The sequence below is a fragment of the Uranotaenia lowii genome, chromosome 2, assembly GCF_029784155.1.
Source record: "Uranotaenia lowii strain MFRU-FL chromosome 2, ASM2978415v1, whole genome shotgun sequence".
NCBI lineage: Eukaryota > Metazoa > Arthropoda > Insecta > Diptera > Culicidae > Uranotaenia > Uranotaenia lowii.
The window spans coordinates 171,791,806-171,863,894 of record NC_073692.1 but is presented as its reverse complement, the minus strand read 5'-3'; the positions used below and the strand labels follow the sequence as shown (position 1 = coordinate 171,863,894).

The window sequence follows — 72,089 nt, the reverse complement described above, 5'->3', positions numbered from 1 at the left end:
GTTCAGGTTTTTTAAATGCAAAATTGAAAGAAATACGTCAAGTGACCTACCTGATTTTGGAATTCACTTTTCAGTTGTCAAAATGCCGTCCAAGGGAGAAGAGCAATTCTGATTTCTAAAAGCGGAAGTCTAACTGAATATTTTGCCTGAATTTTATATTATGTAATTAAACTTGAAAAAGAAATTTTATTTGATTTTTAAATAAACGATTTCACCGATTTACACGCGTTTTCCCTTGACCAAACTTTGACCGTATCACCCTTTAGTCATATTTTGAAGCTAGCGGAGAGCAGAAAACGAATTCCTTTATGAAAATTTCGCATCGTAGATCCACCTGTGGATTTTCTGCTGTCTGCTAGCTTAAAAATATGAACATGTTGGTGAAAATCTTGGCCAGCCATGCTATAAATAGAATTTTTTCAATACCAGAATCAAGCGTTTGTTACAGAACTTATTTTTCTCTAGGTTTTGAAAACAGAGTTTCATAATGAGCGTGTGTTTCGGAAGTAATAATAAAAATACGGATATCATATTCGTGGACTATATTTAGTTGCCCAATATATCTAAACACTACAATACGCAGTTCCACTCCAGGATTCAGTTGATAGCCTTTTCCGGTTTTCCATTAACCCACTTGGTACACTTAATGTGGACTTCATCCCGCCTGGCAGCCTCCGCTCTCAGATTCGCCTTCAGCGCTTGCCTCAACAGCCGGGCCGCGATGTTGGAGTAGTTAACGTAGTTCAGCCCAGCGACCCTCCAAAAGGTGGACATCTTTGTTGATTATTGGTTTTTCTTCCAGTTTCTAGGTTTGAGAGATGAAATTAAGAGTCCGCGACTAATAAATATACTGACAAGTTAAGGGTATCGGTCCTTTTCTGAAGGAAATTCCAAGGATTGCTTTGTTTCAAGAATATTTTAAAATAGTGAGCATATAAGAGCAAGTTCACTGGTTGAGATGGAGATAGAAATTTCGAAGGTTTACAACACATCACAACACATTTGCCGTACACCGGTGTTGGGAAAATCTGATATTCGAACAGTTTCGCGCTGCAAAATTTGTATCGTATAACACTTTTTGGCCGAGGGTGATAGAAAAACACGATGTTTTGCAACACCGAACCGAGTGATATAGTCGGCGTTGCAATACAGTATTCGTGCATGAAACGCTTCGGTGCTGCCATCTTTCTTTTGCTCAAAACCTTAGTTGAGGGCAAAATAAAGGAAATTGACCAATTTCAGGATTTTAAAATAAAGTGATATTTTCTTTTGTAAACAATTCTCTTATCACTTAAATTGATACGAATTACAAAGAAGTTAATCAACTCTTTAAAACCTACAGCCAATTTTTGTCATGCCCTTGCCAATTGAGTGGGCTATCATACATTTCGAGGCGCAGAGATGCCAGATAGCTGGGTAAATAAATTTTGTTTGTTTGAGCGGTTTTCGGGAGTAGGAGTTTCGTTTTTTTTATTTGAAAAAGTTATTCCGTCGGAATGTCCGGTATCAAAGTTTGAACGCCGCCTTTAATGGTCCATCATCTTTAGAAAACGGAACCCTCGCTGTTAATTCGTCGAGTGTCAATCATATCAAACGCAAGTTATTTTATAATTAAACCCCATATTCCAAATTTTAGGTTGTGCTGCCGGAATGCACCAAATTTGGCTTCCGGTGGGTTGGATCACTGATCCCTTTGTTGAAACACGGTCAGGAACGGTTCTGATATCGGAACGTTCCACAGGTGGGACCTGGTTGGATTTTCAGAGAAGGAACAAGAAATGAAACGGCCGACCAATATAAGTTTGTATTAAAAGTTACCAAACAAAAACACTTAATTTAAATTATATGTAAAACCTTTAAATTCGAAGAGTCCATCAAAGACCAAATTCACTTTCATTTGTGCTCTACTTGCGTTTATGAAAAAAAAAATCGTGCCGGAACCAAACAAAATCAACAAAGCTGTTGTTTGATAGATGAGACATGCTCAGTTAAGTGAAACTTGTAAACTTATCCAATGCAAAACTCTCTCAACAACTTAGAAATTTTTTTAAGAATGGTCATTCTAATGAAACAAAATTCGATCCCTGCTCACTGGTCAATGGTTTAATCAGATCAATTTGACATTTAAGCGCTTCTTTTGTTTTTTTTTCTTATGAACTGATTATTTTTTTAAATATTGGAATGGAATTAACTTATACAGTATTTGTACATTCACATTAATAATAAATTTTTCATATTAGCACTACTATTTCAATAAAGTGAATTTGATTTCAATTTTTAAACGATCAATTCAAAATAGGAAAAAATAGTAAAAATACTAAACAGCAAATGCACTTGGCATCGCTGGTTGCCCCCAATTTTATACCTTCGTTTTCTATCACACCGGTGGACGGCCAACATTTTTGGTCTATTTTTCACGATACAAAAATTCCCATCTGTGCTACAGCTGTCAAAATTCCTACCACTTTTTCCCAACACCATTGGACTTGCTCTAAGAGCAAGTTCACTGGTGTTGGGAAAAACTGGTAGAAATTGTGTCACTTTTAGCTCATTTTGAAAATTTTGCCATGCAAAAACATTTTCAAGATCTGTGGCCTTCAAGTTTTTTAAGAACACGTGTTGTAGGCTGTGGTGCAAAAATAGCAATATTTCTATCACATACGGTTGAAATAGAAACAGTGCTGTAAAAAAATACAACTCCCAAAGATCTTGAAAATATTTTTTCATGGTAAAATTTTCAAAATGTCAAAATTTCTACCACTTTTTCTCTAAGAGCAAGTTCACTCGTGTTGGAAGAAAGTGGTAGGAATTTTGACACTTGTAGCGCATTTTGAAAATTTTACAATACAAAACATTTTTCAAAGGCTGCTGTCGTGAAATTTCTTTACAACACTGTTTTTATTTCAGACTTATCTGATATATATCCGATTATTTTTGCATTACAGCATTAAAAAATATACAGTGTTTTAAAAAAAAAATGACGGCCGCAGATCTTGAAAAAAATTTTACACTGTAAAATTTTCAAAATGTGCTTGAAGTGTCATAATTTCTGCCACTTCCTTCCAACACGAGAGATCTTGCTCTTACTGTTTGAAACATTATTGTGTTGAAAACATGTGGGTTGTCTTTAGAGCAAGTTCACTTGTGTTGGGAAAAAGTGGAAAAATATTTGACTCATTTTGAAAACTTTACCATACAAAATATTTTTCATGATCCGCGGCCGTCAAGTTTTTTACAACACGTGTTCTATTTTCCCATGCTGTGATGCAAAAATATCTCGATTTCTATCACATACGGCTGAAGTAGAAACAGTGTTTATAAAAAATTCAACGGTTAATGAGTTTGAAAACATTTTCGCACATGCCAAAAATTTCAAAATTTGCTTCAAGAATCAAAATATCTACCACTTTTCCCACATTTTGAAAAATTTTACCATGCAAAAAAGTTTTCAAGATCTGCGTTGTATTTTTTGTACAGCACTGTTTCTATTTCAGCCGTTTGTGATAGAAATCAAGCTATTTTTGAATCACAGCATGCGAACACAGAGCACGTGTTGAAAAAAAATTAAAGGCCACATATCTTGAAAATGTTTTTGCATGGTAAAGTTATCCAAATGTGATACAAGTGTCAAAATTCCTACCACTTTTTCCCAACACGAGTGAACTTGCTATTAGAGTGTTATTTTTTTACGAAAATAAATAATGAAAAAAATAAAGAAAATTAAAATTCGACCCTGCTTAGGACATACCCAAAGATAGAATAATATTTACTTCGGAGATGCAATACATTGATGCCTACAGCTACAGCTGTTGGGTATTCCTGATTGATTCTACAAACCGGTAGTGAATACAAGAAGTCACCCAACCAAATGCTAATGAGTTAAGTGATTGTGGCTCCGATTACATTAACTTTTAATGTGTCTTCAAGCCAGGGGTGTATCGTAGGAGCATAAAAGTGTCAATTTTTATTTGAGGATATAAATCAATTGGAACGTAGCCCCGGATTGGAAAGATGTGAAGATTTCTAGTACCAGAAGACTTATTTCGAAATCTTAATTACAACCCTGACTTAGACGCTTCGCGATAGAATGTTTCGGTAGACCTGTTATTGTTCCGAATCGTAAATGCAACAACATTTGGTGACGTCTTGAACCAGCTTTATAAAGATTCCCACTGGTCTTGATCTTGGCGGCCTTTTCTTCGATCGTAGGAAAGTCAATCATGCGCCATTCCATCGTATTTTAGTAGTCGTTCGAGTGTTAAACCGTTTCAAAGTGCTTGTTATTGTCCAAGTTTGAAGGCATATCGAACTGCGCTCATTCATAGAGCCGTCATTCTGGATGTAAGTCTGTGGCTTTTGCTTTTCCTTTCCGACATTTCAATCGCTGTCCGTCATCGGCGTTCGGTGATGATTATGGACGTACTTTCCCAAGTTTAAATATCAAACAGGCTGCCACTTGTGAAGTGTTCCCGGATAGCGGTTAATTTCTAGCCCGGCCAGCCAGCCATGTGACCAACGTCAAGGGTGCTGAATGAACGAACTTAGACAAGCGCTTTTATTCATCTGCCCCAGGCTTTGAGTGTGTCATGTTTCTATGAGTGTTGGTTGACAATGAACTTGATTCCCGTGATTCAGAAATCCCATTTTTTTGCGGTTTGTTATGATTCCATTCAGCGCATCTGAATGGAATGTCCGTTTTCTTCGCAATGGCTAGGGGTAGTGTAAAATAGTTTAAGCATGGTGTTTATTTTTTGGAACAATAAATTTTTAGGAAACTTAATGATTCTAAATTTTTAGAATTTATTCCAGTAGTTTCTAAGAAACATAGTATCGAATTTTGATGTTTTGTGGCTTAAATTCCTCCCCGGTACTTAATGAGTTAACATAACGTTTTTATTTGTTCATTTTTCTTTGGAAGAACAAAGTTTCAATTTGTTTTTCTTTTAATATTTCTTTTGAAACTCATCAAAGAATATTTAACTATTTATCTTAAAATTGCGCCTAATTTTCATCCCAAGTAACACCGTTTGTTTTATGAAGCTCTTCAAAACCTTCCTAAGACTAAAAGTTGGTCCTGTATGTCGTGAACGACCAGACATTCACACCAAAATAGCCGTTTTCTTTTGAAGCTTCGTTATTTTTTTTTTTTCACCAAAAACTTTAAACTTCGCGAACGATCCGTCTTTTTCAAGCTTGCTCTATAAACTGACTCCTCTCATGCATGTGCCCAATTTTTCGAGCTACAGGATATTGTCGCACTCTCTCATCAAGCGTTGTCTGTTGAGCGTTGTCTCTCTCGCATGTCTTCTTTCTTGACAGGAACATCGATGTTCTCGAAATCGATTAACAAATTATTATTGTATACAAGGTAGTTCACACGAACTGTTGATACTGTTAATTAATTATTCTAATTTAATTCATTCCAATTAAAATAATATTTATTTAATCTATTACCAATATTCTCTACATTCGCCTCCACCTGTACTCTTACTAGTTAACTCCTATTATTAAATTGTTGACAATACCTTCCTCAGTATTTTTTTTATTTTGGATATTTTATATAAATATTAAATTAATTTCTATAATGTAAGGATAACTCCTTCATCAATATTTTTAAAAGATAGCAGCATTGTGAATTTCCATTCCATTTTCAAAGAAATTTCATTATTATTTTACAAATTTACCACAAACAAATTTTTTAAACTAAACCTAAGTTTATTTTTCCTTACACCCTAAATAGAAGATTATTCCATGAGTCATGTACGAAACAACATTTTTCTTATGAATACGCTTGATACATGGACATCTATTTAAGTACTTCAATTAGGAGAATATATTCTCACGAAAAAATAGTTTACACATTTATATATAAATGTATTCTCTGTGGATAGTCATTTTCCCTTTCACTTTTTACTCACTATAGTAACACAAAAATAACAAACTCAATCCTGGTGATTTATGTTTTCTTTTAATTCTAAACTCTTTTGTTCTGAACCCTATAATCTTCACTTTTACTCATAAATCTGTACGCTTTGCTTTTTGCTTTTTTTTTCTTTAGTTTTAAGCTATTAACGCTTTCTCTACGCTGCACTGTTGTCTTTGTTACTATTTAAACTTAACTCTTACCCTTTGCCATTTAGTTTATTCTTTGCACTACATTTTTACTCTCTCCACTTTACTTTTAAATATTTCCTACTTTGCTTACAGTGTAATCTATATTCTTTATTGTTTACTTGATTTTTTTTTGTACTTTTTTCTTTAACTTCCCGCCTGTTCCTTAACTTTTCACTCTATATTTTTCATTCAATAATTTTTTTTTTTGCTTTATTATTATCTCTATTTTTTCATTTTTTAACTATTTGCTTTTAACACCTTGTCCTTAACCTGTTCTTTTTTTTTTAAATTCTTTTCCCTCCTCTCTACAATCTATATCCATAATGTTCTTCTCTTTATTTTTTACTCTTTTCCTTAAGGTCATTTTTTTTTTCACTAACTATTCTCTCCATAATTTCTTTATATATTTTTTATACTAATCTATTATTTTTTAACTTCAACTGATCTCTCATTACTTTTGCTATTAGTTCTACTATTTACTCTTAACTTTATATCCATTAAGTTTCACTTTGTACTCTAAATTCTTTAGTTTTGCTTATCTTTACTATCTTTACTTTTTGATCTGCATTCTTCACTTTCGACTCTTGTCCTTGTACACTCTATTGCTTTCTCTTTATTTTTTCACTCGTTACTATTAAAACTTTTTTTTTTTTTTACTCTTAGCGCAAGACTCTTTAGTTTTCCTTTCAATTTTTGAGCTTAATTTTCCATTTTGAGCTGTTTGCTCTTTACCCTGTTTACTCTTTTTTCACTTTACTCCTTTATCTTTTTTTATTAACTATTTACTCAGTACTCTATTCTCTTTACTTATAACTCGATACTCTATAACCATCACTTTTGGGTTGATTCTTAAACTCTGACTTTTTTTTGCCTTTTGCTCATGATATTCTTTGTTCTGAGCTTTCTTCTATTTTCACTTCACTCTTCACTCTATAGTGTTTACACTTTGCCTTTTCTTTTTTTTTTGCTCCTTTCCTCTCACCTTTACTTTTTGATATATACTTTTTACTCATAACACTATAGCTAACTTCTTACTTTTAAATTTATGCTCTTTCCTTTTCACTCCTAACCATTTTTATTTAAACATTTGCCATAGCATTCCCCTATATACATTTTACTTTTCCCCTTTGTTTTTAAAAATTTTTTTTTTAGTTCTTCATTCTTTACTTTTCATTTATTTTATTTATTCTTTTATCTCTCCATATTGTTTATTATTCTTATGTCTTATCACATTTGCTACACTATTTTTTTTATTTTTATTTGTTGCTCCTTTTTCTTCTCTTCCCACTTTTTGATCTAAATGCTCAGTTTTACTGATCTTTATTTTTCACGCCTTTGTTTTTATTCTTAGCATTTTATTCACAATTAACGCTTCGATCTTCTATTTCAACAATTTAATCAACACTCTATACTCTTTACTTAATACTTTTATCTCTACTTTCGTTCTCTTAGATTGAATCTCAATCATAGATCCCTTTTTTTTTTATTTTTCCATAAACTTTTTTCTTTTTCATTTGCCTAAGCACTCCCCTCTATGCATTTTACTTTTCCCTTTGTTTTAACCTGCTTTCTTTTAGTTCTTTATTCTTTACTATTTATTTATTTAATTTATTCTTTGATCTCTCCATATCGTTTTTTTTTCTTCTTATGTCTTGTAACCTTTGCTACATTTTTTTTTTTTCATTTCTTGCTCCTTTCTCTTTTCTTCCCCCTTTTTACTCTTCCCTCTTTCGTGTTATTCTTTAATCTTTACTTCTTTTGTTTTCTTTTTTTTTTACTTATGACTGGTTTCTTTGTACACTATGCTGCTTACTTTTTATTCTTTCATTGTTACTATTTATCCTCAGCTCAAGTATCTAAACTCTTACTTTTCATCTTTTGATATTGATTTTTCACTTTATACTATCTGCCCTATACCATTCACCCTTTTCTTCTTGCATACAAAAATAAACCATCTTTACTATGTGTTAAAGAACAATCGATTACAATTCTTTTATTTTCAAGTTTTCTTTTCTTTTTATTTCTTTCTTTTCTCTTAAAAATGATAAATAAGAGCTAAGAATAAAATTTTAAGCAAACATCCTTTTAACCTCAATGTATAAACCGTTTCAAGAAGAAATTACTAAAAAATATGTTCTATTTTTTTTCCTTCTCCATTATCTAAATATTCACTTTTCTTTTTGTTCCCTGCTCTTTATTACTTATTCTCTACTTAACTCTTGAATCTTCAAATTGAGTTTATTTATTCGATACTCTATTCCCTTTACTTTTAATTCATTACTCTATAATCCTAACATTTGGATTGATTCTTAACCTTGTCCTATTTTGTATTCCTGAATTCTATTTCAAGACTATTGGTTCTTGAAGCATGCATTATTAGTTTTTTTGTTACTAATTTTCTACTTGTCTTTTGGTTCTCCCACTTCGCTCTAAGTCTACCCATCTCACTTCACTTCCTTTTTGTTCACTTTTCTCCCTCTTCTCTTTACATTTTAATCTTTGTTCTCCGCTTTTTACTCTCTTTTTTTTACTCTTAACTGTTTACACTTTGCTTTTCCCTCTTACGATTCTCTTTCACTTATACTGTTTGAAAGTTTCACGAATTTTTCACTTTTTACTTTTCACTTTATGTCCAATGATTTAAAATTTTGAACCGTTTATTTTTCTTTTGAATTTTAATTTTTTTTGTAATTTCTGCAATCTTTACTTTTTTTTCTTGATAGTTATTGATTGGTTTCTACTTTTTTTTTCATTTTTTACTATTTATTACATTATAATTGTGTATAAAGTTTCATTTTAGCAATTTCTTTTTTTTTACTCTTTTTTTCACTTAACTCCTTTACCTGTTTTTATGAACTATTTACTCAGTACTCTATTCTCTTTACTTATAACTCGATACTCTATAATCTACACTTTCGGATTGATTCTTAAACTCTGACTTTTTTTTAGTTATTGACTACTTCTTCATAAAACTTTACTTTTGATTTTTGCAATTTATTTCTGCTTCTTTCTTCTTGCCTTTTGTTCATGATATTCTTCATTTTGAGCTTTCTTCTATTTATACTTAACTCTTCACTCTATAGTGTTTACATTTGGCCTTTTCTTTTTTTTTCTCCTTTCCTCTCACCTTTACTCTTTGATCTATACTTTTTATTCATACTCCTTTTCACTCCTAACCATTTTTATTTAAACATTTGCCTTAGCATTCCCCTCTATACATTTTAATTTTCCTTTTGTTTTAAATTTCTTTTTTTTTTTAGTTCTTCATTCTTTACTATTTATTTATTTTATTTATTCTTTTATCTCTCCATATCGTTTATTATTCTTATGTCTTGTAACATTGGTTACACCATTTTTTTATTTGTTCCTCCTTTTTCTTCTCTTCCCACTTTTTAATCTAAAATCTTTAGTTTTGCTTATCTTTACTACCTTTACTTTTTGATCTTCATTCTTCACTTCCGACTCTTTTCCTTGTACACTCTACTCCGTTCTTATCCTTTTTTTTACTAGTTACTATTAAAAAAATATTTTTTTTTACTCTTAGCGCAAAACTCTTTACTTTTTCTTTTGAATTTTTCATCTTAATTTTCCATTTTGAATTGTTTGCTCCTTACCCTGTTTACTTTTTTTTATTCACTTAACTCTTTTTTCATTTTTACTTCTTTTCTTTACATTTTAATCGATCTATACCGTTTTAATTTAGCCATTGCTTTTTTTTACTCTTTGCTCTTACCTAACTTTGCTTTTTTTATTCTTAATTTTATACACTCTGCCCTTTGTCTATTTTTCTGTGTTAATGCGTCTTGGGTCTTTATTCTGTGCTTTTTATTATATTTTCTCTTTGCTTTTTTTTTATTCTACTCTTTTTTTTATTCTTTTATATTTGCCTTTACTGTCTTTATTCTGTTCTCTCTTTTCTGACTGTTATGTTTGAACTTTCTTTCCGTTGTCTATTATTTTTCACGTCTTTGTTTTAATTCTTATTATTTTATTCACAATTAGCCCTTCGATCTTCTATTTCAACAATTTACTCAACAATTTATACTCTTTACATAATACTTACATCTCCACTTTCTTCCTCTTGGATTGATTCTTAATCATTGATCCCTTTTTTTTTTTACTGTTTACATTCTGCTTTTAACCTCTCCATTCTTTATCCTAACTTTTACTCTTACTTTCTCAATTCTTTACTTTTCATTTCACTTTTTTTCATGATTCACCCTTGCTCTTTTATGTTATTCACAGTTGTTTACTTTACACTTAAGCTTGCAAATCTCATTAACTCTTTGCCTTGACATTCATTCTATTTTTTTTTGTTTGCTTTTATTCTTTGTCTTTTGTCCTAAACATCTTCCATTTCTTTCAGCTTAAACACTTGTTTTATTCTTCAATCAACACTTTTTACATTTTTGTTTATATAAACTTTCTACTCTATTCACTTAACTTTTATCAATTTTACTTTTTTTTATCTCTTTTTAATTTGTCAAACATTACCTTATTGGGACAGTTATTCATCTTGAAAGTAAGACTTCATTAGCATTTCCTAAAAGTTTTTTTTTAAGCTTAACCTGTTTGGGACTGTCATTCACCCAAAAGCAAGAATTCGTTCAAAATTTTTTTTAAACTTAACCTGTTTGGGACTATCATTCACCCAACAGCGGGACTTCATTTTAATTTTAGTTTTTTTTTATTCTAAACTTTACCTGTCTGGGACTGTTATTCATCCAAAAGCAGGACTTCATTTTAATTTTACATTTTATATTCTAAACTTTACCTGTTTGGGACTGTCATTCACCCAAGAGACGGACTTCATTTTCCTTTTTTTTTTTAACTTAACCTGTTTGGGACTGTCATTCACCCAAAGGCAGGACTTCATTTTAATTTTGAGTTTTTTTTTTCTAAACTTAACCTGTTTGGGACTGTCATTCACCCAAAGGCAGGACTTCATTTTAATTTTGAGTTTTTTTTTTTTTCTAAACTTAACCTGTTTGGGACTGTCATTCACCCAAAAGCAGGACTTTATTTTCATTTTCCTTTTTTTTTTTTAACTTAACCTGTTTGGGACTGTCATTCACCCAAAAGCAGGACTTTATTTTCATTTTCCTTTTAAACTTAACCTGTTTGGGACTGTTATTCATCCAAAAGCAGGACTTTATTTTCATTTTCCTTTTTTTTAACTTAACCTGTTTGGGACTGTCATTCACCCAAAAGCAGGACTTCATTTAAATTTTACTTTTTTTTTTTTTTACTTAACCTGTTTGGGACTGTCATTCACCCAAAAGCAGGACTTCATTTCAATTTTTTTTTAACTTAACCTGTTTGGGACTGTCATTCACCCAAAAGCAGGACTTCATTTTAATTTCTATTAATTTTAATTGTGTAACACCCTAAAAAGTTATAACCGTTTTTTTTATTTTCACCTTTTTCGACAATTGTCACTAGTTTTTTTTTTATCTTTTCGAACAAATCAAAAATGTTCATCACATTATCATTTCCATGTCAATGAATTTCAAACGTTTTATTTAGTACTTATCAACCAGTAAAGAACATCCTTAACAACCTTTTTTTTTATTTTCTTTTTTTTTTTTTAATCGAACATTTTTTTATCATTCCTTAATTTATTTTTTTGAGATAACGGAACTTCAATTTTCATTAGAAATATAAAAATCATTGTTTTTAATTTTTATTTTCCAATAAATTTTCTCCAGCAACAACGGAACCTTTTTTTAATTTTTTTTTATCACAAACTAATAATTATCTTCAAAGAAATGCCATTTACTCACATTTTACGATATTTACAGGGAAACAAATGGTTTCATTTTATCAGAATTGCTAGATAATCAACATGACTTTATTACCTGTTTTCACATTCATTTTTCAACATCACTCTGCACTAGCACCAGAATCAAATACCGTAAACACTACCATTTTTATTTGTTCGAGAAAATGTGAGACGGGACTATCATCAAGTTCAATCTTTGATTAAGGAAAACTAAATCCATATGACTTGAAAACTTTGCTTTACGATAACGTACCTGGTTTGGAGCTGGTACCGTTTCTGCCAACCACGCCATTGTCGTGAACGACCAGACATTCACACCAAAATAGCCGTTTTCTTTTGAAGCTTCGTTATTTTTTTTTTTTTCACCAAAAACTTTAAACTTCGCGAACGATCCGTCTTTTTCAAGCTTGCTCTATAAACTGACTCCTCTCATGCATGTGCCCAATTTTTCGAGCTACAGGATATTGTCGCACTCTCTCATCAAGCGTTGTCTGTTGAGCGTTGTCTCTCTCGCATGTCTTCTTTCTTGACAGGAACATCGATGTTCTCGAAATCGATTAACAAATTATTATTGTATACAAGGTAGTTCACACGAACTGTTGATACTGTTAATTAATTATTCTAATTTAATTCATTCCAATTAAAATAATATTTATTTAATCTATTACCAATATTCTCTACACTGTAGTCTACCTTAGCCTTAAACTTAGCTTTAGCTACACTGAACAAAATCGGGCTACAATGGTCAGAAGATCAATCAAAATAAACACTCAGGATACGTTTCTTATTTGAAACATTCTGACTGTATAATAGGAAAGCGCCTCTCGCAACTGCTTCGCCCGACTGGTATGCAATCTCGATCAGCGCTCCACTCAGCTATGCAAACTGAGTCGCATCATTCAGAATCATCCATTTTGCAAACATCGCATATCAGAGATGAGTGAAATACAAACTGATCCATTCTGAATGTCATTCACTCAGTATCCGCCTGGTTTATTTGAAATTGAAAACACGGCGGAAGTGAACATCTTTCCCTCACAAAGACAACTACAATTTGATTTTATTCTTACTGGTGTAAAAAAACGCTGTAAATTCAAATAAATTTATTAATTGGCTATGTTTTAAAAACAAACAACATTTGCTAATAATCGGTTGAATGTATCACTCACTCACTTCCTGAACCATTCACTCCTGATCCTAGACGAACATGATTCGCCATAAGCATCGCTCTTTGGTGAGATTCCAATTGGATGATAGTGGTGCACTGTTTTGACAGATAGCATCATGCGAAGTGATTTGTATGTTAGCGATGAATAGAACGAACGATGATCGGATAGGTCCAGTAGCAATCAACAACAAAACCCGATCGCTATTCGTTCAGTTGCGAAGTGCAATCAGGAACATTCATTGAAAATGAGTGTTATTCGGAACCCTGTCGGGCTATAAGCTTTATTAGACATTCTAATATTTTCGCACTACATACTTGAAAATCCAACACTTTTTATCAATAGAGAAATGATTAAATTTATAGGAATTCCAATTACTTTTAAAGCAAGCCAAATTCATAAAATTTATTGTTTAAAGTAATGAAATGAATGATTTTATCGCGTAGTTATTTATTTATTATTTATTTACATAGTATGCCGTCTCACGACATAACTTGACGAACATAATTCCTAAAATTCACTCGGTCCATGGCAACCGTTCTCCAATTTCTCGGGCACCCCACGTTCGCCAGATCACGCTCCACTTGGTCTAACCACCTCGCTCGTTGCGCCCCCGCTCGTCTTGTTCCTACCGGATTCGTAGCGAACACCTGTTTTGCAGGACTGTCGTCCGGCATTCTCGCAACATGTCCCACCCAGCGTATCCGGCCAGCTTTCACCACCTTCTGGATACTGGGTTCACCGTAGAGTCGTGCGAGCTCGTGGTTCATCCTTCGCCTCCACACTCCGTTCTCCTGTACGCCGCCAAAGATGGTTCTTAACACTCGTCGCTCGAATACTCCGAGTGTACGCAGGTTCTCCTCGAACAATATCCTTGTCTCGTGCCCGTAGAGAGCAACCGGTCTAATGAGCATATATGACACAGGTTACACTTCGTGCGAGGGCTAAGTCTTCTCGACCGCATTTGCTTGTGGAGTCCATAGTAGGCACGACTTCCGCTGATAACTCGCCTCCGGATCTCACGGCTGGTGTCATTGTCTGCGGTCACCAGTGAGCCGAGATAGACAAAGTCTTCGACTATCTCCAGCTCGTCGCCGTCGATCATGACCTTGTTATTACTGGACAAGCGGGTTCGGTCGGTCTCGGATCCGCAGGCCAGCATGTACTTCGTCTTGAACGTATTAATCATCAACCCAATCCTTCCTGCTTCGCGTTTCAGTTTGCCGTAGATCTCCTCCACCGCCACAGATGATCTGCCGACTATATCAATGTCATCGGCAAAGCAATTAAGTTGACTGGATCTGTTGAAAATCGTGTCCCGCATTTCGCCCACCGCTCGTCGAATAACACCCTCTAGCGCCACGTTGAACATCATGCAGGATAGACCATCACCTTGTCGAAGCCCCTGCGCGATTCAAATGAACTCGACAATTCACCCGAAATCCGTACACAGCACTGCGTTCCATCCATCGTCGCCTTAATCAGTCTGATCAGCTTCCCGGAAAAGCCGTTCTCGTCCATGATTTTCCATAGCTCGTTACGCTCGATCGTGTCGTATGCGGCTTTGAAGTCGATGAATAGATGGTGCGTAGGGATTTGGTGTTCCCGGCATTTTTGGAGGATTTGCCGTAAATTGCATATCTGGTCCGTCGTTGACCGTCCCTCCATGAAGCCGGCCTGATGACTTCCCACGAATCTGTTTGCTTGTGGCGTTAGGCGGCGGAGTAGGATTCGGGACAACACTTTGTAGGCATTGAGGACAGTAATCGCCTGGTAGTTCTCACAGTCCAGTTTGTCGCCCTTCTTGTAGATGGGGCATATTACCCCTCCTTCCACTCCTACGGTAGCTGTTCTATGTACCATATCCGGACTATCAACCGGTATAGGCAATCGGCCAACTTGCCCGGGCCCATTTTGATGAGTTCAGCTGCGATGCCATCCTTCCCAGCCGACTTGTTTCTATTCAGCTGGCGAATGGCTTCCTCAACTTCACTCATCGGTGGAAGTGGCTCCTCTACGTCGTTGGCTACGTCGGCGATGTACCTTCCCCCACCGTCTTGATCTCCTGCATGTGCGCCGTTCAGGTGTTCATCGAAGTGCTGCTTCCACCTTTTGATCACCTCACAATTGTCCGTCAGGATGCCCCCGTCCTGGCACATTTCGGCTTGCGGCACGAAGCCTTTGCAGGATGCGTTGAGTTTCTGATAGAACTTTCGTGTTTCTTGGGAACGATGCAGCTGCTCCAGCTCCTCGAGCTCCTCCTCCTCCAGACGGCGCCGACGGGTGCCTCTTTGCACTACTGCCGCCTTCGCGGCATTCTCTTCGTCCATCACCCTCCTACATTCCTCGTCGAACCGGTCGTTCCGTTGAGTTCGCTCCACATAACCGATGACGTTCTCCGCAGCACTGTTGATGGCTGTCTTAATGGTATCACAACAGTCCTCGAGAGGGGCTTCGTCAAGCTCGCCCTCTGCCGGCAGCGCTGCTTCGACCGATTGCGCTTAGTCTGCCGCGACCTCAGGTTGCTTCAGTCGTGCGATATTTAACCGAGGCGGGCGCCGGTTTCGTGTGTTGTTCACTACGGAGAGTTTTGGGCGCATCTTCACCATCACCAGATAGTGATCTGACTCGATGTTGTTGCCTCGACAGGATCTGACGTCGATGATGTCCGAGATGTGCCGGCAGTCAATCAAAACGTGGTCGATCTGTGATTGCGTTTGGTACGGTGATCTCCAGGTAATTGTGTGCGAGGCGGTGCTGGAAAAAGGTACTACGTACGGCCATTCGTTTGGAGGCGGCGAAATCTATCAGTCTGAGGTCGTTTTCGTTGGTCAGCTGGTGCGCACTGAACCTTCCAATTGTCGGTTTGAATTCCTCCTCCTGGCCGACCTGAGCATTAAAATCCCCGATGACGATCTTGATATCATGTTTCGGGCAACGGTCGTATTCACGCTCCAGCTGCGCGTAAAATTCATCTTTGTCGTCACCGGTACTTCCGAGGTGAGGGCTGTGCACGTTGATGATGCTGATGTTGAAGAACCGGCCCTTGATTCTCAACCGGCACATTCGGGAGTTGATCGGCCACCACCTGATCACGCGCTTTTGCATCTTTCCCATCACAATAAAAGCTGTTCCAAGCTCGTGTGTGTTGCCGCAGCTCTGATAGATGGCACGACCATCTGGGTACGTTCGTACCGTGGAGCCCTTCCAGCATACCTCCTGCAGCACTACGATGTCGAATTTGCGGCTCTTCAATTCGTTGGAGAGCACGTGGGTAATGCCCACAAAATTTAGAGATCGGCAGTTCCATGTTCCAAGTTTCCAATCGCTAGTCCCTTTTCGTCGCGTGGATCTTTGCCGATTTCCATCCGAAATTTGTTGTTCGTTGTTCGTTGCTTATGTTTTTCGTAGTCACGGGCTCGCAAGGCCCGCAGCTAACCCCACTATCTCGCAGGATGACCGTCGTGATGTTGCTGTTTTGGGTCCCGAACACCACCAGGACGCTGTTGCACTCCGCACGCCGCCCCTGACATGGAGAACAGACGCGTACGAAGCCCCCTGACTCAGTCTGCATGCGACCAAAGCATCCACCGGGGTTGGTACCCGATCTCCGCTAAGGTTGCTCGCACCCCAGCTAGCTCCACGGGGAGGTAAAGAATCTGAGATGCCAACAAGAGGTGATATGATCACTACCCGAAGGTTGGGTGTATGGGGTCTCGAGTTGCACATTGTCTATCGTTCACTAGCCAAAGTCGCTTAGTTAAATGTAGTTTTAATTTTTTTTTCAAAATTGTTTTCAAGTTGGATAATTATTAGAAGTTTTTATTGATGGTTAATGTAGGATAGATATGAGATAATGGACAAGTGATAGGACAAGTGGACAAATGGACAAGTTAAGACAGTTAATACATTTCATTCTCGTTGAACAAACAAACTCGATTGACTATTTTACACACAATTCACTGTTCGTTGGAGGACTAGCAATGTACCGACAGTCCATCTGGGACATGCTCCAATTTTTTGTTTAATCGGGTGTGGTTAAGGTGTCGGCCGCTGAACACATTTGTATTGCTATCTGATTGTCGTAACCGACCATTTCATTTCGCCAAAGCTCCTACTTTCCACCTAAACAAATCACATGAAAATCTTCAATTTAGGGACGCTTTTGTTTCAACTACTGTCTTACATTTTATCCTTTTTCAAAACTGCCTTTCCAATTCATTTTTTTATTCTTGTACCTGCCAGCATGTCTACCTTCTTTCTCTCGCTCATTCTCTCTCCATTTATATATCTCTTTCTGCCTGTCATAGATCATATTGCAACTTATTGAAACTTTATTTCTCCCTCTTCACCTAGGAAGGTTTCTTCCGTATCGTTTATTTATTTTTTCACTTCTCCAAATAATCCGATATTTTATTTCTCGTTTCCATGTGCTATGTTTTCTTTATTATGATTTTTACTAATATTTACTGCACTGATGTTTCCGTCTGTAGACTACATTAGCTTTATTTTGCTCTGATTATTCTGACAAATTGATGTAATCTAAAAACAAAACACAATTTCAATTTCAAAATAAATTAATTCTTAAAAGCATGGATTACCAGAATTACCTGTTCTGTCGTGTATAAAATCGTACTCGAACTCGCACTTGTTCAAATCCGTATTTTTTTCTTCTGAGCTGCCGTTCTAAGCAAGAATGTCCCATGTGACTTTTGGGTCATTTTCACTTTTTTGCTGGAAACGGTCTCTTTTAGTATTAACTTTCGAAAAAAAAACACAAACAAGTATACTTTGTTCTGAACTTATACGAAATTTTCATCAAGGTGGTTGTCTCTATGTTGATAGTTCTACGCAAGAATATCACACTAGAGAAAATTCTATGAAAAATGCTAATTTTATCAAAAAATTGTCTTAAGATGAGTTCAAACTGTTGAATTTAGTGTTATTCACTGAAAAGAACACTAAAATAGAGGGCAGAGGAGGAGCGAGAAGCCTTGAGTGTTTTATTCAGAGACATTTTCTCTAAACACTTTTCGGTAGACACTACTTACAAGATCCATACTCAACTATACATTTTTATAAACAAAGAGAAACGTATTTCGCAAATTAAGGTTTAGCATGAGTTTTTGGGAAAAAATAAACCACGCAAGCTTTTAAAATGATAGAAAAATTGAAGCCGTGTGACAGTTTTTCGTAGAACTAGCATAGGCATGCGTTCTGATTCTACGCAAAAGTGTCATACGGAGCATTTTTGGCTGTAATTTGCTGTTTTTTTTGTAGGAAATTGGCAGAAAACATTGTAAAATGATTAACTTGAACTGTTCACTACGATAAAACTGTCGGTGAATTTTTAGTTCGAGAGAAAAATTGGAAATATAGCTGATATTTCAATCGCGTTTTTCTCGTTTTCACGTTTTTCCACATGGGACAATCTTGCTTAGAACGGCAGTGAGATGCTTCATCAATTATTACGACGAATTTTGATATTTCAGCAATTTAAATTTCGATAATCACATTATAAACAATTTACTTACCAATCGAAAAACCAACAAGCTTGAAACGAACTCAAGTACACGTAAAGAAAGAATTATCCCGCCAAATGTACTTTTATTTAAACTGATGAAATTTATAGAAAATTATTGTACGCTTTGCCTGGCACAACAAATTTTTGTAATCCATTGGATTTTCTTATAATTTGTACTGGATTTATCTTTAAATTTCATAGCCAGGTTTGGTTCAGTGTAGAATTATTACTTGAGATTTTTCATGATACAATTATTGTAGACCATTCACTCATAAGAAACTCTCCACCTGAATGCTTCGTGAAAATGTTCACAGAGTTTTGCCACCCTGAAAGGGATGAGTAGGCCATGACTAGCTGGCAACGACCTTCCTTTGTTTTCACACCGTCATTAAAAGTTTAGATTTTAATATTTCGCTAGTATTTTTATTTCAAAAATAGTGTAATTGTCCCAAAATGTAATGGTCTGATGAGCCAGCTGATAGTAGCATAAAAGAAAAGATTGCTCCCTCGGTGGAATAAATGTGTCGATCATCGTTGTCCTCGTTAATCGATAGAACAAATTGGAAACCTACAGAAACTGATTGGAGGAAGCAAATCCTGCAAAAGCAAATATCCTGTTAAAATGCATTTGATTGGGATGCGCGCGCCTGAGTGGACAACCGCGAATCCAGAAGAAAACTACAAGGAAACATAAGTCGTCATAGGGTCTTATATCCGAACCAAATTAGTTCGTTGTCCTTGCTTGCAAACGACGACGACACCCTATTTGGTGAGATTAAACCTTTCATCAATTTAATTTTTTATCATTAAGTGAAATGAGTGATTTCAATAACTCTGGATAATGCATTTGAAATTCCACATGCGACAGGGAACTCCAAGCTTTATTCCTCCGTTTTTTTTCAGTATCTTTAGCGATATTTACCACATGGTTGGCCTGGCCGTAGTCATCTTTGCAATGCATGTTTACTAGACTGCCTCAAATTTGTATGGGAAATTTATAACCTGTGAAATGTTATGCGCTGCAGGCTAAAATTGGTCCTAGGCCTAGTATTAGATCTCATGCCAAATTTGGGCCAGATCGGATCACGGGAAGGGGTCGCTCAACGAGCCTGAAGTTTGTATGGGATTTTGAGACATTTTGTTCGGGAGAAACATGAAAAACCAGTTTTTCATCAATAACCTTATTTCCCGTCGGCCGATTTCTTTCAAAAACGGGTTTTCTTAAAGCCTAAACTATGAAAAACATTTCATCCGAAGACTGCATATCGATAAGAGTTAAGACAAAAAAATTATTAGGCTTCCAAAATGGGGACCCCTTCCCGTGATCCGATCTGGCCCAAATTTGGCATGAGAATTTGTACTAGGCCTAGAATCAATTTTAGCCTGCAGCGCAAAACTTTTTCAAAAGTCGGTTCATTTGGGGCACTCTAATGTTTACTTGTTACAGTGATTAAAGGGTGATACGGTCAAAGTTTGGTCAAGGGAAAACGCGTGTAAATCGGTGCAGTCGTTTATTTAAAAAATCAAATGAAATTTCTTTTTCAAGTTGAATTAGTACGAAATTCAGGAAAAATATTCAGTTAGGCTTCGGCTTTTCCAAATCCGAATTGCCGGGCCTCATGCTTAACCCCTGCCATCAGATTTTGTACAGCGACCTTGTCCATCTTCTTCGCCGCAGAAATCCAGTTTGTTTTGAACTGCTGCTCGTCTTTAGCAGGTTTTTGGTCTTCTTTAGGTTCCGCTTGACAATAGCCCAGTATTTCTCAATTCGGCGGAGCTCTGGCGTGTTGGGAGGGTTCTTGTCCTTGGGAACCACCTGCACGTTGTTGGCGGCGTACCGCTCCATGGCCTTTTAGTCGTAATGGCAAGATGCCAAATCCAGCCAAAACAGCACGGAATAACCGTGTTTCTTCAGGAAAGGCAGCAGATGTTTATTCAAACACTCTTTCACGTAAATTTCTTGGTTCACAGCCCCGGAAGCTATGAAAATGCTGCTTTCCAAGCCACAGGTACAGATGGCTTGCTTAACCAGATATTTCTTCGCGAACTTTGACAGTTTCATGTGCTTGAAAATATCTGTCCTGTCCAGGAAGCTTCTTGGAGTCGGCTTTGACATAGGTTTCGTCGTCCATTACCACGCAGTCAAACTTCGTCAGCATCATCCTGTACAGCCTCCGGGATCGCGATTTGGCCGTCGTATTTTGTTTATCATCGCGATTTGGAGTCTCTACCTTCTTGTAAGTCGATAGTCCGGCTCGTTTTTTGGCTCGATGCACGGTTGTAGACGATACACCCAGCTTATTTGCGGCATCTCGGAGAGAGAGGTTAGATTTTCGCTTGAAACTACCGGCAACTCTCTTTGTCGTCTCAGCGGCTTCCAGTTTTCGATTTCCCCCCGATCCAGACTTCCTGGCTGTCGATAAACATTCCCCAAACACTTTAATTACATTTGTAACGGTTGATTTGGCAACTTTTAGCGATTTTGTCAGCTTGGCGTGCGAGTAGGTTGGGTTTTTCGCGATGCGCGAGCAAAATTTTGCTCTTCTTCCTTGGACGGCATTTTGACAATTGAAGAGTGAATTCCAAAAAAAAATTTCTTAAAAATAATGAAAGGTACTGTAGTGTTAACTGTTTTATTTATTTGACGAAGGGGAAAAACAAACAATTGTTTGAAAGTTCCGCCTTAGAGTGAAAATATTTAGGCAAGAAAGTCTTGCTGGAACCCAGAGTTCTCGTACTATGGTTGGTCAGCACCTCTCAAATCCGACAGCGCGCTGTGTAAATCGCTCTGTTATCTGCTACGATTTGTAGAGCGCCACACTTCCTTCCGAAATGCTCTACACTCGTTTCCGATTACAGCCGAAGTCAAGTGCCGAGCGAAACCGGTGCCCCAATAGCAGCACTACTTTGTGAGAAGGAGAAATCCCGAAACACCCAACTGAAGTGCAGTTTTTTCCCTTCTATTCCTACCTCAGGCAAACAAACAGCACGAAACGATATACTTTTTCTTGTTGGGAAAAAACCAAACCAACTGAGTTGCTTTACCGTTGCTCCCCAGCACTTAACCCATTCGTCGTCATGGGACCCATATTCGTGTGACGGGTGTATTTCCTGGGAGGCCCCGTCAAATCAAAACACGGATGACGCTCTCTTACTTAAGTAAGCCACTCAGTTTCTCCATGCGTTTCAAATCTTGGATTTCTCTTTCACGCTCCGAGAATTTCTGAGAGCCTGGTTAGTAAAACTACCAAAAATGAGCGTGGCGCCGAACGTGTTAATGTTTTGTTTTTTTTTTTATTTGCTCTCACCCTGGCGAAGCCTTCTCTGCTCTTTGATTGGGTGTACGCCCAGCATATCAACGCTGCTGAGCAAGTGTTTCAGAACAAAAAATGCCTCTCGGGGAGAAATGGACAACCATGTCTCTTACTATCCTTTTTATCAATAATTAACATTGATTGAGAATCCATTCCTTCGAATACTTCGAATACAAATCAATGATCAGTATTGACTTAGAATCAATTCTTCCGAAATCTGTTCCGAGCGGAGTTGGCTGTTTAAAAGTACTACTTTTTTATAAAATTCCATCGGAATATCCCAACGACTTGTTTGTTCGACCTGCAAACGTGTAAACATAAATACGAAAAAGGCGTGGATCCAACCTCTGTAGTCACAACTCTATCAGTCCTTCTCTTTGTCTCAACCCATCCTTATGCATGGGATTTAAGTTCCAAGCAAAGAGAACAAGAAGCATACTTGTGTAATTTGAATGTTTCATAGTTTCAGTACCATCCGGAACGATTCTCGGAGGCGGACGTGTGTGAATGATCATCATTATAAAAATTTACGATTGGAAGCAATGGAAAAAGTTTTGGCAATATTCTCGCTGCTGATAGCTGTGGCTGTGGCTCGTAAGTGAATTCTACCGGATAGATAACTGTGGCTTTTGATTAAGGCGATTAATTACAGATGTTGTTTGACTTATTACAGAAAACTTCAAATCGTGCGGCGAAAATGAAATATGCGTGGACATTCGGAAATGTCCTAAGTACAAAAGCTACATAGGACTATCATTCGCGAATCTGCCGAGTGAATTGAAATCGATGGCCAAGGCAAATGTGTGCAGTACAGAAAAGACAGCGGAGGGACAAGTAAGTGTTGAGTCTATGTTATACATACTAACTAGTGGGTGGGAATGAGCCATGCATTCTATTGCTATTAAAAGAGTCAATGTCAAACTTAAAAAAATAACGAAAACTATATTAAAAATGGATATGAAGCTTTCACGTTAAATTTTATCATTTCACGCCGATCAATGCACTATTTGCCCTTTAGTTGTTTTGACGAAGGGGAGTGTAGAGCTGTGAATTCCGGTTCCGTAGTCCTTGAGGTATGACACTAATGTTGATTGATTCCAAAAGCGAAGGACAGTCAATTTTCGATGTCAAGATATCGGCCGCAACGGTTCTCGTAGCTTGGAAGATGGTACGGGTCAGACCAGTTCAAATGGCGTAGAGCATACCGCATGAAACGTCGCTGTAAAGCTTCGATCCGATCAGCGCCATTCTGATAGAAGGGGCTTCAAACTGCCGATGCATATTCCAGGATGGAGCGAACGAGGCTGCAGTAGAGGCTTTTCAAGCAGTATACGTCTCTGAAGTCCTTCGTCACGCGGAAAATAAAGCCTAAACATCGAGAAGCTTCATCCACTATATAGTTTGTATGTGTCCTGAAGTCAAGTTTTTGATCAAGAATCACACCTAAATCTTTGATGTGGTTCACACGGGCAATCAAGTGGTTCGAAAGGAAATAGTCGGTGGAAATGGGATGCCGTTTGCGCGAAAAAGTTATGACGAAACATTTATTGCGGTTCAACGCCAGGCAATTGTTGTTGCACCAGGTAGCGAAAAGGTCGAATAGCCTTTGTACTGAAGCAGTGTCTTCGGGGCCTTTGGTTACGTTGAACAATTTCAGATCATCAGCATAGGCGAGTTTGGGTCCGTCGAGCAGTAGAAGAGCGTCATTAAAAAAAAGGAACACAATCGGTCCTAGATGGCTCCCTTGTGGAACCCCGGAAGTAGCAGGGAATTGTTTGGAATACGAATCCTTAGTTCAAATGGTCAGTTTTTTTCCTATCAGGTAGCTACGGAACCAATTCAATAGGCAACCGCAGATTCCAAGACGTTCGAGTTTTGGAATAGCAAGTTCATGATTAACCTTGTCAAACACGCAGACAAATCTGTGTAGATGGCGTCGGTTTGGATACCCGCTGTAAAACTTTCTTGCACATCTTTCTTTCTGCGCTTTGTGAGCCGGCGCCGAATCCTGTTGGAAAACCCAATCCTTGGAACCAAAATGTCGACGTGCCCACGGTTCGATGACATTCTGTAGAACTAGTTCCCGATATGTATTTTGGTTGATCTTCACTCCTTCAGGGATAAAAACCAGCGGAGTCCAGCCATCACGGGTGATTCCGGCCCAAACCATCACCGATGCATGGCTCGGCATGGCTTCTGTTGAGCAGAAATCTGTCTGACAACCAAACTCTGACGTTCTGCTTATTCGAGAACTGCGCTGTACGATATTCTTCAACCTTCCTTCCGTGGCCCTCTTCAGCAGCCATCTTTTTACCCGTTCTTGTTTCTGCTTCACCGTAAGGTCTTGAACCTTTTGGATCTTGTAGGGCTTGGTCTGAAGTTTATCTCCCAGGATCCGACGGAGACTTCGATCCGATATGTTGAGATCCTCTGCCAATTTAATGGCACTACGACGAGGATTTCTCTTAACCCTTTCCTTCCCATGGTAGCACAGGTGATCCACAACTTTGCACAGCTCGCATTTGAACTGGGCGCGTTGGATCAACACCATTTTTTCACCGAATATGTAGATATGAGTGAAGATACATTGCACAAAATTTGAAGAAAATCGGTTCGCTAGGTTTTGCTTGGCAGATCAAAAGCTACAAAAAAGTCGGATTTTTTTTAAATTTAAATCAAGTAGTCATTTGTTGTTCAATAACTTGACGAGTTTTCATAATTTCCTTCAAATAAAAATACTGACGTGCAGACGGTTGCTTATGCAAACAGAATCAAATGATGGTTTACTTAGATTTCAACTAAAACATATAAATTTTTGAGTAAGTAAAGTGGATCACTGGTGATACACTGGAAACAAAACGTACTTTTCTTCTTGTGAAGCTTCTTATCAATACTCATGAAAATCATTTCGTCAACAAAACAATCGCTTCAGGATAGTTATTTTATCTGCTAAAATGACCACACGTATCGAAATATTTGTAAAAGTTCGTGATATTTTCGAAAACGGCATGTTTTGTTTTCCTGGCGCAAAGTGTCATGGCTGCCATTGTTCAAGGCAAAAATGAAAATTTCAAATATTTCAATAAATAGACTTTCGAGGGATGTGTATACCAAAGAAGCTTTTTATCAAATAGGATCGTTTTAGTTTGTGATCAATGAAGTAATGAAATTCCATGTTTTTTTGCAATTTTTTCCTGTTTTTCATTTGCACCCTATGTGTTGTTTTCTTCCCAATGGAGCACATATGATCCACCTCAAAACCCAAATTTATCAAATGGATCATTAAAGTAGGCTTAAAATATGCATCTTTTGTTCTAGAACTTCAGCTGTAAAGCAATATTTCTATTTTTAAAACGTGAAAAACCTCGTGGGAAGGAAAGAGTTAAGGCTCTTAAAAGATCTTCGCCATGACAGGTGTCACCAAAGTAGGTCGGCGTCCCCCACCATACCGTTTTTTGGCACTTCCGGTCTCCAGGTGTCTTTTAACTGCAAGGAATACAAAACTTCTGCACACATTTATATCGGACAGCTCACGAACTATGTCCTTCTGCATTTGGCCAGCTAGGAACAAGGCAACCACAGCGCTACGTTTCTGTTCGAGATCTATTTTTCCGGATAACACCTGCTTACAAAAGTAACAATTACATCCAATGATAGCTAAGACTTAATGTAAACAAATCGACGAGGGGTCGTTCAGTACTGTTTCGTGTGCAACGAAATAATTAGGGGAGAATGAGGATACTTGATCCCTGGGGATACTTGATTCCTTAGCTATATCTCGAAACTGGAATGACTTACAAAGATCAAATGTTCTAGAAAAATGTGCCAAAATGAGCAAAATAACAATGCTTGTAGTTTAAAAATTTTTAACAAAATAATTGTTTGAGTAATTGAACTTTGTTTGAAAAAATTCACAAAATGTAACTTGAAGATCTTTTTTCATCACTTTAAAATCTTCCTTACATAGAAAATTATGAAAAATATATTTGTTCCAATGTATCAATCGTTCGAGCGTAAAATAAACTTTATAATGCCTTATTTTCAAGGCAATGGAAAACTCTCAACTTTTTTCAGAAAAAGTTTTCTAAAATGTTGATTATGGGTACAATTGATCCCCTAGAGTTGGGTACAATTGATCCCCCTTCCAAACGGCATATTCTTCTTCTGAATTGATCGTTATAATTGCTGATTACGAAATTACTAATATTTATCCAAAAACTAATATTTATCAAACAATTGTCTGAGCAAAGGGCAAAAATAATTAATTTTCTCTTAATTATAAAAAAGCGCCTTTAAGTATGCAATGTTATTAGCAGTGAGACAAAGTTATAGAATTTTCTTCTTATGTCTGCTATAAATTGTGAAATGAGAACAAACATGACCAAAATAGTCAATTAACATTCTATCTTGGGGTTTTGTTTGATTTTTATACAAGGATTAGGGCTTCAAGTCTCCTTCAATAGGGGATCAAGTCTCCCCTAACTTCAGAAAAATCGTAATTTTTTTTACTCCCACGAAAATGCTTCTTGTTCATCAACGAGTTCAAGTATCGTTCTAATTTTTGGAGCATAGAAACTTGAAGTTACAAGCTGTCAGAAAATGTCAAAGACGGCGAGTTGCTAAATTTTTCCAAAAAGATATGGTGAAAATAAGAAAAGGGCATCAAGTATCCCCACTCTCCCCTACTGTTGAAGTAATGTAGCAGTTCAATTGTTGAACCCTGTATTTCAATTTGAATGAGTTTTTTTAGTTCGTTTATTTAAAACGGCTCAATCCTGTAGGTTTAAGGAGCTATGGGCCTTTTATGCATTGCTTACATTTCTTTGATTAAACTAGTATAAGTAACAGATAGAGAGAAAGATTACAGAAAAAGATCTATAGATTTAAAGAACGAGTAGAATTCGGAAGGGTGAGTTAAGTCAAACGCAGCTAACACGTCTCTTATGGGTACATATGGTTGCCTTCCTAGGGCCCGGAGAGAATCTTCTAATTGCGCTCTAGCGACTAAGTGGACCTCGCACAACCAAACAAAATGTTCATTATCGTGATAATCATGACCACAAGTACAGAGATTGGTGCTTGACGAATGAGTTATTTCCACGAATTGTCTTGACCCCTCAAGTCCTGAAACATATCTCCCGTCCTGAAACGCAGCTTAACCTTCGAAATGCACTTCCAGGTGATAAATGTGTGCTGCCCGACCGTGCTGAATCCGAAACAGTGCGGAGTACAGGCAGGTGATCGCATCTCTAAAGGTACCGTCGCCAAACCGTTCGAGTATCCGTGGATGGTTCTGCTCAAGGACAGTTCCGGTGCATTTGTCTGCGGTGGCACACTGATCAGCAAACGCTACGTTCTGACGGCCGCTCACTGTCTCCGCGGATACTTCAATATGTAAGTTATTTGAAAACGAATCAAATTTGGATAGGAATAGTATTTTTGTGTATGCTTTCAGTACCTCGGTCAGGTTGGGTGAAAACGACATCCGGAAGGAAATCGATTGTAACGTTGTGGACGGCGAAGAGGACTGCGCTGATCCACCTCAGGATATTGAGGTTGAAAAGACAGAACGTCACCCAGGCCACAGTGAGCGAATGAAGAAGAACGATATAGCACTTATTCGGCTGAAACGCAGTGCCCAGCTATCTGACAGTAAGCAGAGTAAAATGCTATAGATTCCTTAAAGAGAATTTTATCTTTGTTCCAATTTACAGGCGTTCGAGTCATTTGTCTTCCAAACGGAACTCCTGCACAAAAGGCTGTTCAGCCGGAGTTTTGGGTTGTGTCAGGTTGGGGTCTTACCGAGGATGGAGCTGCATTCGACGTGCTACGATATGCCCGAGTTCCTCCAGTGAGCCAGGACAAATGTGCCCAGAGAGTTAGATCGCTGAATAACTATCTCACGCTAGACCCAAGCCAAATTTGTGCCGGCGGTATCGATGCGGTAGACAACTGTTCCGGAGATTCCGGTGGGCCATTACAATATGTATCGACAGTTGCGGCTCGATACATACAGTACGGAGTTGTGTCCTATGGAGTGAGAGATTGCGGGGTTCAAAGTGAACCTGGCGTCTACACTAACGTCAATCACTATTTGAACTGGATTGTTGAAAATGTTGATGAATAAGTGATGATGAATTTCTACTGCTTGTCGAATAAACGTTAAGTGAGATTATCAATTCAAATAACACCCAAAATTCAGCCTCTATGCCAATCACGTGTAATCAATTACATAGCATCATTGGCATAAGAAAATCACGCGACCGCTTATGATTTAATTTTCGTCCGCCGACATTAACCTCTAAGCGCAACCGCATTGCGTATGACTGAAAGAAACAAAATAAAAACGTTTTCACGTCCCTCCATATCGTATCACAAGACGAAGAGGGATAGAAATAATTACCGGACAACACCAGGCAGCCAGCGAACCGAGCTCTGTGCTTGTGTATGTAGCAAAAGCATTTTTTTTTAAATTTGTCTTTACTTGTATCAATTCATCATTACATTTATATTACATTATTACATTAAATTAGGTGTTCAGCTCAATAATGAACTGTTCAGAGCCCTATAGTTAACTAATTAATAAAAATTTATTTATAAGATTTAAATTTAGATTTGGCAACATAGTTCATAAACTTAAAACTAAAGACTATCCTTAAACTAAACTAATTATAAAGAGAACGAATCTATGCGATGGAAGACTGCATCGATTTGCCTCTGAAGTGGAGATGATTTTGTTGGCCATCATTCAATGCCCGCAATCCGATGAAGATCTTCGGTGCTGTGCCAAGGTGGAAGCCGCAAAATCATTTTCAGAACCTTGTTCTGAATTCTCTGGATGGCTTTCTTCCTCGTCGCGCAGCAGCTAGACCAAATCGGAACTGCATACATTATCGCTGGTCGGAACACATGTTTGTATATAAGCATCTTATTCCTCGGGCAGAGTCTGAGTCTGATTTTCTGTTGATGAGAGAATAAAGAGATTTAGTGCATTTATTACATTTAGATTGAATATCTTCAATGTGATTTTTGAAAGTAAGATTCCGATAAAGTGTGAGTCCTAAGTACTTCACGTGATCAGACCATTCTAATGAAATCCCATTGAAAGTTATGGAATGATTTTCATTAGGTTTTAAAAATTGAGCTCTTGGCTTATGGGGAAATAAAATAAGTTGAGTTTTGGAAGCGTTAGGAGAAATTTTCCACATTTTCAAGTAATTCAAAAAGGAATCCAAATTTTGTTGCAATCTACTGCGTACCACACGTAAATTTCCACCTTTGGCTGAAAGCAAAGTAGCATCAACTAATAATCTTCTATCTTTTCCTTCTGGCACATCACGAAGGTCAGAAGTAAAAATAATGTATAAAATTGGCCCAAGTATACTACCCTTAGGGACACCAGCTCTAATGGGTGTCCTTTCAGAGCATGAATTTTGATAACTTACTTGCAAGGTTCGGCTTGTCAAATTATTTTGAATAACTTTGGTGAGATATACAGGAAAATCAAATCGAGCTAATTTTCTTGGGGGTAGGAGTGAAAGAAAGTACAACCTGCTTGGTTGGTGGTCTAACAATAACTAACTATTTATTTCTTACTTATTTTACATCTACATAAAATCATGGCATGCTACACATCGCACTTGCTATCTTCATGCTTCACCACTCCTCCTCAAGGACGATGTTCTGCAGGCCTACCTTCTCCCTCATCTTCTGCAACTTGATCCGGTTCAGGGGTTTTGTCAGCATGTCAGCCAACATATTCTCCGTCGGGCGATACTTGACGTTGACGATTCCAGTCCTGGTCAGATCCCGAACGAAATTGTATCGGGTATCGATGTGCTTCGTCCGTCTGGTTTCATCTTCGGCCTTCAGCAAACTGATGCAGCTCTGGTTGTCCTCGTGGATGATAACCGGCTGCTTGATGTCCTCGTCAAGTCCTTGCATCAGCTTCATGAGCCAGAGTAGCTCCTTGTTAGCTTCAGCGAGTGCAACATATTCCGCTTCGGCGGAAGATAATGTCACACACTCCTGCTTTCGTGCTGTCCAACCGATCGAGCGTTGGTGTTGAGAACTGCTGTCTGATTCCTTCTTGCTCGAAGTACCTTTCCAACGACCTGTTCTTGAACTCGCCACCGTTGTCGGAGCGCATGACTTTCGGCGGCCTGCCAAATGTCGTCTTTGCCTCCAAAACGAAATCCCTCAGCTTCTCCTCAGCATCGGATTTTTCCCGCAAAAAATACACGGTTGTGTATCGGGAAAAGTCGTCGGTGACTGTCAGATAGTATCGACATCCTCTTGGCGTAACATTTTCCATGGGTCCACATACGTCCACGTGGATCAGGTCCAGCGGCATTTTCGATCGCTTCTTCGTTTTCTTCGGGAACGGAAGTCGCGCAAGTTTACCCTCTTGGCAGCACTTGCACACGGACCGTATGCCACAATCGGTGATCTTGATGCCTGTCGCTAGCTTCTTCTTGAACAGATCCTGGACGGCGTCGTTGTCTCGATGGCTTTTTTTTCTGTGCCACGCGTGCTGGCAATCCTGCGTATGCGTTTTCTCTTCTACCTTCATGGCGTTGTGGGCGTTCTTGATGCAATACAACCCACCGGCCACAACCGCCACAGCTCATCTTGCGTCGCTTTCATGATCCTGCAGTTCTTGGTGTCGAAAATCACCTCACCGCCCTTAACAACCAGCTTGCGCACCGATATCAGGTTGGTCTCCAGATTCGGTACGAACAAAGTATCCGAAAGCGTGATTGTGCGATTTTTGCCTTCCAGATCGCAGCAACCCACTTTGCACGTCCCTTTGCCCTTCGCAGCTGTCATCGTCCCGTCGGCTAGGGTGACGTTTTCGTTGATGGTTTCATCCAGGTCCAGAAAGAAATCTCGTTTGGCGCACATGTGGGATGTCACCCCGGAGTCGACGATCCAGCTTCCGGTGTGTCCAATCCGCTTTGTCGTGAAAGCACAATTTTCGTTCGTCACTTCACGCACGGCCTTCGCTCTGGAAGGATTTTTCCGATTTCTCTGGTCGCTTCTTTGGTCCTTTTCCTGGTCGCTTGTTTGCTTCCGGCAATCCTTCTGCTTATGTCCCGGCTTTTGACAATAATGGCAGATAATTACTTTCTTACCTGATCCAGCCTTCAGAACGGATTCCGGATCGTAGCTTCCCTGCTTCGTCACCTCGTCGATCAGCTTGGTTTTCACGAGCTCTAACGTTAGTTCGTTGTCCGCCCGGCTCTCCAACGCGGTCGTCAGGGCGTTGAACGATTTCGGAAGGCTACTCAGCACCAGCGCAATCTGCAGTTTCTCGTCAAGTTTCAACCCGGCCACGAATAGGCTGTCGAAAACTTCTTCCATCTAGTTCACGTGCTTTTCCATATCGTCGCCTTCACAGAATCGCTTGGAGATCAAATTCCGCTAATACGAGACCTTGGATGTCAGCTTCGGCTTCTCGAAGTGGTCCTTCAGCTTGTCCCATGCTTCACGAGCCGTGGTCGTCTGCTTGACGAGGCCATGCTGGTTGCTCTCCATCATCAGACCGATCGTCGCTCGTGCTCGTTGATCCTCGTACCTCCAGGCTTCGATTTCGGCTTCGTTTTCCAGGGCACGTTCCGTCGCAGCCCGTGCTTCTGGTATCGTCCCGGTGACATAATTCCAGAGGTCCTCCCGGATTAGCAGCAGCTCGGTGCTGAACTTCCAGCTGCTGTAATTCGATTTATTCAGGTTCGGAACTTGAATTTTCTCCATTTCAACTGCTTGAGGAAATTTTTTCTTCCGTTGTTGACTAATTACTAGGCAACGTAAGCTACTGGGCCCATAACCTCTTGGGGGTAGGAGTGAAAGAAAGTACAACCTGCTCGGTTGGTGGTCAAACAATAACCAACTATATATTTCTTACTTATTTTACATCTACATAAAATCATGGCATGCTACACATCGCACTTGCTATCTTCATGTTTCAACAAATTTAGCTACTAAACCTTTGTGCCAAACACTGCCAAAAGCTTTTTCAATATCAAAAAGAGCAACACCAGTTGAATAACCTTCAGATTTGCTAGCGTTAATTATATTAGTTACACTCAAAAGTTGATGTGTAGTAAAATGTCCATGACGAAAACCAAATTGTTCATCAGGGAAAATAGAATTCTGATTAATGTGAATCATCATTCTATTTAAAATAACTCTCTCAAATAGTTTACTTAAAGATGGAAGCAAACTAATTGGTCGATAACTTGAAGGCTTTGAAGCACTTTTTCCAGGTTTCAAAATTGGAGTTACTTTGGCATTTTTCCATTTATTGGGAAAATAAACCAAGTGAAAACATTTGTTGAAGATTTTAACTATAAAATTTAAAGTGCTTTCAGGCAACTTTTTAATAAGAATATAGAAAATCCCATCTTCCCCCGGGGCTTTCATATTTTTTAATTTTTTGAAAATCAATTTAAGTTCATCAATATTTGTCTCACAAGAACTTTCAAACACATTTTGCTTAGAAAGAATATCATCCAATTCTAGGGAAATTTGAGCATCAATTGGACTTACAACGTTTAAATTAAAATCATGAGCAGACTCAAACTGTTGGGCTAACTTTGAGCTTTTTCTGCATAAGTTAAAAGAAGTTTATCCCCATCTTTCAAAGTAGAAATTGGCTTCTGGGGCTTTTTCAGAATTTTAGTTAATTTCCAAAATGGCTTTGAGTAGGGTTTTATGTCCTCTACTGCTTTAGCAAAGTTTTGATTACGAATAAAGTTTAAACGACGTTTGATCTCTTTTTGAAGGTCGCAATAAATAAATTTCAAATAAGGATCCCTAGTTCGTTGATATTGGCGTCGACGAATGTTTTTCAGTCGTATCAAAAACTGAAGATCATCATCAATTAAAGGTTGATTAAATTTACTTTGGGTATTGAAGCGGCTTTAGCATTGACTATTGAAATTGTCAAATTTTCTACAGCCAAATCAATATCTTCTATCGAATTCAGTGGAACGTTGTTGTTGTTTGTTTATTTAAAGAGGGTTTTTAGCCTTAAACTTTTACCCTCAAGTGGAACGTTTACATCTAAATTATGTTCAATTAAATTCCTATATCGCTCCCAGTCAGCTTTTTGAAAGTTAAAAGATGAATTTAAAGGGTTTTCAATGGGACTTTGGGATAAAGAAAAAGTTACTAGAAGGTGGTCTGAATCGAGGTCCGCATGAGTAACTAATTGACTACAATGCTCGCCTAAATCCGTTAGAACCAAGGGGCTGAAAGAGAAGGAAATTTCCGAACTGACATTTCAGTACCGCACTGACGTTTCGGTACCAAAATGCCATTGAAATCAAAGGGGAACTGACGTTGTGGTTCCAAAAAGTCGGTACGGTCCGTTTGTATGTGATTTGACAGTTGCTTCAGTCCTTTGGTTAGAACCAAATCAATTATGGAAGGATTTCTAATCGAAGAGAAACAAGTATGCCCATTAGGATTTTCAACAGTGTGATAACCTGCAGAGCAGTCATTAAATAAAATATTCCCATTTGAATTTGATGAAATATTATTCCAAGATCGGTGTTTCTGTTCACGGCTACATTGAAAAGGCAAATATGCGGCAATAATTATAATTTTCCCCATAGAAGTTTCTAATTCAATTCCAATTGTTTCTAAGACTTTAGTATTGAAAGAAGAAGAAGTCTTAATTTGAGACGACTATTGATGACAATAGCTACACCCCCACCTTGTCGATCAAGTTGATCAATTCGCAAAATTTTAAAGAAAGCATTGCTTTTCAAGTTTTTGTCTGGCTTTAAAAAAGTTTCAGTGATGGCAGCAATATGTATGTTTGCGGAGAACGTCATCGGTTACGTGGAGCGATCTCGACGGAACGACTGGTTCGACGAGGAGTGTAGGAGGGTGATGGACGAAGAGAATGCCGCGCGGGCGGCAGTAGTGCAAAGAGGCACCCGTCGAAATGTGGAAAATCACCGACAGCGGAAGAGGCAGCGAGTCCGACTTTTCCAGGAGAAAAAGCGCCGCCTGGAGGAGGAGGAGCTCGAGGAGCTGGAGCAGCTGCATCGTTCCCAAGAAACACGGAAGTTCTATCAGAAACTCAACGCATCCCGCAAAGGCTTCGTGCCGCAAGCCGAAATGTGCCGGGATAAGGACGGGGGTATCCTGACGGACAATCGTGAGGTGATCATAAGGTGGAAGGAGCACTTCAATGAACACATGAACGGCGCACATGCAGGAGATCAAGACGGTGGGGGAAGGTACATCGCCGGCGTAACCAACGAGGTAGAGGAGCCACTCCCAACGATGAGTGAGGTTAAGGAAGCCATTCGCCAGCTGAATAGAAACAAGTCGGCTGGGAAGGATGACATCGCAGCTGAACTCATCAAAATGGGCCCGGACAGGTTGGCCGATTGCCTACACAGGTTGATAGTCCGGATCTGGGACATAGAACAGCTACCGGAGGAGTGGAAGGAGGGGGTAATATGCCCCATCTACAAGAAGGGCGACAAATTGGACTGTGAGAACTACCGAGCGATCACTGTCCTCAATGCCGCCTACAAAGTGTTGTCCCGAATCCTACTCCGCCGCCTAACGCCACAAGCAAACAGATTCGTGGGAAGTCATCAGGCCGGCTTCATGGAGGGACGGTCTACGACGGACCAGATATTCACATTACGGCAAATCCTCCAAAAATGTCGTGAACACCAAGTCCCAACGCAGCATCTATTCATCGACTTCAAAGCCGCATACGACACGATCGACCGTAACGAGCTATGGAAAATCATGGACGAGAACGGCTTTTACGGGAAGCTGATCAGACTGATCAAGGCGACGATGGTTGGGACGCAGTGCTGTGTGCGGATTTCGGGTGAATTGTCGAGTTCATTCGAATCGCGCAGGGGGCTTCGACAAGGTGATGGTCTATCCTGCATGATGTTCAACGTGGCGCTAGAGGGTGTTATTCGACGAGCGGTGGGCGAAATGCGGGGCACGATTTTCAACAGATCCAGTCAACTTATCTGCTTTGCCGATGACATTGATATAGTCGGCAGATCATCTGCGGCGGTGGAGGAGATCTACCGCAAACTGAAACGCGAAGCAGGAAGGATTGGGTTAATGATTAATACGTCCAAGACGAAGTACATGCTGGCCTGCGGATCCGAGACCGACCGAACCCGCTTGTCCAGTAATAACCAGGTCACGATCGACGGCGCACACAGGGGTAAATGAGCAAAAAAGGTGATCATAATTATTTAAGGCCAAACGGTACACGTTAGAAATTTGATGTCTTCGAGACATTTTAGGTAAATTTAATGATCTTTCATATTTCATTAAGTAAAATGTAATTAACTTACTAAGGAGGGAGATAAAAAAATTATTTATTGAAATTCTTAGTTTTGAAGCTTGACATATTCAGTAAAGTTGTAGATCATGTAATTTTAAAAACTTTGTCGAAGACATCATCAAAATTACATCTGAAACAAAAAAGTTACAAGCATTTTAAAAAATTAATAAGTTCTTTTCAGTTTTTATAAATTAACTTTTTTTGTGTATGATTTGGAAACTCAATATATCAGAACAAATTGTTTGAATTGCAAAACCACACAACTTTGTTGAACATTTTAATAGGAAAAATCGTCTTCCAAATGAGATAAAACAATTAATATGGTGAAAATTGCCTTTTTTCGGACAGTTAAAACATGAAGAGTTCGGACGAGTTCGTATGATTTTATGAATGGATTGTGTTATTCAAGTTATAAGTTTCAGAATCATGTTTGAATTAAGGAACGGATTTTAGCGGAAGTTTTGCAAACTTCCTATTAATAATAGGGTTTTCCCCAAAAACAGTCGTAAAATCTTCTATAAAAATCCATCACAACGAAGCGAAATGAACTAAGCAACCAATCTAGTACCTATCAATACTAGTAACGTTTTCGTTTATACGTGGCATGCCTCGAGTTGTGCCCTCCTTGCTGTTTTCGTGTTCGTTCATAAAATTTAGAAGTCCACCAGTTTTTTAAAATGCTTGTAACTTTTTTGTTTCAAATGCAATTTTGAGGATGTCCTCGACAAAGTTTCTTAAAATTACATGATCTACAACTTTACTGAATATGTCAAGCTTCAAAACTAAGGATTTCAATAAATATTTTTTTTATCTCCCTCCTTAGTAAGTTAATTACATTTTACTTAATGAAATATGAAAGATCATTAAATTTACATAAAATGTCTCGAAGACATCAAATTTATTTATTTATTTATTTATTATTATTAATTCATCGAACAATTGTGTTTAAATGAATAACTTAACGATCACAAAGAATTAAACAATCTTGATTGGTGTAACCGACGAACAAAACGACTTGATGGCTCTCCGAACTGATGTAAGTGCTCAACATCCTGGAATATGCGCATCATTGCGCTGATTGGTTCATTGTAACCGTAGGATGTCCTATGAGTTCGACTCGACAGCAGCGAATGAGATCGTGACATTCTCGACGGAGCCCTAAAGCTGATCATCCTAAGCAGGTTTGGTGATTGTACTTCTCCGTTCAAAATTTTAGCTACAAATGTGGCCTGTTGAGTTTTTCGACGACATTCGAGAGAATCTAGTCCTAAAAGCTGGCACCGATGAGGATAAGGGGGTAGATCTTCGGGATGGTTCCACGACAGATGACGTAAGGCGGATCTGATAAACCGCTTTTGCACTCGTTCGATTCGTAAGATCCAGCTTAGCTGGTATGGGGCCCATACGATTGAAGCGTGCTCAAGAATAGATCGGACAAGTGCGCAGTACAGTGACTTTAAGCAATACGGATCTGTAAATTCTCGCGCTATTTTCAAGATAAAGCCGAGTTGTTTATTGGCTTTATTGATGACAGCAGTACGTTGATTGTTGAAGGTGAGCTGATCATCCAGGATAACACCAAGATCATTAACTTCGAATACTCTATTTATGTGCTCATTTCCGATGTAGTAGTTATGTAGAACAGGCGATTTTTTCCGGTGAAAAGTTATGACCGAACACTTTGAGACACTAACAGATAATTTGTTACGTCTACACCATTCATCAAAGTTGTCTAACAACGATTGAAGGTATTCACAATCTGCAGCGCATTCTATTGGAACGAATATTTTAAGATCGTCTGCATATGCAATTTTCGTTCCATTATCTAAGCTGGCAATCAAGTCGTTGAAAAACAAAGCAAACAACAAAGGTCCCAAATTGCTGCCTTGAGGGACGCCGGATCGGTTTGTAAACGGAAAAGAGATGCTATCATCAATCTTAATCCTTATGCACCTGTCAGTTAAAAATGACTTCAGCCAATGAATCATATTGTTGTGGACACCGAGCTTAGCAAGCTTTGCAAGTAGAATTCGATGATCAATCGCGTCAAATGCGGCTTTAATGTCGGTATAAACAGCATCAACTTGCTTCTTATTCTCTAGTTGATTCAAACAGAAAGACGTGTATTCTAAAAGGTTCGTACATACCGATCTTCCAGACATAAACCCATGTTGTTCCGATGAAATGTACTGCGAAGAAGCTACTAGTAAGGCTTGGCTAACTACAATTTCGAACAGTTTTGATCCAGCAGACAAGCTTGTTATTCCACGGTATTGTTTCACGTTTCGACGTTCGCCAGTTTTAAAAATCGGAAACATAAACGAAGTTTTCCACAGCTCTGGAAATTTCCGTTGTTGGAAGGATCGGTTGAAAATTCGAGCCAAAGGAGATGATACTGCTTCGATACATCGACAATAAATAACTGAAGGGATTCCGTCAGGTCCTGGGGCAAAGGAGCTTTTTAGTTTTTTAGCAGCAACTTCGACGACTTCTTGATTGACTTCAAAGGTGTTAAAGTCTATGGCATCGATAGGAATATGGCGAATGGCGTCGATACACTCGCGTTCTGAGGAGGTCTTGTCCGAGAAAACTGACCGAAAATACTCAGCAAACAAATCGCAACACGTTTGTGGGGAGTTAGCCTCAGTCTCATGGAAGAACACTGACGAAGGAATTGCGTTGGATTTCCGTTTTGAGTTAACAAACTTCCAGAAACGTCGAGGATTACTGCGCAGACCGGATTGTAAACGCATCACATGAAGTTTGTAGAGAGAGGTATTGAGTCGACGATATACTGTGCTAGCTATTCTAAACTGCGCTTGACAGTCTTCTGTCCGATTCTTGCGAAGTCTACGCAAACAAACATTTCTTTCACGCCGTAGTTGTCGGAGTGTAGGTGTGCTCCAAGCAGGCGATACAGGTGGCTTGAATCTTGGAACATGCATATTCAACCAGTTTCTGATTAAGCTACAAAACGTTTCAGTCATGTTGTCAATCGATGAGGTATCTAAAACTGCATCCCAATCAATGCCTCTCAGATAGTGCGAAAGAAGCGCAAAATTTGTCTTCCGAAAATTTAGAGGTCTTATTCTACCTATCGACTGATTCGGTAAAACTTCTCTGGCGGTTGAAGCAATAGGTAAATCGAAAACAATGGGAGGGTGATGCAAATCAATCGGTACTAAAACATCAGGAGCGCTACTAACATCAATCTTCTCATCACTCGGGCTGAAAACTAGATCCAATGTTCTCCCAGTGTGATTCCTGACTGCATTAAACTGAGAAAGATTTAATGAGTTGGTGCCATCGATCAAGCAAGCAGCAGCAGCACTAAGAGGTGTCACGTTCAACAGTTCAGCTCCGATGTCGCATTTTTCCCACATCAAACGAGGCTGGTTATAGTCGCCACAAACCAGAACGGATTCATCACGAGAAGCCCTTGCGCACAATTCACGAATAGAGGCCACGTGGGACTCAACAATTTGGGCACAGCAGCTCTTATCAGGTGGGATATAAACAGCACAGAATAGGAATCTTTTTCCATTTATTGTGGCAGCAACACAAACTTGTTCTAGCTCATTACCATTTTCCGTGTCGACAAAACTGCTGGCGTGGCATTGTTTTACTGCGATCAGGACACCTCCAAAGCATTTTTTGACACTGTTTCGAGGACTACGATCACAGCGAAAAACAGCGTATTCATTTCCAAAAATCTGGGCCGAATCGAAGGAGTCAGTCAGACCGGTTTCAGTCAGAATGACGACGTCATAACTGCAATCATTCGTTGCCAGATACAATTCTTCGGTTTTGGTGCGTAAGCCACGGACGTTTTGGTAGTAGCACCATGCTTCGTCATTTGAACGGCTCGATGAAACAATTCTAGATGATTGGTCTGGCACACTCTGGGTGGAACTAGAAAGCAGAGATGCGTGACTAGGCGATATGGTCAAAAATGACGAATACTTGCCGTTGCATGGCAATTGGAAGTCTCCCCCTGAGCCACCTGAGCGAGAAACGGGACGACTTAATTCAGGAACAGTCGGTCGTTGGTGGCCAGAGTAGAGAACTTCCGAATTGGCATGATTGGTGCGTCCCGGTGTCCAGTTAGATGTCGATGAAACATTACTGCTGGCCGAGATATCGTGAATTGAACGCTGCAGCACTACGTTGATATCAGCATTGGAATGAGTAGCCGGTGCATCGCTAGAAGGCAGAGATGGGTGACTAGACGAAGAGTTCGATAAAAGCAGATACTTGCCATGACATGGCAATTGGAAGCCTCCCCCTGGACCACCAGACCGAAAAACGGGACGTCTTTTTACAGGAACAGACGGTCGTTGGTGGCCAGAGTAGAGAGCTTCCCAATTGGCATAATTGGTGCGTCCCGATGTCCAGTTGAAACATGAAGAAATGGATCCGTTGGTCAGCTCATCGTATATAGTATGGTCAGCACAAATGGATGGGTTAGGGGGTAGGGCGGGGCAATGAGTCCCGCAAGTCGTCGGCAGATGGGGCACATGGTCATCATTATCATGTCTAACGTGTACCGTTTGGCCGCAAATAATTATGATCACTTTTTTTGCTCATTTACCCCTGTGTGCGGCGACGAGCTGGAGATAGTCGAAGACTTTGTCTATCTCGGCTCACTGGTGACCGCAGACAATGACACCAGCCGTGAGATCCGGAGGCGAATTATCAGCGGAAGTCGTGCCTACTATGGACTCCACACGCAACTGCGGTCGAGAAGACTTAGCCCTCGCACGAAGGGTAACCTGTATATGACGCTCATTAGACCGGTTGTTCTCTACGGGCACGAGACTTGGATATTGCTCGAGGAGGACCTGCGTACACTCGCAGTATTCGAGCGACGAGTGTTAAGAACCATCTTTGGCGGCGTACAGGAGAACGGAGTGTGGATGCGAAGGATGAACCACGAGCTCGCGCGACTCTACGGCGAACCCAGTATCCAGAAGGTGGTGAAAGCTGGCCGGATACGCTGGGCGGGACATGTTGCGAGAATGCCGGACGACTGTCCTGCAAAACAGGTGTTCGCTACGAATCCGGTAGGAACAAGACGAGCGGGGGCGCAACGAGCGAGGTGGTTAGACCAAGTGGAGCGTGATCTGGTGAACGTGGGGTGCCCGAGAAATTGGAGAACGGTTGCTATGAACCGAGTGAATTTTAGGAATTATGTTCGTCAAGTTATGTCGTAAGACGGAATACTATGTAAATAAAAAAAAATAAAAAAATGTATGTTTTGAGTTTTCAAAAATAAAAAGAATTCATCTTGGTTAGCCAGCAAAGATCTAGCATTCCAATTCATAATATTTAAACCTCTATTTGGATCCATGAGGGAATCGTAAAGTAAATCGTAATAATTTTGTTAGCATAATTAAAAGAAGTTTGGAAAGCTTCAAACATTGAATTTGCTTTCAACATAAGTTGCATCATTTCCATTAAATTTTGATGCAAAAATTTTAATTTTTCCTCAGTAATCTCACCCAAATTTACAAAATTGTTAGGATCAGAAAATGAAGAAGAAGAACAAGTATTTGAATTTGAATTTCGGGGATTTTCTCAAGCCTGCGCATGAACGTTGAGACTTGGTTTTTTCCCATTTTTATTAGTTAAACCTGAAGAGGGCAACCCATTTTCAACCACCTCTGAGAACGTAAAACAACGAGCCTGTGGCGCAGAATCAGCACAGGTAACATTAAAATCACTTCGAGCATTACCAAGACGAGATTCTAAAGTAGGCCGAGGCTGACCGCGAACAGGCAGATTGTTTGCCGGCCCAACGAGCAAAGAGGAAAAAGAGGAAGGAGAAGATACTTTTCGGACAATTTTGTGACTTTTCCTAGAAGCAATAATTTTTACCCTAACGGGACAGTTTATGGAATTCGAGGAATGATTACCTGCGCAATTCGCACACTTGAAAAATTCTGTTTGTGGCTTATCACCATCAAAAAACATTTAGATTTTTCATGATCGAATGAGCCGCAAAGCATGCATCTGGCATTCATTCTACAATTTTTAGTGCCGTGACAAAAAGCTTGACAACGACGACATTGCGTAATATTTCGAAGGAAATTGGTTGAAGATTTTCGAAAAGGTTCGAATTTGACTCGACAATGAAACATAAGACGAGCCTTTTCAAGATTTGCAAATTATTAACCTGATCCTTTTTAAAATGGATCAAATAAAGTTCAGGAGCAAAACCAACACTACTGATATTATTCGAGTTGGTTCTTTTCCTCATTTGAATTACTTGAATCGGAGAAAAACCTAATTAAGAATTTAATTCAGTTGTGATCTCATCCGGTGTCTGATCGCCGGTGAGACCACCAAGTACAACTTTAAAAGGACGATCACTTTTAGTGTCGTACGTAAAAAACTGGTGTTTTTTATCATTCAAATAATTTAAAAATTTTTGAAAATCATTAAAAGATTCCGCCAATATACGAGCAGTTCCCCTTCGACCGATCTGAAAAGAGATCTTCACATCCTTGACGGAAGTGACGATTTCTTTCCGAAAGGCATTGAAGTCAGGAATCGTGACCGTAATTGGTGGAACCTTTTCGTTTTTAAGAGTTTAAGAACAAGAAGGTTTCTTAGTACTCTAATCAGAATTAAATATGAATATTTCCTCATCACCGATGTTATGAAGGACATCGAATGAATAGGAAATTTCAACTTTTTTGGGCGATGGACCAGAATTAGGTTCGGCAATCCGTTTTCTTCCGGCTCTTGAGCCAGCCGATGACTTCCCCATGCTGGAAAGAAAAGAAAAAAATATGAATAAAAGAAAATGAAAATAATTTTAGCACTGAAAAGTGCTGTTTGAAAAACAGGTAAGGAAAAAATAAATAATGTAAAATGTTCCTGCAGGTACACAGCAACGATACGATGCTCCAGCGTACGTGTTGACGGCTCAACGGTACAGATGGAAGTGAAAAAAAACGACATATTTCGTATTTGGTCTGTATGTAATGTGTTAAGTTAAAATGGGCAAAAGTTTTATGAAAGGCACTACATGGAGTTTTAAACCATGTCAAAAAAATGATGGTTGACAGAAGTTTGAAAACTTACTTTAGATTGATGCAGATGCCTAATGGCAATCAAGAAACCCGGAATTTGTTACCGTGCGATTTTCAATTTAAGAAAAATCCCATCGTAAGTTCCCCCATGAAAGGCTTTGTTAACAAGGTGCTTCATTTGAAATTAACGATTTGGTAGTTTGCGGCGCGCTTTAGGAAAATTAGACTTTTTTCCCCTTTTTTATATGGATTGTGTTTTATAGTTTAATTGGGAAATAAACAAAATCGACTTTTATATTTCTTCTTAAATTATTTGAAACATCCTAGCAATGCGCTTCCAAGCTCTTGCATAAATTTAGCTGCTCGATAATTGATGTTATTTAAAATATTGCGGTTACTGGGAAAATTTCTAATCGAGCGACGGTAGCCTTCCGTGCGGTAGGCTAGCCGGAGCAGTAAACACAGTTAAAAAATTCACTCTTACTCACTAATTTCATTGAAAAGTTAAGAAGTAAATTCTTGAATCAATCTTCAAATCATTATTTTGCAAGAGAGGACAAAACATGAAGTCATCGTAATGAAATATTATTATTCTTAGTATTCATTGAGATTGAATTAATTACGAGCGTTAAAATCCCAGACAAAACAAAAAATAATGAACACTATTGAAAACACATTTTTCCATAGCCTGAGAATTAACGAATTTGGCATGACGAAGATTTTTTAAGCGATAAATGCGTCTTTGAAACTTTATATGCTGGTTGAATTCAATTATGTTGTCGTTAAAATGTAACAAATCGTGTATGAGAAGTTAAAAAAAGGAGTTGTGTACGGATAATGATCTATTATAGGAAATAATACCATTCGCATCGCAAAAAATTGGACTGCGCACTCATAACTGCGAAACTTGTGCGATCTGTCAAATCAGTATAAAATCTGTCGGTTTTCTACACGCTAACCGCTTTTCAGTTAAACTTTATACGGATAACTCCGACTGCAAAACATAGCACGAAATCCAACATTCAATGAATGATCGCTACCGTGTCGTCGAACTCTAAACTTATTTAAACAACTACAGCGTTTTCTTTTTTTTTCGTGAATTTGTCCGCTGATTGACCCCATCGCAAACAGTTTTTTTTATTAATCATTTTTCCGTGATTTCGACCGCTGATTGACCAAGCTCAAGGCAAACACAATTTTTTGTTTTATAAACAATAGATAATCCGATAATAATATTTGGTATACATGTTTGTTTGACAACTTTTTATTAAATCATCTTTAAATGTTTTCCGCTTGTTCATCCGATTTAATTTCAGTCGATAAATAATCCTTACGTAGAAAAATGCTCATTTTTTTCTTGAATACTGTAATTTTTTTTACAGTGGTACCCTACGGGAGCCCAAATCAGCTATCGCAGAAATAGAAAAAAAGAGTGGATCAGCAATATTACTCTGCCATGCGCACCGTTTCAGTACTCTCTCTTGATTCTAGTAGCTAAGGTGTTTCTAGTTTTCATATTCTTGGTGCTAATAAAATGAAAATTATTCTAACATTTTGGCTGTCATCAATCGTACTGGTCGGAATCGGTATGTGAACTTATTGCTACAAACGGTTATTGATTATATGTAGTTACTAATAATGTATTTTCTAAAGACTCATTTGCTACATGTGGGTCAAACGAAATCTGCATCGAAGAGACCAAATGTCCAAAATTCAACCGGTACAAGGGATTGTCGACCAAACCCCCGGAACATCATCGAATTGTAAAGAAACTGTGTGATCTCAATCGTAACGACGATTCTGCAGTAAGTGATTGCTTTATGAATGCGATGTATAATTAGGTACCTACAGTGAGCGAAATAAGAATAGCACCACTATGTGTTTTGGTTGTTAAAATATGAATGATTAAAAATTACAAAAATATTCTTCCACAGTTTGTTTTGAATTGTTCAACGGATAAATCAAGCATAAGTTTACTTTTTTTTGGGCGTAGCAATTGGCGTTGAAGATCAAAACCAAAAATGGGGTGCGAAATAAGAATAGCACCACTTGAGTTTTTCAACGAAGACAAGATTATTTTAAAAAAATCCCTGTGTAAAAGTGAATAATAATGCTTCTACGAATTATTTGAATAGATACCTGCATTTAAAGGAGTTTTCCAGAATTTCAAAGGTTTCCAAACGCTCGTCTAGCGTTAAGGAATTTGATATTTGAGCTGTAATTCTTTACCAAACTACTTACTTTCTTCATTAAAATGACGTGAAATGATGAAACAAACATTCGGGATTAATTTTGAATCAGAAAAAAATAGGTTGCAAATCAAAAACTTTGATTTTGTTCAATAAACCCCACTTTTCCCAGTTTCGAGTCGTAGATGGCAGCACTATCTTGCGGTTAAACCAAATTCAGTCTCAATATTGATTTTCCAGGTTTATTAAGGCCCATATTCATCATTTTGAGGTATTTTCCCATCTCAGTTTTGCGGAAGTTCACGCTGCAGAAAGCTTTTCTGGATTTGCAAAAGAATCACCAGCACAAAATTCCTGCTCATCTCAACTTCCGATTCAATTGCAAATCATACCAATAATACTGCTATCCGTCTGGCTTATCAAGCTCCATCGCAAAGTATATCTTTATTCTGATAATCGGTCCAAAAAAATCACTTTTAGTGACCTTGATGCAATTCTATTTTTTTGGATTTAGTGATCTTAGAATTTCCAAAGCGTTCACACGGTACATGCAAGCATGGAAAAAATCAGATCGAAGTACAATCAATCTGCAATCCGTGGTGAACTCATTCAATTCTAACTGCCAATCGAGGCAATCCGGAAAGGAAAAAGTTAACACACTACAATGAACACTAACGATTGCAATCCCGAATGAATGAACTTTTAATAAGTTCGGAAGAACGAAACGAAGCCCGAAACATTCGCCGCGTTCAATTGGATCGTTTTTTATTTTCACCACGACGTTCGCAAATTATTGTCGAAACACAATCGCCAAACGAGTGTAAGATTGCATTCGCGAATGTTTCCGTAATCGGTAAAGGATTGCGCCATCAGGTGCTTGTTTTTCGGCTAATTTTGTGCGTGTTTTAGCGCCCCGGTTTGTTTTCTCATGATGTTATTTTAATTTATGTTCGAATAGGAACATTCAACATATAATTAGTTAAAGTGTGGACTTTTGCACATTGCGTAGAAAACTAAACTGACAATGGGGGGTTTGAAAATAGGAGGCAAGGACGTCGGCCTGGTGTCGATCAAAGCCGTCGATATTGTTTCAGTCGAATAAACGTCGTCTTAGCTGCTGATTTTCCGGTGCGGAATTCACTTTTATGTCCCAATGGGACGCGAAACATACGCACGTATTAGGCTTAGCATTTTTATAGTTATTTCAATTAACAATAAAAATTTAAAAAAATTTCGAGCCAATACCTCACAATTTTTTATTTCCTTCCGAAAACCAATTCGAACAAAACAAAACGCCTTCAAGTAGGCAAGCACGTAATCGCCCAGATGTAGGCAGATATTTGAGTGCTATGTCGGCTTACAATATTTATGTGTGGGATTTTATAACTTTTATGTGACGCATATAAAAGTAATAATTTTGTATTCTGTATTCTTGCAATCTCAACAAAATTAAATGATTATTTGGCAATTTTGGTTAAAAATATGTCCCAGTAGCCAAAAGCTACCCGAATAAGAAAATACTGTTATCAAGCAGTTCATGTAATAGTTATAGAACTATTTGGAACAGCGTAAAAAAACTTTTAAAAAACAATAACTGACATCGTAAAAAACATTCCACTTATTGTGAAATCCAAAACGACGGTCTGTTGAATATGGCGTTAAGTTAAGTTACTGTTAAAAACTGTTTAAACACTTATATGGAAGAACTGTTTTGCAAAAGGTTGAGATAACGTCCAAACAACGCTCGTGGAAAACGTATTCTAGTTATCAAACTGTTTTCGTTACAGTTTTTTTAAAGTTATCTTGTAATCGAACATTTCCAGTAATAGGAATAACACGATTTGACAAAACGTTTCTTCCGCCGGTATGCCTACGTTTAATAGAATTGTACGGGAATGTGGCACGCACACATGTGCAAATTTGACACAGGGGTTTCGGATCGTTTTATGAAGCCATTTTTTTTATGAAATAAATTTATTTATAATTTTTTATAAATTTTTCACTTACATTTTTAATAAAAGAAATTTTACCGGTTACCAATTCATCTTTCCAGAGTTTTTAATTGATTGCCTACGACCGTCCCTCCCGACAATAGATGCAGGGTCCATAGCACGGAGTAAAATTGTGCGGGTTCCGGTAGCACAACCTGAAACAAGAGTATTTGGTAATAGGATTTTTTGAAAAGATTTATAATTTTACATACCTACATATTGCGTTCATTGGCCTGGCGTGCTAATTGCACCTGCTCCAGCAGGTTCAGCTCCGAATTTCCACGCAAATTCGGAACTAGAAACAGAAAAAAAACCTCCCGGCGCAACAAAACAAAATAACCGCTTGTGTCAGTGATGCCATGATCAATGTTTTATCAATATTTGTACAGATGTGTATTAAGATGCAAAATTAAAATGTAATCTTTTTAGATGATCAGGATGATTATTTGTAATAATTAGGAATGTTGTGGACATATAATTAGCTATTAACTCAATAATCAAATTTTGTTCAATTCAAATCAAAGTTATGAATCGCTAATTGTATACGCAATGCAAACTCAATGCGCTTGTTTGCATCTATGCCAGACGGCATACGATACATAGTTCTCGCAAACATCTTTTGAAAACGATTACTGTCGAAAGCAGCAACAAGAACAACAAACACAATTGATACTCCGAGCTGTACCCCCAACTGGAGAGAAAAATAGAGCCTCCGAATGTAAATAATGTAATGACTGAAATTTGTGACGAGACAATTAAAATGCTTGCTTCTATGATTTTCATGATGCCATGATTTCTTTTGACTCGTGTGTTATGTACTAATAAAATGCAATCTAGAAAAATGTACATTTTTAGGAAAAATATTTTCATAAATGTGTAGTGATCTTTGTTCAAAATCAACCGGCATCTCTGTTCGGCGTTTCGTTCATTTTTGACGTAAGTATGGCAGAAGTTATGAACGGTATCGGTTACGGTTCGAGATCATTCTGACGATTATAGAAAAAATGAAGGAAATTGTTTCACCTTTCCAGATACCATCACTTTTTCACACGAACGTTCATGTTCCGTTTTTATCGTTGTCGAGGTAACGTCTTATAGAACAGCTACGTTTTCAGAGACAATCACTATTTCTGAAGCCGTAGATGTATTGTATGGACTCTTTGAGATATTGTTTTTTAGTATGCGGGTAAATCCCTAGGCTTCGTAAACAAGAGTGGACATTTTCAAACCCCCCTTTGTCAGTTTAGTTATCTACGCAATGTGCAAAAGTGCTGAATGTTCTTATTCGAACATAAATTATAATAAAATCATGAGAAAACAAACCGTCAGCGAGCGCGGGGGCTAAAACACGCACAAAATTACCCGAAAAACAAGCACCTGATGATGCAATCCTTTACCGGTTACAGAAACATTCGCGAATGCAATCGTGCAATCGTTTGGCGATTGTGTGAAGCTGTGACTGTGAAGCCTCTTGGTCCGTAAAACTCAATTGACTGTTCCTTAACGACCAGTCACTTCGTTTGCCAGTCATTCATTCCCCATTCATTTGAAGCTAAAATAATAACTTAGTCAAGCAATCGCATTCAACCGACCTATGACGAAAAAGAAACGCATTTATTATTATTGTTGCTCCTGCCAGCAAGCCGAAGACGACCGAAAAGGAACAAGAAAAGCATTTATTATTATTATTGCTCCTGCCAGCAAGCTCGTTTTCAGTTTTTTATTGCTATTGTTGCTCTCTGCCAGCAAGTCGTTAAATTACACACAAAAAAAAGCATAGTAAAATTACTAAATCCGTGGTTTAAACGAACAACAGGCGACCATATTTTTGAGTCAAATATGTTTTGTTGTTTATAATACCTTACGCATAGCTATTTTACCATGTGCTCAATTTGGCTGCGCATAGTAAATTCGACTGCGTTTTAGTAAAATTGTCAATGAAATGATGCATTGTTTTACTTCGTCCCTAGTAAAATTAATATGTTTCATGATGAAACTAGTATGTGTTATGATAAAGATTAGGAGGAGCGAGGAGCTTGATTTAGATAGTAAAATTACTATGTATGTTTGTTTGTTTATTTGCATGCATGCATTATGACATTATTTGAAACATGAAAATTCACACTTCCGACACACGTCGGTCAATGTTAGTGTGTTCTCCCGATGCTCTGGAATGATTTTCAAAGTTATGTAACTATAAAGCAGCTCAAAATCAGTTTTTTTACAAACGGGTTTGATGATTAATGATCCTGAATTAGTGTAAACAACAAGAATGTTTACCATAGTAAAATTATCATACGCACTTATGTTTTTGAGTCAAATATGTTTTGTTCTCAAAAATACGATGTGCGTAGTATTTTGTTTATATGAATTGGTTCCACAATGTCAAAGTTACTATGCCGACGGTAGTTGTGATAGAAATTATGATTAAATTATCATGACCATAGTATTTTCGACAACAAACATTGAGAGTTATCGAAAATTACCAGGTACATAGTAATTTCAATATTGTTTCATGCGCACTTTCACAAAATCGATGTTAAACTTTTCGTGGTTGAAAATACTATAGCGCTGAAATTGGTTAAATGGCAAGATAGTGCTGCCATCTATGACTTAAAACTAGCGGAATAGTGTTTTTGCTATTAAAAAACATTAGTATTTTTGAATTCCAACCTGCTTTTTGGATTCAAACTCAGCCTCAAATCTATGTTCCATCACTTATGAAAGTTAATGAAGAAATCAAGCGTTTTGATAAAGTTTTATAGCTCAAATATCAAATTCCTTAACGCTAAAGGGTGATACGTTCGAAATTTGATCAATATCAACTTGACGTATTTCTTTCAATTTTTCATTTAAAAAAATCTGAACACCTCTCATTTTGAAGGTGTTTATGTGTAGAATGTTGCTCCTAATTTGATTTTGGAATTCACTCTTCAGTTGTCAAAAAGCCGTCCAAGGAAGAAGAGCAGCGTATCAAAGTTTTGCTCGCGTATCGCGAAAATCCGAGCTACTCGCACGCAAAGCTGGCAAAATCGCTAAAAGTTGCCAAATCAACAGTTACAAATGTAATTTAAGTGTTTGGGGAACGTTTGTCGACAGCCAGGAAGTCTGGATCGGGAGGAAATCGAAAATCGGAAGCCGCTGAGACGACAAAGAGAGTTGTCAGTAGTTTCAAGCGAAACCCTAACCTCTCTCTTCGAGATGCCGCAAATAAGCTAGGTATATCGTCTACAACCGTGCATCGAGCCAAAAAACGAGCCGGACTATCGACTTACAAAAGGTAGTGACTCCAAATCGCGATGATAAACAAAATACGACGGCCAAAACGCGATCCCGGAGGCTGTACACGACGATGCTGACGAAGTTTAACTGCGTGGTAATAGACGACGAAACCTACGTCAAAGCCGACTCCTAGCAGCTTCCGGGACAGGAGTTTTATACGGCAAAAGGAAGGGGAAAGGTAGCAGATGTTTTCAAGCACATGAAACTGTCAAAGTTCGCGAAGAAATATCTGGTTTGGCAAGCCATCTGTACCTGTGACTTGAAAAGCAGGTATGACCTGTGACTTGAAAAGCAAGTTGAGAAATACTGGGCTATTGTCGAGCGGAACCTAAAGAAGACCAAAAAAACTGCTAAGGACGAACAGCAGCTCAAGGCAAACTGGCTTTCTGCGGCGAAGAAGGTTGACGCGGTGGCTGTACAAAATCTGATGGCAGGGGTTAAGCGTAAGGCCCGGCAATTCGGATTTGGAAAAGCGGAAGCCTACACAGCAAAAATTATTTTCTGTAAAATTACGCAAATGTCCTGTAACAAAAAGGAGCAGAACATTGACCGTAATTTTACAGGTCGAAAAACAAAATACGTGACATTTAATTTTCAGTGTACAATTTTTTTACAGGACATTTGCTGTAATAATAAATGAATCTTCGTTAACTTTCAAGGAAGACAATTCAAAATTACAGGTTTTGTTAATTACAGGTTGATTTATTTTAAAGATTTCAGTTTCAGTGACACGTTATAGTCAAAAAAATTTTCTGTGTAACTGAATATTTTTCCTGAATTTTATACTAATCAAACTTGAAAAAGAAATTTAATTTGATTTTTTAAATAAACTATTTCACTGATTTACACGCGTTTTCCCTTGACCAAATTTTGGCCGTATCACCCTTTAGAGGACCATCTCTTAAAATCCCCTTTAAAAACCTTTGGAATTCTGGAAAACTCCTTAAAATTTCCTTAAAATGCAGTTATCTATTCAAATAAATCGTAGAAGCATTATTATTCACTTTTACACAGTAACTATTTTTAAATAATCTTGTTTTTGTTGAAGTGTTGAAATGAAGTGGTGCTATTCGGTCCTCAACGCCAAAAGCTACGTCCAAAAAAAGTTAACTTATGTTTGATTTATCCGTTGAACAATTCAGAACAAACGGTGGAAAGAAAATTTTCGTAATTTTCAATCATTCGTATTTTAACAAGCAAAACACATAAACGTGCTATTCTTATTTCGCTCACTGTATAGTGTCAACAGTTTTTATTTTAATCGAAGACGTTTTGCAGGGAGCGAATGTTTGTTGTCCAACTCCTATAAACAGCCTCCAGTGTGGTCTGCACATTAATGAGCGCAGGGATAGGGAGCTTAATGCTCATGTGTTCCAATTTCCGTGGATGGCCCTGTTGAGGGGCGTCTCGGGGGCTTTCCTGTGCGGTGGAACCTTGATAAGTAGCCGATACGTCTTGACGGCTGCCCATTGCGCGGTTCGAGGTGTTCCAGTGTAAGTTTGTAGATGAACAATCCTATTAGGTACCAAAAACTGTTCTCACTTTCAGCTTCAGGCTCTGGAAAGAAACGAGACGGTACAAAATATTAATTAAACCAGAGATGTATGATTAAATATACAGTAGAATCTTCAAAACACCTTTATCAATTTTATCGGGAAAGTTAAAATGGCCGGGATATGGACACTCTAATACTGTAGTTTTGGTATTTTCGCTGCCCCTTTCAAGTTTTAAACAAGGAATCTCAAAAAATTCCTTGTTTGTATATTTGCTAGTTGTTTGTTGTATACAATTAAGTTCTAAAGTTTTTTGCCAGCGAACAAATACATACAAATTTATTGGGATGTATGTGACGTTTTTTTTTTGGATTCCGTTCCTTACAGCGTATCGGTGCGTCTGGGCGAAACAAACATTCATGACGCAATAGACTGCACCGAGGACAGTTTTGGAGTCATCCACTGTGCTGATCCACCACTGGATATTGATGTCATACGAGTCATTCGACACCCCCGTTATAGCCAACGGACGAAAACGAACGACATCGCTCTACTTCGGCTGAAGCGTAGGGTCGATCTGTCCAACAGTAATGTTTTGCCCCGGTTGAACCGTTACTGAAGATTAATGAGTACCACTTTGCAGGTGTACGTCCAATCTGCCTTCCCAAAAGCCCATCGGAATTGGCAATATTGAAGCCCGAGTTTTGGATCGTTTCCGGATGGGGTCAAACGAAGGAGGGTGGATCGTTCGAGACATTGCGATTCGGTAAGGTACTTCCGGTAGAGATGGATAGCTGTTCGTCTCGGGTGCGCACATTGGATACTTTCCTGGAGTTGGAGCAGAGCCAAATATGTGCCGGTGGTGACCCCCAGTGGCAGCCAGCTTGGTACAACTGTCCGGGAGACTCCGGTGGGCCACTACAGTACATATCCAAGCGGAATAGTAGACTCACTCAGCATGGGATAGTTTCCTATGGTGTGAAGATGTGCGGCCTGTGGGACGAGCCGAGCATATACACAAATGTGGCTAGCTATTTGGATTGGATTATTACTGTCGTAGACGAATAAAGTTTATACACTAAATTTGTGCAATTTATTTCTCCTTGAGTAATGTCACACTTCAGTTGATTTAATGAGAATCGGTTGTAATCTGGTTTGACCGATGATAGATAATCTCTCCTTAATCTAGTATTAAACGTTGAGATCGAGCAACCCATCAAACTTGAAGCCTTACTTCCCAAAAAACCATGAGTACTAATATATAACTTCGGGTTTGGGCTCACTTAAAACTACACGGAGAAAAAAGACGACAGTTGTTACAATTATTTCAGCTCGTTATACCAATAATCGAAATGCAGTTGATTTTTTCGCAATCAACTCCTCATATAATAGATTCAACTACAAACCTCTAATTGTCCTTACGCAATTAACAATCAATATAATGCATTCAACTGTACGATTTATTTTATGCATTCAACTATAAATACAATAGATTCAACTAAAAACTGCTGATTGACCTTATGTAATCAACTTTGAATATAATAGATTCAATTGTAATGGTATAATTGATTCAATTGTAATGGTATAATTGATTCAACTGTATATATGATAGATTTAACTGTAGTGGTATAATTGATTCAATTGTAAAAATGATATATTCAACTACAAATGTATGATTGATTCTAGGTATTGAACCATAAAAATAGTAAATAAAACTACATTGTTATGATTGATTGTGTGATACTTGAATAAAAAGGTATCTACATAAGTGTAGTCAGTGTGCCTTGAGCAGCAGGTGGCTGGGTGTTTACCAATGGCAAAAACAAAAGGTAATTAGCGAAGGTGCATACAATTGCTTGTTTTAATAAACTTGGGGCAAATTTTTTCCTTCCTTTAGGTCAATTCAATCCAGATGCGGCAGCAGCTCAAATTACAACGAAGGGATCGATGCCGCCGGAGAAATTATTGGACATCCCGGCTGGGTGGCACCGATTGTCGTTGTCCGGCTCGAAATGGTCCTCGTTGGCCACCAGGGAGCGGAGGCGCTGGTTGTCGCATCAACTACGGCAAGTGCCCTGAGCAGCACGACAGGTAAGATTTTTAAATTTATTTGCTTTATGATGAAGCACCACAATTTAACATAATTTTGTTTTCTTGTTTCCCATCGGCGGGATCCCCGGACAGGGTAAAGACAACCCGGTTCATCTGTTGGATGTGCATCTCATTTGATGGCGGTGGGGACCGGTTCCGAGAAGATGAGATGGTGGAAGAATGAAGTCACCGTCTGCCGGAAGCTAAAATAACTCCGTGAGTCTTGTCCCATTTTTATTAAATCAGATAGATAAGATAGATAGATAGATTTTATTAAATCAGATAGATAAGATTTTTTTTTGCAGATATCATTCGCAAATAGATAGTTCGGGCCAAATGTGCTTACTGGTTCCGCACTGGAAGCTTCCGGAGGGCCTTCGAACAACATTTACCCGAGTGGGAAATTTTCCGTCACTGGAGTCTGACCGAACAATTGATTTTTCGTATCATCCATTTTACATACTAGTGGCTTCCTGCACTGACGGTTTGTTTTGACTTCTTTTTACATACTTTTGTGTACGATTTTTCAAGGGTGTAGTAGTAGGCCCGTGCCGAACAAAAATTTGATATGTGATGATAATGCTTCTAATTAAATTCTACCCGCTCATTTTAGGCATCTTTCATTTCATCTGAGGTTCTATCCATCTGGTTCTATCCATCTGGTCTTGGGTCTCATATGTCATCACAATTTACGTCAGATAGGAGTATTATCCTCCTCCCATCTGACGTAATGCTTCAGGGCAGCTACCATATGGGAACAAAGTCAGATGTTCTAGGTGGAGTTTGGGGCGTAAGCGTACACGGATGAGTATACGCAAGTCAACCTATTGGACACATGATTCCAGATTTCAGCTCAAGTTAAGTCATGGTTGTATATTAGTGAATATCACTACACCCATAGAAGAGGTTGCAAAAATCCAATGCCTATTTTGCATATCTCTGTGCCGATAATGCGCTGAAATGTGCACTGTGCCGAAAACGTAATGTTTGAAAAAACGTAACTGGCATAAGGACTCGGCTCCCAACCAAAATGATGCATGACCACTACATTCAAGCGAAACAAGAAAAACATTTTATGGGATTTCCTTCCTATTGAATATTTCATCCCAGAAACGAGAAAATAAAAATTAAAACCACAGTGCCGTAGGGAGAATCGAACTCAAATCACCAACTGTATCGCATTGCCAGTCCGACATCTGAACCAGTGTACTATTTGAGCTTCATGCAGGACGAGGGATATTTTTCATAGGCTTTCTGCCACTGTTCAATCACAAAAAAGAACGCTCAACGGTGGCTTCCCGGCGTTTGACCTCCTTTCAAGTCATTCTTTTGTCTTGTAATGGAAACGGGAAAGGGAACGGAAGTGAAGGAACGGGAAACCCATTGAATGAGAACTGTGCTTTGCGTACTGCCTGCTATTACATACACACGCTACATATACACAGCTGCCAAAGCCGGGCAGCTTGGCCGGTGGTTGTTTGCCGGTGGAAGAAATATTTTTGTTGTTGCTTTTGCTACACACGCACAGTGCTCGGTTCGCTGGCTGCCTGGTGTTGGCTGGTATTTATTTCTATCCTTCTTCGTCTTGTGATGCGATAGGGAGCGACGTGAATTCGTTTTTATTTTGTTTCTTTCAGACATACGCAATTCGGTTAACTTGGGAGGTTAATGCCGGTGGGAGCAAATCGAATCAGCACCGGTCGCGTTATCTTCTTGTACCAATGATGCCTTGTACCAATGATGCCGCCATTGGCACAGAGGCTGAATTGTGGGTGTAACTTCTGATCATTGTGTACAGAGATGCCAATATGCCTGATTTTTCAGGCGTTGCCTGATTTTTTGAGGCTATGCCTGACAACCTGATAAGCCATTGAATTTCCCTGATTTTTGAAAAATGCCTGATTTTGCCTGATTTTTGCGAATGTCATGAAAAATGAGTAGTAAGAAACTGGAGTAGGTACCATAGCTGAAGTGAAAAGTGAAAATGTGGCTGAATCAAAGCAATCGAAAAATTCCCGTTCATTCTCATATAAAAAAGGGATTTAAATGGAATGTTTCGATTGCTTGATGCAGAGTAGAATTATTCAACCAAGTACTCTCACAACATATATTAGTGTGAAAATGTAGAGCGATGACCAAAAAAAAGATCATCACTTTGAGCGAAATTTCCGTTACTTTACCGAGGTTTAACGTAGCCTGATTTTGCCTGATTTTTATTTCGCCAGTTCCCTGATTTTTGAAAAAAAATGTTGGCAACCCTGATTGTGTAGGATATTCGGCATCTAATGAATAAGTATAAAAATTTAAAAGTTATATGGCATCGAACAAAAACGTTGACTATAACCATAAAAAAAACATTTGTAGTATTACAATAGATGAAAAAAGTTAGATGAAAATTCGTCCGACTTCAGATGAATTCGCTTGCGAATTCCCCACTGAGAGTTCTCAAAAGTTGACGACCAAAAAAAATTCTTTCGAAGTTGCGGTGCGTGATGTTTTGCTGCATCGGCAACAGTCGAAAATTGCACCTGACATGACTGGGTCGGGTGCAATTTCCGGCAACAGCTACTGTGATCGACTTCCAGTTCTTGTGGTCTCAACCGGCAGTGCGGTGCATGAAATTCAGCGCTCAAAGGGTGGTAGAAGGACGACGATGATAATCCAAGTGTAGTGTGGGTTCTCCGGTAGTACATTTGTGCTTAAGGTGGTCCTCAGTCGACATGCGATACGGGGTCAGAAAGGAGCCGCAGGAGGCGAAGGCCACGTGTACTGCGTGCGAATTTCGGTGTCAACAACGATCGCAGGAAGCGAAAGCCGCGTGTACTGCGCCCAGAAACAGGTGGCCAAGACGATCACAGGAGGCGGAAGCCGCAAGTACTGCACAGCAAAAAAAATTTGATATTACATCAAATACCTGCACATAACTTTAGTCGCAAATGTTACTTAATATTACATCGTCTCGATGTATCCGAAATCCGAATCCGTGGTCCGAAATCCTAAAAATTAAAAATAAAGTAATTATAATGAATGCTATAGCTTTGCTTACTTTTTTATTGAATTTTGGTTGTACTTACAAGCCAAACAAATACAGCTGAAGTCCGTAATCTGTTTTTTACTTTTTGAAATGAATAAAATTTGAACGTCAATTGAAGAAAACATTGACTACTTGATGCGATATCACATAGAAGGTTGTGAAATTACACTACACGACGTATTCGCATTGTGTACATCAGTTAGATGTATTATTGCAACAGAAATCTCTAAAACTACATCATTTCCAGAAATTACATCGTCTATCGTTACATTATTTTTTGCTGTGTGCAACAAAGGTCTCGATCAGGAGAGACATCGGCTGGCGCATTCCGTTCGACAGCCTGAGCTGCACCAGTACCGCTGCAAAAGCATCAAATGCAACAATTGCATCATTGAGAAAAATCAGTGGCTCGATCATCGAACGGCTTGGCGCGCGTGTCAACGAGTCAATAAATCCACCACACCAATCGACCAGTGGCTGCGGTGGAATTCAGCGGCAGAAGAAGAATGCATTAAAATGCGAGCCGTAAGTAAACCTTGAAACCATGTGTACACGCAAAGAAAAATGACTGTGAAAGTCGGGAGATTTGGTTGGGAAATAAAATGTTGCCAATAGTAAAAATTCACTTCATGCTATCGATTATTTATTTTGTGGCGATGAGCATAACAAACCATCCATTTTACTAAATCAAAAACACTTTTTTTCACATTTAGATGATACTATTGAGCTACCGGATCGAAAACACTTCCATAAAACAACGGAAGCCGGGTATCGTCGTGTCCCAGCATCATCAAGAAAGGCCTATCTATTTTCATCTTTACCGCGGGAACTCGGCGGAAGACGGTCGAGGCCGTAACGGCTCCACCCTCCGTCCCCTGCTCGTTAATATCCAATTCGACCTTGTGGATGATTTCGCTGGCAAAGAGCGGTGGCTGTTGGTGGTTGTCCTTGGATTTCAACATGGACGAAAGATTACTGGTGACCGGGTTGAAGATGCCCCTGACGTTTAACTGTTGCAGCACGTCCCGTAGATTGAGAGTATTGGATATTTTCATTTTTGGAATTTGAACTAGCGATTCTTTCACCGTCATTCGGCTGACCATAGTGCCGATTTTGGCCGCATCCAGATTTCGCTGGAACTTTTGAAGCACTTTTCGGGTGGAATTGTTGGGCATAATAATGTACAGGGCAGTTTTTTCACCCTGATAGGGAAGTCCAATTACTTTGGCATCGAACTCGTCCGTCCCATCGTAGAATGGATAACATCCATAGGAAAGCATGGTGAGAACTTCTTTTGCAGTTTCGGGACTTTCGTAGCCATTGGGGTAGAACATTTTTGGCATTGTGTTTCCCACCTCAAAACTGTTTTTCCAAATGCCCTTGAAGTAGAGAGCATTTGCGACAATCATCTGTGTGTCTGGGCTTATGTTTTCGGACACAATTCGATTGATTTTTCCGAAAGTGTTTTGGCTAGCCCAGTAATTGATGGACGCCGCAGCCTTCCGAGAGTCTGTCTCGAAATTAAGCGATTGAATTGAACTGTTGTAAATGGCTGTAGCCAGATCGACATATCGCTGATTTAATGGAAGGCCATTGCGCACAAATATTGCATTAGCTAGATTGATGATTTGATATTCTATTTGCTCTTCTTCAGAATATTCTACTGAACATTGGTCGTTGGGACGCCAGGGTATTGGATATTTGTCAGGACCTCTCGAGGCCAAATTGCCCAGTAGATAGCCATATTGCCGATGAATATCATTAAGCCGTTGAATGTTGAATCCCATAGCTGCGCTGAGTTCTTCTTTGGTATTGCTATTCGATCCCAAAAGCAGGAGTGACAAGGCACAGGCAATACTGACCGGTGAAAATATACCCGCATTGGATTGTTGACCTAAAACGTGGCCGATTTTACGAGCCAGTTCAGTCACAGCAAAGGACGCCTCATCATACCGGAACTCTGGCTGAACCTGATTCGAAGCGCCAGGTAACTTTTGAAGATCATTTCTTTGGAAAAGCAGTTGCGTTCGATTCTCAGCACTTAACAGTATGTCATCATTATGTACTGTTGAATTTAATAACACATTATTTGCAATATTTGACTGATCCTGCGTACTGATTGATTCAACCAAAAGTAACAGAAAAACAACGATTGTGTGGTGATCCATTCTCTTCATAACACAAACATAATTTCCTAAACTCTCCAAATTTTGATTTTCCCTTCTCTAACACTTATCAATGTTATTGTTAAAGATTACGGATCCGAGGTCGGCGGTAAAACTTTTTCCCAGAAATGAAATAAAGTACACAACGAAAACTTCCTACTTGGTTCAATTGTCTGCGTTCACTGATCAATCGATCGAGCTTGTGAACTCTTCGAAGGCTAGGAAAGATCGATCGATCTTCTTCGGGAGCGTATGGTTTTCAAGTTTGTACGGCAAAGTCAATGGCTGGCAGTGTACAAAACACCAACGAAAACCGGTAAGTGCGTAATATAAACTTCTCTCTCCTGATATGGTAGCTGCTCATCCCAATTACGTTTTTTTTTGTTTTTTTTTTTTTAATTTCAACAAACGATTGAACAATGAGTCAAAAATGTTGTCTGGCTATTCATAGTCTAAAGTTTAATGTACCTACCTATTTTTTTTATTTTCTGATGTTATCAAGTTTTGTTTTTGTACTGGTTTATTTATTTTTTAAAGTAAATACCTCACGTTTACTAGGTCACAGTAATCATCGATGCAATAAATCAAATGTCTGAATATTTTGGCTTCGTTCGAATCATCTTATGGTCTTTGAAATAGTCAAAAACAATTGTTCAAAATGACGTTTCCGAAAACCGAAGATTCAAACATGTGGTTTATGAAAGTTAAGCAACATGCTAAAGTAGACCAAACGAGCTTAATCTTATGTAGAATTCTCAAAGACCAAAGAAGCAAATTTCGTCTCTAAAGCTTTAATTTCGAAACAAATAATTTTTTCAATTTTTTTTTCATTTTTGAAACATATGCTCTATTCAAAATGTAATTGAAAATCTAATTCATTCGAAGCTGAGGGTTCACATTTCATCACGCCTCAAATTAATTATAGCAAAATGAAATATCAAACGTTCATCCATGCTAAGATGTTACCTTATCAGTCATCAACATTACATTACTAGACCGATAAGAACGTACAAGAACAAATTTCAGACCAATAAATTATTCTACCATAATTCCACTGAACCAAGGCGGAACCTTCCTGTACCAGTTTAAATTTTATTTCAATTGAAATACCTACCGCTCCAGATTTTTACAAGCAATGTTTTTGAACACAGAATCAACGCCGTCTCGAGTGAACATAACGACCTGGACTAATGAAAGACGCCTAAATCTGCTATCAGCAGTGGATTTCCCCACATCATACGGTTTCGGTCATACTGGTCATACTGGCGTAAAATCCATATAAGCTCCTCGTTTAAGAAACAAAAGATGGGCCAAGAGGAACGTGACAGTGGTGTAAAAAGCTTTATTCTGGACAGAATTTTCTAAGGAATATGCAGTTTCAAATTGATAGATGGATATCCCCTAAAAAAGGCAAACTTATTTTAAATTTAGGGGAGATTGAGGATACTCGATCATTGGGGATTATGGATTCCTCAGCGATATCTCGAAACTGGATTGTCTGTCATAGATCAAATGTTCTAAACTTCTAAAGGGTGTGTCACATCAAATTGCATCACGGAAAAAAACGCTGTAGAAATTTAATTTTTAGGAATTATATCTTCAGCTTTCACTTATAATCAGATAAGAGTGTATAGACCACGTTGGCTATTATGCTTCTCTGTCAAATTTTTGTCAACTTGTAACAAGTGCTCGGTTAGTGATGTCAGTGTTTGTTGGAATTTTTGTTCGCGTAAACTTTAAATGTGCCAAGAAGATTCTTTGCTTGTGGAGAAGCTGACCTACGTCGAAGTTCGCCCCAAACCCCTAAGCACCAACCTGACAGCAGAGCTCAACGTCATGCTTCGCAACCTCACTACCAGATGGCGGTAGTGTAACGCGGCGAAAAGGCGAAGTGAATTGAGGATCGAAATGGGGCGAAAGAACGGTGACGTCTAAGAACTTTTAACGCGGCTACGGGAAAATCGGCCATTTTCACTACCATCGACTACAACAACACATCGTAGACAGCGTGCCGAAAACAGTGTGTAGTAGTGAAGAATAAAATTCCGGAATACACCGATTATCAGGATATCCAGGTAAACACGAACCTCTACCTCGTAACCGCAGTGACCACCGTTCTTCAACGCCAACCTAAAACCCCATTTCGATTTCTCCAGGACCCCGAGGTTTTACCTCGAATCGAAGGCCAAGGCCCCACTCGTACCAAAGGGCCCGCTACGGACGAGAGAACGACGCATCGGTCCGTCAACAAACCGAGCATCGTGAACATCATCGTCGTAGCTTTAGTTGCCGCCTAGTCTGTAGGCCGGAGCATCGACCGACAACCGCCTTAAAGTTGTATTGGGGAACCGCCGACCGACAGCCAATCCAGTGCAGTATAGTGCAACTCTTGTAACCTGCACGATCGCCGAGCCACGTTGTGGACGCGGAGGGACTACGACCAGGCGTCCGGTTCCAGGGAGAAGGTGCCCTCACAACAGCATAAGCCAGTGGTTCCGAGTTACGAGGTAGGGAGTAGCTATAAGGGGTGGAACGCAGTCCCCAGTGTACACGACCCAAGACCAACTTAAATAAACGTGGGAGGTTTCAAAACGAATCGAAGTGTTTTCTTGGCTAGCCGAATCGTCTGTAGCTTAAGCCGACCCTGAGGCATAGAGGGGGGAAGAAAATTGGTTCTCATGAATATTGAACAGCAAAACAGGTTCTATGATTTGAACAATAATCAGAAAAATATTTGAGAAACCGTAATATAATTATGTTTTGGGAGTTTTCCTAATAGTAAAAATAACACAGAAATTCATACTGATAGTGCTTCAAAATATGAAAAGGATGGTTTCTGAATGGATTTTAGAGAAAAATCAACCTAGAGATCCAATTAAATATCAATTTAGTTCGTGATCCGGGAGGTTATTGGCTTAGAAGTCAAATTTGATGTAAAAAGTGGTTCAACTCTTTGACGTCGTTCTCCAAAAATAGCAAAAAAGGCAGCCCAATTTGCCATATTTTGTAATCCAGAAATGTGGGAATCTATCCAACGTAAAATTAGAGTGGAGTTATGTGGAGTTTTTTTTAAATCTCTAGTAGAAGTTATAAAATTCAAAATATTTATCGTTTTTGCAACTAAATTCCATATAAAAAATTTCAACTTTATTCCAAATCACAAATTTTTATTAGATAAAGTGTAAAATATGCCTAACAAAAATAAAAAAATTATTGCAAAGCAATATATATTCGCGATTTGAATATCTATTCGTTTTTCAATGTAAGCAAATCTTTGCGAATTTTTCAAAAAATATTCGATCTTTTCTTAGCATTTCTTTGAGAACTCCGAAACGAGTAAACTTAACACTATCATTTTCATGGTTTCATTTAGCTTGAAAATGCCGGAACACGATGAAATATTTGGATAGATAATTATGAGCGCTTCAAAAATCGACTTTCTGCCAGCTTTTCTGGGTTTTGGACCACTGTGGGCCCGTGCGAAGTACCCGTTGAAACTCAAATTTATGCAAAAATAATAACAATATCAAGGACACACAATAAATAAGAAAATTGATTTCTAACACCACTTTTTAACTCATAATTATCAGACAAACACAAAAAAATTAAAATTTTACAAATAAAATAAATGAAAATTTCGAAAACCAATTTGGCCGGAACAAATTTCAAATCCTTCTTTTGTCACTCGGAGTTGGAACATCGCGAGGGGGGGGGGGGGACAATAAAAAATAATGCGAAAAACAAATAAATTGGAATAAATTGCACGAAAGCTTTTATGCAACACAGTTGCATAGAATATCATTGCACAAAACCTAAAAAACATGTAATTTTTTATCGAAAAATTCAATAAAATCAAGAATACAAAAGGTGGAATAACTTCCATCTTCTAAAATTTGTTTTTTTCGTCTTGTAATCTTTTGGGTTCTTGAAATTTTTTTCGAAATTTACATCAAATACTTCAAACTTTAATTATTTTCCCCTTCGGGTTTTTGAAAATTTCGAAGGGGGGGTGACAAAAGAAGAAATTGATATTTGTTCCAGCCTTATATAATGAAAGTTTTAAATCAATACTATTTCCGACAAATCATTGTAATTTTTTTTAAAATAATGTTCCTTATTCTGAACTAAAAATTTACTTCCACATACATTTTCAGCAGTCTATTTTTAAATTGGAACACATATTTCCAAAACACAGATTTCCAAAATCCTAGAAAAAAAAAATGCCTGAGAAAGTCAGAAATTTTCTGCGATTAAAATTTGTTAGGATAATGATAATGATTGTTATTTGTTATTTACACTAAATTTCATGTTTTTTATTCATTTTCAATTAAATTTTCAGTTTTTTTGAATTTGACAAAAAATAATCACGATTTTAAATGCTGACGATGTAGTTGATGATTCAATTTATTTTTATAAAAAGAAGAATATATTTAATATTAAAGGGTGATACGGTCCAAATTTGGTCAATATCAACTTGACGCATTTCTTTCAATTTTGCATTTAAAAAACCTGAACACCCCTCATTTTGAAGGTGTGTGTGTAGAATGTTGTTCCTATTTTGATTTTGGAATTCACTCTTCAGTTGTCAAAATGCCGTCTAAGTAAGAAGAGCAGCGTATCAAAATTTTGCTCGCGCATCGCGAAAATCCGAGCTACTCGTACGCAAAGCTGGGAAAATCGCTAAAAGTTGCCAAATCACAAATGTAATTAAAGTGTTTGGGGAACGTTTGTCGACAGCCAGGAAGTCTGTCGGAAGAGAGTTGCCGGTAGTTTCATGCGAAACCCTAACCTCTCTCTCCGAGATGCCGCAAATAAGCTGGGTGTATCGTCTACAACCGTGTATCGAGCCAAAAAACGAACCGGACTATCGACTTACAAGAAGGTTGTGACTCCAACCCAGCAAACATTTTTGTAGGTATATTTCTCTACAACTTTGTTATACGTCTCATATACATTATGGAATGATCGTATGAAACTCGAAAAAACAGCATTTACCTACCAAAGTGGAGGCAATATACATATTTTCAACTTCTGTCTAAAGCGATAAGATTATACGATTTGGACGATATAGGAAACCATATTCAAACATACTGAAAGAGTGCAAGAAAGCACCAGTTTTTTTCTCTCAACGCATGCGAACCGTTGCCAGCGATAATATTTGCTGCCTCTGTCATTGGGCAATTCTTGCAAATACACCATCTTATTTTTAGCAATCTGGTTGCACTGCTGGTCGCAGAGAGAACAACAAAGCTGTTCTCTCACTTGACCCACGCGGGAGAAAGCAAAGAAACGAAATCGTCTTCCAAATCTGCAAACATGGCGGACTTCATATCCGATTTAAACCATTTAAACCGACTTCGGGTAACGATTTTTACGACCTTTTACTTGCGTTAGATAAAACTACGATTCGCAGTAACGTTTTTAATGAATTGAGTTATCATTTTAATGCGATTTCATGTTTGCTGGGAAATCGCGATGATAAACAAAATACGACGGCCAAAGCGCGATCCCGGAGGCTGTACACGACGATGCTGACGAAGTTTGACTGCGTGGTAATGGACGACGAAACCTACGTCAAAGCCGACTACAAGCAGCTTCCGGGACAGGAGTTTTATACGGCAAAAGGAAGGGGAAAGGTAGCAGATATTTTCAAGCATATGAAACTGTCAAAGTTCGCGAAAGAGTATCTGGTTTGGCAAGCCATCTGTGGACAAGGTGGCTGTACAAAATCTGATAGCAGGGGTTAAGCGTAAGGCCCGGTAATTCGGATTTGGAAAAGCGGAAGCCTAACTGAATATTTTTCCTGAATGTTATACTAATTAAAATTGAAAAAGAAATTTAATTTGATTTTTTAAATAATCGATTTAACCGATTTACAGGCGTTTTCCCTTGACCAAATTTTGATCGTATCACCCTTTACGCCTCATCGCTTAGTGCAAAATGCATCTTTCATGAATGATAAATGACGAAAAAATCACTTTGACCAGGAATCTCTCTCCGACACCTTACCAATAGGCCAAATCGTCAGATGAAACAAGTCAGCCTCTATTATTCAGTTGACTTCATCGAGTCGAATTCGCTGCTAGATTCCCCGGCAGAAAACGCTCATCGTGCCTCGATTAATGGTGCTTATACTGCCCCAGGGGGGGGTTCTCATTATGCCCCTACAGTGACTGGTTTTCAGCTTTCGGCAAAAAATTTTTAAATGCATTTTTTAACGTTTTTATCTACTTTTTCAAGTTTCATCCAATTAGGCAATAGACTATTTGAGTGTTTGAACACGAAACAATGATGTAATTCACATATTATAGCTGTTCTTTATGGTTAAATGAGCATTTTCCTTAAGGTGGCCATTATGCCCTTATCTCCCCTAGGTGTTTTGAATGATGAGCAATCAATTCCAGGTTTTGAATTTATGGTCATGGGTCGGCCAAAAGGGTCGTATGAACTGTTTAATGTTTTTGCGATATTGACGTCATTCTTCATTGGATTTTGAATTTCCATATAGGAATTTTAAGGGACGCTCTATTGCTTTCAGGTTACGTATTTTGGTCAATTGATTCCAGGTAGCAAGTTCCTGGTTACGGGTCGGTAAAAGGGGTCGTCTATATTAACTGTTCACTTTTTCAAGTGACTGACATTAATAAACATTTATGATTTGATTAGAAAACATTGCACGAGAGACGTAAAATTGGTTTTCTATTATCGATTTTCGAGTCAAATGCTTTCCAATCGGACAAAAATCTAGACGTCCGATTGGGAAGCACGTGCTTTACCGATCCATCAGGTTGGTTGTATGGGTTAACGTAATTGCGCCTCTCGCTATTACTTCTCTCAACCAATTTACAACTTTAGGTGGAAATGAGCAGCCCACCAAGCTAAGCTCAGCTAAGCAAAGCACAAGTACTGGAAAATAAGAACGATTTGTTAGACCAAAATGAATAGCTCCCAGCTTATTAAATTCGACTCCTTTGGCTAAACTCTCATGATAATTGATGTTTTCAAGACAAAATAAGCAGAGTAAACCTAACTACATAGCTAAGCTTAGCTAGGATGATTTACATTGTTCGTGCAGAAATAAAGTCCGGTACGCTGCAAACAATGTCCAAGTAGGAACATAAAGACAAAAAACCAATCAATTCGATATAATGAAGTTTTTTGAAGAAGGATTTTTTTTTCATACCTTATAAATGAAAAATAAAACTTCAAAAACTATTTTTGCCGCTGATTCTGCCACTGTTGTATGTGATATTTCACAAAATCAACCTTTTACGAAGCTCTTTCCCACAGTGCGTAAAGCTTCCGGTCGGAATTTTGCATCGGTGTGACGACGATTCGTCCGAAAGTCTCTTTCTCTTGGTAGGATGCTGTATGTATAGTATAGTTGTTTTATAAATCCAGTTCCTCGAAATCTTGTCCCTCCAGTAGCATTCGGAACGGTGTCGTGGTAGAGTCAAGAGCGTAGATGATTAAAAACAACAAACGCAAAGCTAATCAAGCGCGGAACCCGACTGAGCCGCAAGACAGATAGTCACAGTCTTCGATCAGCCCTGAAACTCTGCTTAGCTGTCAGAGAAGTCACTTCGACTTAGACCACATTATATCTCGCTTCTGTGGTTGTAGGTGTAATAATAAATCGTAGAAAAACTTGTCAGTATGATCCTTCGAATAATTGCAGCAGCAGGTTTGATTGTATGCCTGACTGATGTAGCTCTAGGTAAAGCTTGGTAAAGACTTAACAAAAGAAATAATGAAAAACATAAACCTTTTGCATTCAACAACAGGTCAATTTACATCGTGCAGTTGTCGACAGGAGTGCATACCATTTGAGGAATGTGCTGATTTCAAATCCTACCATGGCGTGCCAAACAGAAACTGGCCTGCGAGTATTAGAACGCAGGTCAGGGAACAAATATGTGGAAGGTCAAAAGACGGGGGAGTGACGGTAAGTAAACAAAAAACACTTTCAAAATAAAAACAACATTTGAGAAAAAATTGAAGATAAATTTTCAGATTCAGATTCAGATTTCAGATTCAGATTTCAGATTCAGATTTCAGATTCAGATTTCAGATTCAGATTTCAGATTCAGATTTCAGATTCAGATTTCAGATTCAGATTTCAGATTCAGATTTCAGATTCAGATTTCAGATTCAGATTTCAGATTCAGATTTCAGATTCAGATTTCAGATTCAGATTTCAGATTCAGATTTCAGATTCAGATTTCAGATTCAGATTTCAGATTCAGATTTCAGATTCAGATTTCAGATTCAGATTTCAGATTCAGATTTCAGATTCAGATTTCAGATTCAGATTTCAGATTCAGATTTCAGATTCAGATTTCAGATTCAGATTTCAGATTCAGATTTCAGATTCAGATTTCAGATTCAGATTTCAGATTCAGATTTCAGATTCAGATTTCAGATTCAGATTTCAGATTCAGATTTCAGATTCAGATTTCAGATTCAGATTTCAGATTCAGATTTCAGATTCAGATTTCAGATTCAGATTTCAGATTCAGATTTCAGATTCAGATTTCAGATTCAGATTTCAGATTCAGATTTCAGATTCAGATTTCAGATTCAGATTTCAGATTCAGATTTCAGATTCAGATTTCAGATTCAGATTTCAGATTCAGATTTCAGATTCAGATTTCAGATTCAGATTCAGATTTCAGATTCAGATTTCAAATTCAGATTTCAGATTTCAGATTTCAGATTCAGATTTCAGATTCAGATTTCAGATTCAGATTTCAGATTTCAGATTCAGATTTCAGATTCAGATTTCAGATTCAGATTTCAGATTCAGATTTCAGATTCAGATTTCAGATTCAGATTTCAGATTCAGATTTCAGATTCAGATTTCAGATTCAGATTTCAGATTCAGATTTCAGATTCAGATTTCAGATTCAGATTTCAGATTCAGATTTCAGATTCAGATTTCAGATTCAGATTTCAGATTCAGATTTCAGATTCAGATTTCAGATTCAGATTTCAGATTCAGATTTCAGATTCAGATTTCAGATTCAGATTTCAGATTCAGATTTCAGATTCAGATTTCAGATTCAGATTTCAGATTCAGATTTCAGATTCAGATTTCAGATTCAGATTTCAGATTCAGATTTCAGATTCAAATTTCAGATTCAGATTTCAGATTCAGATTTCAGATTTCAGATTCAGATTTCAGATTCAGATTTCAGATTCAGATTTCAGATTCAGATTTCAGATTCAGATTTCGGATTCAGATTTCAGATTCAGATTTCAGATTCAGATTTCAGATTCAGATTTCAGATTCAGATTTCAGATTCAGATTTCAGATTCAGATTTCAGATTCAGATTTCAGATTCAGATTTCAGATTCAGATTTCAGATTCAGATTTCAGATTCAGATTTCAGATTCAGATTTCAGATTCAGATTTCAGATTCAGATTTCAGATTCAGATTTCAGATTCAGATTTCAGATTCAGATTTCAGATTCAGATTTCAGATTCAGATTTCAGATTTCAGATTTCAGATTTCAGATTCAGATTTCAGATTCAGATTTCAGATTCAGATTTCAGATTCAGATTTCAGATTCTAATTTCAGATTCAGATTTCCGATTTCAGATTCAGATTTCAGATTCAGATTTCAGATTCAGATTTCAGATTTCAGATTCAGATTTCAGATTCAGATTTCAGATTCAGATTTCAGATTCAGATTTCAGATTCAGATTTCAGGTTCAGATTTCAGATTCAGATTTCAGATTCAGATTTCAGATTCAGATTTCAGATTCAGATTTCAGATTCAGATTTCAGATTTAGATTTCAGATTCAGATTTCAGATTCAGATTTCAGATTCAGATTTCAGATTCAGATTTCAGATTCAGATTTCAGATTCAGATTTCAGATTCAGATTTCAGATTCGGATTTCAGATTCAGATTTCAGATTCAGATTTCAGATTCAGATTTCAGATTCAGATTTCAGATTCAGATTTCAGATTCAGATTTCAGATTCAGATTTCAGATTCAGATTTCAGATTCAGATTTCAGATTCAGATTTCAGATTCAGATTTCAGATTCAGATTTCAGATTCAGATTTCAGATTCAGATTTCAGATTCAGATTTCAGATTCAGATTTCAGATTCAGATTTCAGATTCAGATTTCAGATTCAGATTTCAGATTCAGATTTCAGATTCAGATTTCAGATTCAGATTTCAGATTCAGATTTCAGATTCAGATTTCAGATTCAGATTTCAGATTCAGATTTCAGATTCAGATTTCAGATTCAGATTTCAGATTCAGATTTCAGATTCAGATTTCAGATTCAGATTTCAGATTCAGATTTCAGATTCAGATTTCAGATTCAGATTTCAGATTCAGATTTCAGATTCAGATTTCAGATTCAGATTTCAGATTCAGATTTCAGATTCAGATTTCAGATTAAGATTTCAGATTCAGATTTCAGATTCAGATTTCAGATTCACATTTCAGATTCAGATTTCGGATGCAGATTTCAGATTCGGATTTCAGATTCAGATTTCAGATTCAGATTTCAGATTCAGATTTCAGATTCAGATTTCAGATTCAGATTTCAGATTCAGATTTCAGATTTAGATTTCAGATTCAGATTTCAGATTCACATTTCAGATTCAGATTTCGGATGCAGATTTCAGATTCGGATTTCAGATTCAGATTTCAGATTCAGATTTCAGATTCAGATTTCAGATTCAGATTTCAGATTCAGATTTCAGATTCAGATTTCAGATTCAGATTTCAGATTCAGATTTCAGATTCGGTATCGATTTTCGACTGTTAAATATGTTTTTTCGGGGTGAATTTTTCGGCTATCAGTCAACTTAAATAGCAAAGACGACTATTTATTTAAGATCCAACGTTTCGATCCTTATAGGATCATCATCAGGGACTGTAATTTTATTATATGTTAACACAGTTTTATAAACTAGTTCACTAATTATGAAATTGCTTACCGAAAAAATGTCGTCTTTTTGTTTTGGATTGATTCGGCTGATCAGATAAAGCTGTCTTGTATATCTGTTACAATATTTTTCAAATTAATTTGGATATTGTTGGAATAAATGTTGTTTGTTTTGCGTTTGTGTTTGCGGTTGAAAAACCGTTTTGTCCTACAATTTTTGGATTTATATTCACCAGCATCTGAAAGTTGTCACACAGTTTTCACTTTCACTTTCCAACTGATTTAAAACTTTGTACACAGTAAGTGAACACAACATTTATTCCAACAATATCCAAATTAATTTGAAAAATATTGTAACAGATATACAAGACAGCTTTATCTGATCAGCCGAATCAATCCAAAACAAAAAGACGACATTTTTTCGGTAAGCAATTTCATAATTAGTGAACTAGTTTATAAAACTGTGTTAACATATAATAAAATTACAGTCCCTGATGATGATCCTACAAGGATCGAAACGTTGGATCTTAAATAAATAGTCGTCTTTGCTATTTAAGTTGACTGATAGCCGAAAAATTCACCCCGAAAAAAAGATTTCAGATTCAGATTTCAGATTCAGATTTCAGATTCAGATTTCAGATTCAGATTTCGGATTCAGATTTCAGATTCAGATTTCAGATTCAGATTTCAGATTCAGATTTCAGATTCAGATTTCAGATTCAGATTTCAGATTCAGATTTCAGATTCAGATTTCAGATTCAGATTTCAGATTCAGATTTCAGATTCAGATTTCAGATTCAGATTTCAGATTCAGATTTCCTTCTGTTCTTCTTGTTCCAGATCTACAACGTGTGCTGTTCGAAAAATGTTCCCAGCACCAAAAAGGGTCTGGGTCTGTTGGATTTCGAATGCTGCGGTCGAGTTGCGAGCGATCGCGTAGCTTTCGGTAAAAACGCCAGAGTGTTCCAGTTCCCTTGGATGGCGCTCATCAAAGACAGTGAAACGTTCGTTTGCGGGGGATCGCTTATTACTCCGAGCCACGTGTTGACTGCCGCTCACTGCTTTCGCACCCTCATGTAGGGTTTGAATTGCAATGAATCTTAATTTGCTTGCTCAACATTCTAAACTTTTATTTCAGTGTTTCGGTTCGACTTGGTGAAACTGACCTCAGCAAGGAGATAGACTGCAACGCTAAAGACGATTGTGCCCCCAAACCACAGGACATTGCCGTCGACAAAGTTGTGAAACATCCGCTTTATAGTTCATCCAAGAAGAAGAATGACATCGGTATCGTTAAGTTGTCCAGACCTGCCAAACTGGGAGACAGTAAGTAAGAAGAGAAGACGTTAGCAGCAACTTTTACTGATCATTTTCTTATTTGAAGGTGTTGAAACAATTTGTCTGCCTATTCAATCGAAGATCGCTACTACTCCCAGTACGTCGGGTATGTTCATCACCGGTTGGGGAGCCACGGAACATGACGTGTCTTCCGATATTATGCAATATGCCAAAGTTCCTATCACGAGCAACGCTGCCTGCACTGCAAGCTACAAAAGCAAGGGATATTCCATTACCGTGGACGAAAGCCATGTTTGTGCCGGAGGTAAAGACCGGGTCGAGAATTGCATCGGAGATTCCGGAGGTCCGCTGCAGTACTTCAACGAAAACTCGATCACCATTCAGCACGGGGTAGTTTCGTACGGGCTGCAAACCTGCGGCGTCGACAATTTGCCCGGAGTGTACGCCAGAGTGTCCTATTACAACCAATGGATTCTGGATAATTTGAATTAAAATTCGCAAACTAAGAACAAAAAACTTTTCTTATTTCACTGACAGCATCCACTGTAAAAAGTTTCAATTAGCGGAAGTTTCAATCCGCTTAGAACATTCACAACTGAAATCAATTCCAATCCACAGTGACATAATTTTAAACTAGCAGAAGCCTCAATTCTCTCACTAACTATACTGACAAAACATTTAGAACAAAACTCCGTTCAAGTTTTTTTTTCAAGTTTTTCGAGCATAAAAATTTAACTTCAAGATTCCATGGCGGAAAAAATTGCATGCGTGTCTCCAACCTGTTCAGTCAGTTCGAGTAGTCGGGCTGAGATTTTTTTTTTTTTTTAAATATATCTTTATTAGTACCAATTCATCATTACATTTATATTACATTAATACATTAAATTAGGTGTTCAGTTCAATAATGAACTTTCAGAGCCCTATAGTTTAATAATCACTAAAATTTATTTATTCGACTTAAATTTGCTGAGCACAATCAAGCATTTTTATAAAGGAGAACATCCTGTAGTGAAAAAAAAATATTTTAAACTAAAAACTAAAGCTATCCTAAAATCAAACTAATTGTAGAGAGAGCGAATCTCTGCGATGGAAGACTGCATCGATTTGCCTCTGAAGTTGGAGATGATTTTGTTGGCCATCTCTTCGATCGATTCAATGCCCGCAATCCGATGAAGATCTTCGGTGCTGTGCCAAGGTGGAAGCCGCAAAATCATTTTCAGAACCTTGTTCTGAATCCTCTGGATGGCTTTCTTCCTCGTCGCGCAGCAGCTAGACCAAATCGGAACTGCATACATTATCGCTGGTCGGAAGACTTGCTTGTAAATAAGCATCTTATTCTTCAGGCAAAGTCGGGATT

General features: G+C 38.3%; 3 protein-coding genes and 1 long non-coding RNA gene across 5 annotated transcripts; 3 read left to right on the top strand and 1 right to left on the bottom strand.

Moving 5' to 3' along the window:
* Nucleotides 1–4,189: 4,189 nt before the first annotated feature.
* On the top strand, nt 4,190–28,108 carry LOC129748846 (CLIP domain-containing serine protease HP8-like). Its single transcript, XM_055743612.1, has 6 exons — nt 4,190–4,341; nt 22,364–22,494; nt 22,574–22,734; nt 27,080–27,294; nt 27,356–27,552; nt 27,615–28,108. Exons 2-6 carry the CDS (start codon nt 22,443–22,445, stop codon nt 28,025–28,027), a joined length of 1,038 nt encoding a protein of 345 aa, XP_055599587.1. The 5' UTR covers nt 4,190–4,341; nt 22,364–22,442; the 3' UTR covers nt 28,028–28,108.
* A 15,644-nt stretch (nt 28,109–43,752) lies between these two features.
* On the top strand, nt 43,753–71,266 carry LOC129742080 (uncharacterized). Its single transcript, XM_055733925.1, has 14 exons — nt 43,753–43,862; nt 43,930–44,081; nt 51,017–51,231; nt 51,619–51,818; nt 51,875–52,287; nt 53,129–53,322; nt 56,038–56,192; nt 56,652–56,881; nt 57,070–57,360; nt 65,812–65,890; nt 66,306–66,466; nt 70,274–70,509; nt 70,572–70,759; nt 70,818–71,266. Exons 1-14 carry the CDS (start codon nt 43,811–43,813, stop codon nt 71,222–71,224), a joined length of 2,973 nt encoding a protein of 990 aa, XP_055589900.1. The 5' UTR covers nt 43,753–43,810; the 3' UTR covers nt 71,225–71,266.
* On the top strand, nt 53,117–56,568 carry LOC129746686 (uncharacterized). Of its 2 annotated transcripts, XR_008737346.1 has the most exons (4): nt 53,117–53,322; nt 53,416–53,538; nt 53,628–53,806; nt 53,936–56,568. It is a non-coding gene; the product is annotated as an uncharacterized LOC129746686 (long non-coding RNA). The 2 variants fall into 2 exon arrangements; XR_008737345.1 differs by having other exon boundaries at nt 53,628–56,568.
* On the bottom strand, nt 56,978–58,824 carry LOC129746685 (serine protease inhibitor 28Dc-like). The gene has a single exon (XM_055740534.1). The coding sequence runs from the start codon at nt 58,531–58,533 to the stop codon at nt 57,076–57,078; it is 1,458 nt and encodes a 485-aa protein (XP_055596509.1). The 5' UTR covers nt 58,534–58,824; the 3' UTR covers nt 56,978–57,075.
* Nucleotides 71,267–72,089: the final 823 nt, after the last annotated feature.

Excerpts from the sequence above, each read along its gene's own strand:
- LOC129742080 (XM_055733925.1), top strand. The coding sequence starts at position 43,811 with ATGAAAATTATTCTAACATTTTGGCTGTCATCAATCGTACTGGTCGGA. Across the intron at positions 56,882-57,069 it reads AATGCATTAAAATGCGAGCC|ATGATACTATTGAGCTACCG; the intron begins GTAAGTAAACCT and ends TTTCACATTTAG. Across the intron at positions 70,510-70,571 it reads CACTGCTTTCGCACCCTCAT|TGTTTCGGTTCGACTTGGTG; the intron begins GTAGGGTTTGAA and ends CTTTTATTTCAG.
- LOC129746685 (XM_055740534.1), bottom strand. The coding sequence starts at position 58,533 with ATGAAGAGAATGGATCACCACACAATCGTTGTTTTTCTGTTACTTTTG.
- LOC129748846 (XM_055743612.1), top strand. The coding sequence starts at position 22,443 with ATGGAAAAAGTTTTGGCAATATTCTCGCTGCTGATAGCTGTGGCTGTG. Across the intron at positions 22,495-22,573 it reads GATAGCTGTGGCTGTGGCTC|AAAACTTCAAATCGTGCGGC; the intron begins GTAAGTGAATTC and ends GACTTATTACAG. Across the intron at positions 27,295-27,355 it reads CTCCGCGGATACTTCAATAT|TACCTCGGTCAGGTTGGGTG; the intron begins GTAAGTTATTTG and ends GTATGCTTTCAG.